General features: G+C 43.6%; 1 protein-coding gene across 4 annotated transcripts; it reads left to right on the forward strand.

Annotated features, from left to right (window-relative positions):
* The first annotated feature begins 682 nt into the window (after positions 1-682).
* Positions 683-28,816, forward strand: DNAJB12 (DnaJ heat shock protein family (Hsp40) member B12). Of its 4 annotated transcripts, none has more exons than XR_004001271.1 (10): positions 683-1,858; positions 10,501-10,675; positions 12,170-12,315; positions 17,703-17,888; positions 19,958-20,037; positions 21,816-21,925; positions 23,891-24,063; positions 25,224-25,375; positions 26,808-26,853; positions 26,961-28,816. XR_004001271.1 is itself a non-coding variant. In XM_030569607.1 (10 exons), the coding sequence occupies exons 3-9, from the start codon at positions 10,587-10,589 to the stop codon at positions 25,343-25,345; spliced, it is 906 nt and encodes a 301-aa protein (XP_030425467.1). In that variant the 5' UTR covers positions 1,786-1,858; positions 7,233-7,434; positions 10,501-10,586; the 3' UTR covers positions 25,346-25,375; positions 26,808-28,816. The 4 variants fall into 4 exon arrangements, 3 of the variants coding, with proteins under 3 accessions (XP_030425466.1, XP_030425465.1, XP_030425467.1); XM_030569607.1 differs by adding an exon at positions 7,233-7,434 and having other exon boundaries at positions 1,786-1,858; positions 26,808-28,816; XM_030569606.1 differs by having other exon boundaries at positions 25,224-25,385; positions 26,808-28,816.
* Positions 28,817-56,527: the final 27,711 nt, after the last annotated feature.

Raw genomic sequence — 56,527 nt, forward strand, 5'->3', positions numbered from 1 at the left:
CTCCAACATCATTTGGGGAAGCTGAACTCCATAAATAGTAGATTTTGTAACCTTCCAGGAGCATCGTGGCTTTACAACCTTTCCATTTGGTCTCTTATATCTATGCCACATTTACTCTTCTCTCTAAGTCCTCACCTAGCTTCAAACTTCTTCCAGTTAGCATTCTTACATTCCAACACACACTTCTCAACTTACTCAATCCTTTAATTGTTGCAGCCCTGTCCCAGTTAAGATAGTCAGGCAAGGCTATTGTACATCACCTGCAGGGAATGCCCTTGCCCTCTTGGGAACACTTGACATGGACAGCAGTTCATATGAACGTATCTGACACCTTTGGCTTGAAATCAGAGTTTTCTTTCTCCTAAGTGACCTGGCTGCCAATGCTGACAAATATTTTTCTTATCTTCATGCATCAGTACACTTTAGTGGGAATAGTATGATGCTTAATGTTAGGTTAACTTGAAGTCCTAATTTTTTAGGAATGTAGGGTAATAGCATACAGAAAAACAAAAAAGAAAATGTCTTATAAAGTCCCGGTGCTGCAAGTGCCAATGCACATGCTTAACTTTATGCATGTGAATAGTCCCATTGATTTAAATTAAGTATATGTTTGAGGGACCTACATTTCAAATAAGGTGGAAGGATCTGACATAGCAGACAGTCTTAGTAGATTAACTATTAGAACAGGTAACTTTATTAATGCCTAATAACAAAACATCAGTAAATCTGGACCTACATAAAAGGATGGGCAGTTGATAGGTAAGCCAGGACTATGAATGGAGAAAAGCTAGAGCGGTGTTTACAACCTGCTACACAACAACATTTTAAGGGACAGCAGAAAAGTTGATGGGCTTATCCAGAAGCTTTTCCACATTGTCCTTGTCTCAGTGAAGGATTAGAAGAAGAGCAAAACACTTATTTTTAGAAAAAGATTATTGCATTTAGTCTGCCCATCAGGCTCTGTTAGAAGTGCAATGCTGGGAGGTAGGTGTTCAGCCATTAGCCCTGGCCACAGGAGTCAGGATGGTTGGGTTCTGAGCCTTGCTCTAGCAGTGACTCATTGTACAGGTCTTAGCCCAGTCTCTGCAGAGCTCTGGAGAGGGAGGACAGTGACTGATATTACACAGCGATGTGAAGTGCAACATGTCAGCGACAGCAAGGTCTTCATGACAATAATGTATTGGGGGTGGGGTGGGGGATGCGCATGTCTCTTGCCCCCCCGCTTTAATAACAAAATGGCACTCTGGGCCTGGCCCCTGAATCCTGCACAGTGAGGGCAGCAGCAGAGTTAGTGCTCATCATGTTGATGAGAATTAAATTTTGACAAAACCAGAAATAAACTTTGCCAAGAATGTTCGTGACTTTTCTGTTCTCCTGCGGCATAGGGACCCAAGGCTTAAGGCAGGGCAAGGAAATGGGCAGAGTCCCATAGCAACGCATAGGGCGGCTCAGGCCAAGCAGCCGCCTGACTTACAGCCCTTCCCTAGACATTAGAGACGTCGCGTCTCTTCAGTAACGCCCACGGGGTGACCTAGCTTAACAGCATGCGCTGATATACCGGCCAATACGGTAACTCTGCCGTTACTCCTTCCCACACGGTAGCTCTGGAGATGTGGCTCTCCGGTCGCTCTTAGAACATCCGGCAGGGGGCTGCTGCGCGCACACGGCGGGTGACGCCATAACCGCGCGCCGGCCCCTCCTCCCGTCTCGGCCACTGCCGCCGCTATGGAGTCCAACAGGGACGAGGCGGAGCGCTGTATTGCCATCGCCGTGGCCGCCATCAAGGCCAGCCAGCCCGACAAGGCGCTCCGCTTCCTGGAGAAGGCTCAGCGACTCTACCCTTCCCAGCGGGTCCGCGGTGAGCGGGGTCCGGGCGCGGGGGAGCCGGGGCCTGCGGCGCGAAGGGCGGCGCTACTGACCTCTTACCTGTACTGCGCCTGCGCATTGAGCCCCGCCGCGCTGGGACTCATGGGACATGGAGTCCTCTCTTGCCCGGCAGGAAGGGCGGCGGGGGTTCCAGTGGGAGTCCCCCGTGGGTAGAACTAGGTTGTGGCCGTGGGGAGTCATAGGGGAGCTGGGAGGAACCGAGACTCTCTGCGTTGGGACAGGAGGCCGAGCCCCACTCTACTGGGGCTCGAGGGACTACAGGTCCCAGAGGGCACCGCGGCATCAGGCTGGGGGGTAAAAGCCCCCCCGGCGGAATTCCCCGTCTGCCTCCCCGCGCCCTGACCCACCCCCAGAGACCACGCCGCTCCCCTGCCCCTAGGGAGCCCCCAACGCTCAACTTCCTTCACTGCCCCCAGCTCTGCGCCCCCAACCACCCTGCAGACCTGCTCCCCATCGCTGCCCCTCCCTCTGGAAGCGCCCCAAACCCTCGCAGCCCCTCCCACCCCAGCCCGTCAGGGGGAAAGGCCAGCCTGGTTAATGGGGGGTGGGAAACTGCTGTCCTAGCACTGTCCGTGCTGCCTCTTTTCACCCAGGCCTGGGGGCAGCTATTCCCATGTCAGTCCGTGTTTCCCAATCCTGTACCGATTACTGTGCTGCACACTTTCGGGGTGATGTCCTCTAACGGCCAAAAGTGTGACAGAACTTCTCAATCAGAAGTGAAGGAGGAAACATGGCATGCTATTAGCGTCCTTTCCTCTGTGTAAAGTGTTCTGAAAATGTGGGTTTACTATGGGACCTACAAAATGTGTAAACTTCTTATGAAGCTGGACAGTGAAATAACACCAGATTTGAGTATATAGAAGTTTGAGTCTAGAACAGGTGATGTTTCACATAATGAGGTATAATAGAGAAATGGAGTCCTTCCTATGTGTAAAGGTCACCTCCCGTTGAGATGGTTCAGACTTCTTTGGGATGAGCATCTTTGCTCAGTATAATAGCCTTGATTTGAAAAATATTACGTGCTTAAGCTTAGTCCATTTCTTAATAATGAAAAGACACAATATTTCTAATGAAAAAGTCTAAATACAATTTGGTGAAGTATGAAGACAAACTCTTGATAAGCTTCTGAATGAAATTGTGCTTGGAAAATTATTGGTTCTTAAATATTATGATGATAGGCAGATTATATGTGGACATATGGCTGTAGATTTTGAGAGTGTACCTCTGGTGGTGTGTTATTTGGCAACATATAGGGTCTAGAGTTGCTTCCCATCAAGCTCTCACTTGAGAATTGAGGATTTAAATAATGAAACTCTTCCTGAAAAGTGCTGAGGGAAAAACTGTGAAAGAAAGGAAAGAGAGCAGAAATGGCATCATGTTACATAGAAGCTTCACTCAGGAATGGACTGTTCTCCGCTGTTTCAGGAATAGGCAGTAGTGTTAAATAATTACTGGAAATAAAAACACCAGACACACTGAAGTTCTGTCCCAGGTAAATGCTATCTATCACTGACAGATACCTGAAGGATCTTGTCCCCTCTGCCTTTAAAGCTTTTTACATAGGGAAAAAGCCTGGAATAACTAGTGCAGAAAAACTGTTGCTGAACAGCTATTCCACACTGGCTCCTTGTGTATATACTTTGGAAGTGGATTAACCAAATCCACAAAAAGATACTCTGAGTGCAGAATAAGAGTGTCCACACAGGGAGCTAGCGTGGAACAGCTATTGTGCTTTGAATTCACACCCTACCTATTTCTCATGAACTTTGCTGTGACTTCCCCATGTAGACAAGACCTAGGATCATGGCTACACTTGCAGATGTGGAGTTAAACCAGCCTTCGGAGAACACAGTAGAAAAAGAGCTGCAATCTGTCCACACTGACAGCTTCAAGCACGCTGGCATGGCCACATTTGTGACACTTGCAGCGGCATTGGGAGTAGTGCATTATGGGCAGCTATCCCAGCATGCAAGTGACTGCAACGTGCTTTTCAAATGGAGGGGTGGGGTGGAGTGTGACAGGGAGTGTGTTGTGTGTATGTAGGGGGAGAGAGAGTAGGTTTTGGGGGGGCTGAGAGCATGTCAGCATGCTGTCTTGTAAGTTCAGACAGCAGCAGACCCCCTCTCTTCCCCTACCTGTCTCTCTCACACATAACATTCCACAGTAATGGTTGATTTGTCTTGGAGCAGATGAGCAGCTGGCTGTCAGAAACGGAGCTTTCAAAGGGCACTTCTGCATTCCTGCAGCAATTCAAAACAATGACAAGAGTGGCCACTTGACTTAAGGGGATTATGGGACGTTTCTGGAAACTGATCAGAGCGCAGTAATGCAACACCTTGTTCACACTGGTGCCGTGGTGCTCAAGCGGGGACGCAGCAAACATTATTCCTCTTGCTGAGGTGGAGTACCAGCAGCACTATAGCTGTGGAGTCAGAGCTCTCTATGTGCCTTGCCAGTGTGTACAGGGAGTGAGCTAGTGCGCACGGGTCTCCTTTATTGCGCACTAATTTGCAAGTGTGGCCAAGCCCTAAGTAACACTTATATAGCTTCTCATGCCAATGAAACATAATAGACTTGTAAACTGTGCTTTTTCTGATGGAGGCAGCATGACCAAGTTAAAAGTTTTTTCTGGTTTTATTTTATTTTTTTTAAGCAACTCGGAACAAAAAAACCCAATCTTTTAAAAATCCATCTATCCTGCCACTGTTCCATTGTAATATCTAGTCGGTCCCCCCTACCCCCAAACACACACAATTTAGAGGTTTTGTGGTCTTCGAGGAGCTCATTTTCAGCTTCCTGCCCCCCGAAAGTAGACAACTAGGACAGAAGCAGAGTGTTAAATGAAAGGCTTGATAAAGTATCCCCTGCTCCTCCCCCAAATTAGGGGCATTATTACATCTGACGTATGACTGAACAAGTTCATGTTGAAATCTTTAGTAGGGTGGAGGAGGAAAACTTGCAGTACGGCTGCCTCTGTCATAATCAGCATACATGGGTAAATTGGAATCCAATTCCTGCATTACCAGACCTTTCATTCACCCAGTAAGGGTAGGTGCTTGGAATAAATTCTTAGGTTTAACACACACTAAAACAAAACTTCTACCTGTCCCTTCTGGTTTCGTACTTGCTTCCCACCAGAGCTGCATGGTGTGATTCCCAACTCAGGTAGACATACACATTTGAGCCAGTGCACTAAAAACAACAGTGCGGCCATAGCTGCCTGAATACGGATCAAGAACCTCAGATGGGGTTGTACCTGGGCAGCTAGCCCGTGCTGCCATAGCCGCTTAGCAGTGTGCTAGCTTGAATATAGCTAATGTTTGTCTACCTGAGTGTGTAGACAGGTCCCTAGAAGTACTGAAACCCAGTAGCAGAAGGAGCCTACATATTTTTCCCCTAGAAGAGTCCTTGTGCCTTTGACAGCCCAGAGTGACCACATTCCACACCTGCTTTACACCCTATCCTAAGGCTGAGGATGCTCTTTAATTGATGAAGGAGACCAAACCTTTGTCTTCTCTTAAAATTTATATCAACCTAGCCATGTCGCTCAGAGATGTGAAAAATTCACACTCCAGGGTGCTGTAGTTAAAGCAAACTGATCCGTGGTGCACTCATGTCTACACCATGTCTTCAGTTGACCTACCTACTGATGCTCGGGGAGGTAGATTATCTACATCAATGGGAAAAAAACCCTTCTGTTGATGTAGGAAGCATCTACACTATGATGTTGTAATGCCTGTAGTATAGACATGCCCAAAGATGGCAAAGACTACTTATGAGAAAGTGTTATGTAATAGTTAGAGTCAGGAATGAGAACTACTGGATTCTGTTTCTGGCCCTTTCAATGACTCACAGTGAATGACACTGGACAAGATGTTTCTTTTCTCTGCTCCAGCTTCCCTATCTGTAAAACCAGAATAATACACTTACTTCACAGAGGTTACAAGTGACTTAGTGTTTATAGAGCACTTGGAAGGTGCTATGAAAATGCACTTTGTCGTCATTCAGTTGTCTCTTAGCATTATATTCAAACATTTTTAATAGGAAATTGTCCATTTACTTTTTTCAATATTATCGCTTTTTGTAGTAAATGTCAAACCTGAAAAAACTGCTAGAATGTGCAGGAGGACTAGAAAGTGCTGCTGAAAAAAATTGAATACTATGTTGATTGTAATACAGGCTGCTTCTGCTAGTGCAAATATTACTAATCTTTTACAGATCGTTCATGGGGAGCAAGTTATTAGTAACATGCCTGTTATTTCACTGGCCAGGGTGGGCTTTGAGAGTCACAGCGAGGAATTTGCATGCAGGGAGAAGGTGGGATAAAGGATATTACTCAAAAGCTCTGTATTGTGCTACTAACTTTCCAAACTCCCATTGCTTTTTTTTTTCCTGGCATCTCTTTTTCGCTGTGAGGTCATCTCTCTGTGTTTGTGATATCCTGGTCATGAAGGTGACTGATGATTCATTCTGTGTTATGATATTACTACAGGTGAAGAAGCCTGGCTAGGTGGGAGAAAACAGTCTCACCCTACTTGCCCTCCCCAGTCTGCACTGCCGAGATTCTGTAAAGTCCTCTGTGATCTAGGCCTGAGTGTGCTACATACAAATGATGGTCGATCTCCTAATGTCTCTCTGAGGAAGTTGCAATAGACATAATTGCCTTTACTGAGATCCCATTCACTGGACTGGAAGTAGAACTTTCTTGGTTTACAGACCCAAGCTACAGAATTCCCTCATTGAGCATATCCACCAGAGTGTTTCTGCAGCTATCTTTAGGATTCTCTGCAAAGTCTATTCATCTCATTTCTACATTGTTGAGTTTTGTTTGTTTTGTTTTTAAACAGCTCTTCCTTCTTGCCTGCTTTATTTTGCAAGTGGCTGTCTGGCCCATTGAACTGGGTTTGTTTAGCTATTTTGAGCTATGCAGCATTCCAGATGTGTGTCTGTGTAAGCATTAGAAATAAATAGTAAACACATGCCTTTGACATTTAGCAAAATGAAGTGAATCGTTTTAAAAAAAAAAGCAGTTATTTTATTGGTATATGTTTATTGTCACTTGTGTAAATTCCTACTCTAAATTTTTCAGACAGAACCAAAATTGTCTTTGATTTCTCAAGTTTTTTTTGCGGGGGGAGGCGAGGTGAGGAGGGGGTGAAATCTTGGAAGGACCATTTGTTTTGGGAACTCTTTCCCCGTGGGGAGCGCTAGGCTGTTTGTATGCCTCTCTCTGGTCCTGTGTGGCTTCCTCCCTCAACTGCAGACATGATGAAAAGGCTTGTTTTGTTTCTGATGTGATTTTTGCCTTAAGGTTGGTGTTTAACCTTTCTTATCTAATTACCCAGGAAAAAGTGTAATCTTTTTGTGGAAAAACTCATCCTAGAAGTTCTGTTCCAGCAAGAATGGATCACCCTCAGAGATGCCTTGGCTTTCTTGAAGAGTTTTGCTATGGTGCTGATCAGGAAAACAGATGCTGAAGGGTGAATAAATACCAGTTTGCTCATCGTGTGTGGGCATCCTTACCTGCACCTGGAGCAGTCATACTGGGTAGGGCAGAATAGACAGAAGGCTTATTTAATGTGGAATAATGGAGGGGTCATTGGAAATGGACAGATTAGAGTCCTAGGATGCAAGGAAAGAGCGGTACATTATTTTTTTTTTAAATATACCACTTAAAAGTCCCCAACCATTCTATTATGTCTATCACCTTCCCACAGCCCATATCTGAGTGTAGGCTCTATTCCTTTACATTCTGTGACATGCCTAGTAATATGCTGCTGGGGAGAAATCTTTAAGTCTCTGTAATTACATGATGTTAATTTAGACTTTGTATGGTTAATCTGATTCCTAAAAATCTCCCTTACAACTCTGTTAGTGAAATCAGTGCTAGCAAAGATCAAAAAGTCATTTGTGTAGACCATGTGTGTACACTGCCTAGCACAATAATAACACTATATAGCTCTTATTGTGACTTGGTTCTCTATTTGCTATCACTATTTAAATTAATGTCTACAATAGAGAATTTTACAAAAAAATCACCACCAGTGATGGAAGCCCTGGCATCGACAAAGTTGCAGTGGCTTATGGTAGTTTTAAAACTGGTAGTTGACTTTCCTAAAACTACTTAATTTGGAAAAATGCAAACTAATACATGTGAGGAAAAGTAATCTAAACACACATGCTAATGGGGAGGGAGAGAGCTGAGAAGTAATGCTGACTGAATACAGGGGTAATAATGGAAAGCAAGTTTGACACGACTTTGCAATGTGCTATGGCTGCATAAAAGGCCATTGTGATTTTTGAATGCATATGCAAAGGAACCATCTTATGGAGCAGAAAAGTAGTAGTCCCAGCACGTGAGTCTGCTGCAGTTGAGCCTGGAATTTAACATTCAGCTTTGGAACCCACATTACTGGAAATATATTGACAAATTAAAGGGAATTCAGAGAACAACAGCAAAAAAATAAAGGGGAATGGAGGGATTGCCTTTGGAGACAAGATTTAAAGAGCTAAATACAGTATGTATAGTTTAGCGAAAGAGTAGCAGAGGACCATAGATCTACAAATATTTGAGTAGTGTAAATACTAAGGAGGAAGATAGATTTAATATCAAGTAGAATTCTCTATATAAGAATAGTGAGATGAAGTTGAGAGAGAATTTAGACCGTGAAGAAACTTCTCCAGATATATTAGACTGGAATCGTTTTCCCAAAATAAATATTGGTAGCCTTCTTGCTTGGGACTTTAAAAACTAAACTGAACAACATACCTGAAAATGTAATATAAGAAACTCTCTTGCTTTTGTAGAGAGAGGGACTCTCTAATGTAATTGAGATTTTCTGCATTTAACTGGTATGGGAAGTGTGAAAAAGAATGAGGCAGCCTATCTGATGTCACCTGTAAGTCAAAAGAGGCAGCCTATAAACTATAATCTATGGGGAGTTTTATAATAGTCAGATCTATTTAACAAAGTTTTCTGAAAGAAGAAATATTTTGAGGTTCAGAAGCTTAACAGGCAATTCAGCAAGGTACTTAGCCTTCAGTGTTCTTTGCTTTTTTATCCTTCATTCTGTAATGATTCTCTTTATTGGTTGTAGGATTATTGATCTGTTTCTTCTTCCCCAAACATAAACTTTGTGTAGCAGATACGATATCTTGGTTCAGCTGCTGGCTTGCATATGTTGTTTGCTGTTACGTAAAAAATGCAATATCCCTGTGGTAGAAGGTCTTAAATGTGAATTCATGTAGACTCTTGGGCACTGCAGTAGATGGAATGTCCTTCTCTGGTATAGATTCTGGATAAAGGATTGCAACCTCTTCAAGTTACTGATACATCTGTAAATACTATTTTCCATTTCTTATTTTATTAAGTGTATATATTTTTTATACAGTGGGGATAAGCCTTATGAAATACAGAAACTAAAGACTTGAAGAGTTGTCTGAAATTTAGTAAAAAGAAACTTTGCAAAAAGGTGAACGTTGCAAAATTAGATGAAAAAGTGAATTTGAGTTGTGGTTTTATGCCTGCAGAGCACAATGATCTTCAGCTTCCTGCTCTGGCCAATTACGGAGCTGCATTGTTGGGCTGTGGTCTAAATTATGTCAGCCATGTCCCAGTTTGAAAGGTGGTAGCCATAGCATGGAGCCCTGAGGATGGAAGGAGAGGTTTTAAAGCAGAAGAGCCTTAGAGCAATGTACAGAAAATACTTGCACATCCCACTCAAGGACTTAAAATGTGAATTTGAAAAACCTCTCTATAACAAATTGAAAAAAAGGCTCTCATAGCTTCCCTGCATCCTGCAAAAAAATGAGACATAGTACTGAAAACCAAAGTGCTCTTCCAACACATTCTATTACAGATCTGATGATGATAGACTTTATAGCCACAACCCCACCACCATCGCTGTGTATTGTGTCTGTCTGTGCTCAAAGGAAGTTATTCAACACATCCTGTATTTGAATCATTACAGTGTCTCTGGAACAGAGGAAAATTAGAAGGAAGCTTTATTTTTTCCTCTTTTAACAAATTTGTGACTATCCCATGGGATTGTTTTTCTAAACCTTGTAGGTAGCAATGTTGTATTGTAACTTATCAAGCATTATGGGACTGAAAGTCAGGAGGTTAGATGAGTTAAATGGACGGATGTGAAGTTGTTCCCAGGGTACCATTCTCTAAAGGTTGTTATTCATTCCCTGAAGATGGAATACAAACTGGGAAATATTTGTACCTAAAGGAAAGGCAGGAAAAAGTGAAAATGAGAAAACAAATGTCTAGTAATTTGAGGACCCTGGTGTGACTTCCAAACTCTTGTCTCCCAGGCTGGTAGGGCCTGGGATTGCTGTGGAGGATGTGTGCTTTGCCCCTGCTGAAGTAGTAGTAGTATCAGTAAGCCGTGTCCCCCTACTTTTGGTTGAGAAGCAGTGGGAACACTGGCATTCCTGGGCTGAAAAGGTGGCATCTCTGATGAAGGGGGAAGAACGAATGGAGGATCCTTATGGTTGTGACAGAGATGAAGAGAGCTCCCTCTTTCTCAATGGGTAAAGGGGCAATGTAGCTTCTGTGATTTGAATGATCTCTAAACTTTTCTCTTTTTCAATTGTTTTTAATTTTAGTGCTGATCGAATCCCTCACCAAGAATGAACAATCAGCCAATGGCCAGTCCAAATCCAGGGAGTCCACAAATGCCCACTTTAGGAAAATGAGTGGAGACTTCCCATCAGCCAATGGGGAGGCAGGTGGGGAGACTAGCAAAGGTTACACCCAAGATCAGGTGGATGCAGTTAAGAGGTAGGCAGTCACTGCTTCATTTTTCATAGGACAGAATAGTTTGTTGTCCAATGACATTAATGATCTACCCCAACGGTGTTTGGTTTTATTGCATTATATTAGTCTGTTCTCCAGAATGTTTCAAAGACATTTAAAACTTGCAGAAACAGATTTTTGAATACATGGAGAAACTATGTGTGTTACTGTAATGACAGACTTTGAATTATCTGAGAATGTTGGATAATTGGAGAATTGTTAATGGGCTTATAACGTAAAAGTGTTAGAGGGATTTAATAGCCTTGGCTGGAATTGGCTGTCCTGTGTATAAGGTTCCCCCCCACTCCATATGTATGCCTAGTACATTGAGGCTCAAATTTCTAGGCACTTTAATTCAGATAATTAATATTAAGTAAACTCTGCCAGTGCACACAGGCCTGACCTGTAGTGCCTTCTGGTATTCCAGTCCTGAGTCTCTCTTCATGAGAGCCTGATAGTGGTATTTTGTGATGTTTTCCCATTCTGTCACACTTTCATGTTGTGATACGCTTAGTAAAACTGCTGCTAAAATTGCCTGGAACAAGTTTACCTGGCATGTGCAGTATACTGTTTGAAAACAGGTTTTCAGCTGGCATTTATCCCCCACCTTGTAAATACGAAGAGCAGATAAACTTAATTGTAGGCATAATCAGTTGCTAAACTCTTTTTAAAGCTATGGTATGTTTGAATTGCACAAGAACACTCGTCATCTTGAGCTGATTAGCTTCTGGATATTTTTACTACTTAGTCCATTTTTTAAGAAGAGTCCATTCTGTGACCTATATCATATTTTAGCTCTGAATTTTTGCAAGTCTAGGTTGGGGGGAAAGAGAGAACTCCTTGTAGAACTGCTAATGTACCTTGAACAACGGTAGTATGAAGCAGGCCACTGTGACATAGGGCTGCATGCCCTGAACAGGCTTTTTTCCTTTCTATGAAAACCTTCAACAGACTATTTCAAAAGTCAGTTTGGTCTGTGAATTAATTGAATCCGACAGAACTGTTTTCCCCTGGTCCTGTCCCAGTGTTTGAGGGATCACTCTTGCTTATCTGTCCCTGTTGTTCTGGGGAGCTCTCAAACTATGGACTCAGCTTCCCCTAATCAGCCCCTAGAACCTGAATTTATTGAGTTTCAAGGCATGGTGCGATATTTATTCATTCTGTCAAACCTTTTCTTAAATTGCCTCCACGCCAATGCAAGGTGACGTTGGGCCACTTGAGGGCGCAGTCATTTTACTGGGTTGACTCATCTGTTCTTTAAGGACTGTAGATACCCTGGTAATAAAAGCACAGGGCAAACAGATATGTGAAATAAACTGGTTCATACTGAGGAATCAAAATTGAGTAAACCAAAGTTCAGAGGACAATATTAACTGGAATTGGGATGTAGGGATGCTGAAAAGTTGATGCACACAAAGGTAAGAAGCCTCCTTACCTCAAACTAACTGCCCCTGTCACCTCATTTCTCTTAACTTCTAGGGTAAAGCAGTGTAAAGATTACTATGAAATTCTAGGAGTGAACAGAGAGGCCTCTGACGAGGACCTGAAAAAGGCTTACCGAAAACTAGCACTGAAATTTCACCCAGATAAGAACCACGCGCCAGGTGCTACAGAAGCATTCAAAGGTAAAAACATGTTTCCTATTTCTTGATCTCAACTCTCTCACAAGCTGAAGGTTGTGTAATGGGGTGACAGTCTAAGTGCAATCTCACCTAAAAGATATTAAAATGATAAATGAAGGCTGATGCGTGGTGTGTTGTTGATTTCTGTGTGTCTATTAAACAAAAATAAAGAAGGGACCTTGTAAGCCAGTGGACAAACTCGTCAGCCAGGGAAGTAGAATAAAGCTCCCAAAACAACTGAGTTCATGTCCCTTTCTTCTGGGCTCATTTTATTAACAAAGCACAAAATAATACAAACACTGGGGGCAAAAAAGGGCCTGGTCCACTTTCCACCAACTAACTGCAAAGCAAGAGGACACATCTTTCCCTGTAAGTAGCCCTTCCTGGCTATCTCTTAGGCCTCCTGGGAGGAACTTCCCTCAGGGTCTTTCCTCAACCTCATGTTCAGCAGACTGAGCTAGAAAAAATCCTATACCGTTTTCAGCAGGCAGTTACATGATGCTTAGTCAGCGGACCCTTCTCCATCATGTATCCTTCCTGGAGACAATAACTCCCCTCAACCTTCCTGGTCTTAAAGGGACAAGCCTTGGAACGGTGGGCAGGGATGTGCACGTGCACCTAAGGACCAGCAACCTGTTTCAGACTCATTAGGTTGTGTAGAATAGGAATGAGCAGTTGGGACAGTAACCCTTGTCTCTTATAACTGCAGGTATCAGAAAGTGCCTTAATAAAATTCAGTTAAACTGTGTGCATTTTAGAATTAATCACGGCAGGGAGGGGAGAGAAGAGATGGGGAAAAGTATCTGGCAGAAAACTGCCCTCTTCTGAGCTAGCATCAGAGAAACCAGTTTACATAGTTTAAATTCTCCCACCCAATGAGCTTTCCAAGCAGTCCTCTAATAAGACTCCAGATTTCTCAGCAGACATGTCAATATTGCAGTTAAACAAAAATATCATAAATGGAATTACAATATATAAACCGGAAATAACAAACTCAGTCATGCACCTGAACCAATTATATAACTAATGCCAGCCAAGATTTTTTTTTAAATCCCCAATAACTTAAAACATAACTAAATGTAAAGATCCTGATTCTCAGACACTATGTAGACACTGAAAAGGGAAATTTTCTTGGTAATGAGATCTATTAGGTTGTGGAATAGTTTACCAAGAGAAGCCCTGTCACTTGGAATATTTAAAACTAGACTTAAATGTAGCACTAGAAAATGTAATATAGGGAGTAGTTCTGATTTTTAGGGATAAGGGCTAAATTACTGAACTTTCACCTCTAATTTCCGTGATTCTTAACATTTTCCTTCGTGTTAATGTTGTATCTTAATGTTATCTGTTATGTCAGTCTTAGCAGAAAGAACTAGAAAGCTGCACTGTCAATTTTCAGGGGATTTTGCAAAGTGAGCATCAATACTCAGCAATCAACTGTGGCCCAGGTAAATACTTGGTGTCACTTTGGGAAAATCATTAGCGTTACATGAGGAATGAGTTTAGCTCATTATATTAAGGTCTGTAGACGAAGCAGTGTGCTAAGAAAAATAGGTTTATTTTTGTGTACATTAAATAGTTGATATCAAATTAGACAAGCCTGACAAAACAAATGCTTGAAAAGGTGGGCTTGCTGGCTTAAAAGTCTTTTTACGAGAAAATATTTCCTCTAATATTAAGCCTTAAATTTAAGTGTAGTTCTATGCTGAAAAACATCTCTAGTAAAAGTTTCCTGGGGTTCTGTGTTCATTGTGTTTCACTGATGTCATGTCAAAATGACTTAGTTTTCAAATGAAATAAAGTTTCCAACTGACAACCTTCCTAACTTATCTTAGGGCTTGTACACACTAACACTTGTGTCGGCATAACTTATGTCGTTCAGGGGTGTGAATAAACTATTCCTCGAGTAGTGCACATTACACCGACCTAAGCACTGGTGCAGACAGCGCTATATCAGCAGGAGAGATTCTCCTGCCAACATTGTTAGTACTGGTTCTGGCCATGATTTTATTATGCCAATGGGAGAGCTCTCTCCTGTCTGCATCAAGCGTCTTCACCAGACGCACTACAGTGACGCAGCTGCACTGGTGTAGTGCTTATATGCTTATAGTGTAGACTAGCACTCAGTCTTTTAGGGTCTGAGTTTTCCTATTCCGGAGGCACAGCTGGGTGTGGCCAAGGTTGTTTAGGATTCTGAGGCTGCTGGGGGCCATTTTGGCCTCTAGTGTAAACTAGAGTAACCCCAAAGCTGCTAATTCGTGCCTGGGCTGCAGCAGTTACTAAAGGACTGTCCAGCAGCCCAGAATAGCCATCTGCACTCTAACTCTCCCTTCTTCCCTTGTGCCACCCAGGGAACTCCCATCTGCCAGGGGAATATTTTCAGGGAGGTTGGGGTTGGCCTCCAGCTGTTTTCCTGTCCTTTTAACAGCATGAAAATGGTATAGAGGTGCCAGAATATTGCCTTGAATTGGGACCTGAGAGTCAAGTTCTATCCTTGGTGTCCTTCTCACTCCTGACCACCAGTAAGAAAAACTGTGCAAGCCAAATTATGTTCTTGTTGGCACCTGTTCAAATCAGAGTGAAGCCAGTGGGATTGTATAGGTGTCACTGAAGGCATAATTTGACCTGCAGAGTGTTTAATACTGGTGATGTTGGATAAGAAGAAAGCCACCAAGCTTGATTCTGAGTTTAGGATTCAGAATAGCAGCCATTAGTCTGTATCCGCAAAAAGAACAGGAGTACTTGTGGCACCTTAGAGACTAACACATTTATTTGAGCATAAGCTTTCATGGGCTACAGCCCATTTAATCAGATGCGTAGAACAGAACAGAAATGTATTTATATCTTCTTACTATATGTTCCATTTTATACATCTGATGAAGTGGGGTGTAGCCCACGAAAGCTTATGTTCAAATAAATTTGTTAGTCTCTAAGGTGCCACAAGTACTCCTGTTCTTTTTGAGTTTAGGATGAGTTTCTAGGGACGATGGTGACGAAAAAAACTATTTTTGTTTGTAAATTGAGTAAAATTAATGAGGCATCAGTGAGATAAACATGGAACTTCAAAATGCTACTTTTAGGTGTTACTTTTCAAAGTGGAACTCTGTTTGAAGTATCATGTTCAGTTTCAACTAACTAGCTTGTGAATGAAATACATGAGGTTCCTATGAAAGTTGGGAAGTCTGTTTTCAAGTGTATACTACTATGTTATTTGATATTAGGGTATGGGGTTTTTTTGGTTTTTTTTTAAATGGATAGGCATAAATTGAGGAGCAAAAGTCAGAGGCAGGGGTTGTTCAGGCCTATTAATTCTGAAATCTATGACTGATAAGTGTATTGCCATTAGCAAATAGTGGGCTGAGCCTCCAGCTACCTGGGAGAGAGCTTTTATGCATTGGGTTCAGATCAAATCTGCATGTGTATGCAGACATCCACATAGTGCCTGTCATAAACCTTTCTTCAACCGTTTACTCTTCAATCCTTGAAAAGTGGCAAAAGGCAGGTTTCTTCACCAGTAATCTTAAATAATCATATTTATATTTACTGATGGCTTAGACGCACAAAACTGCGTTAAGCAAGGTGCACTTTATCCTCCATTACTGGGCTATCAACTGTCAGGTTATCTGTCCTCAAAGCCATATCTCATTGATTCTCCACTCCATTATGCTTCTTATATTAGCACTCTTGCCGTGATGCCCATTAAAGCCCAGCTGTTTGGTTCCAGAGGATGAAGGGGAAAATATGCAGGGCTCTGGAGATTTTAGTTATTTTTTTTCTTACATGAATGTTAAAGCATCAGCTAATACATCAGTCTTCCCAGTGACATCTGATAAAGTGCTGTTTTGCCTTGAGACCTTGTCTTAATCAGTAGTTGCAATAGCCCACACTGTCCCTTGGAGTTCCTATCACTAGCTTTGGCTGACTTTGGGGAAAAAATTTAAACCTGATCACTTTAGCTAAACTTCTGGTTTGGAGTGAAATAGCAGCAATCAATTGCAAAATACGTATTGGGAACACGACTGCTAATATCTCTTGGGTTTTAATGTCAGTAAAAGTGCATAGAGAAAACAAAACCTAGACCTCAGATTCTTCCATTTGAATTGCCTGCCAATGTTCTTTGCGCCTTAACTTATACTAGCATAACTTTCCCATGTAGATAAGCCCTCTTGCTGCTCTGGCTACATGTGCATCAACAGGAAAGGAGGAGTTAGTTACATGAATCTATCTGAAGGAGAAAAAATCCTCCTTCAACTCCAGTACAATTAGCTTATCTGTATCCTCGTCACTCATAAGTTATCATATCACACTACATTAGTTGAGGATGAGGAGAGAAAATGGACTCTTGCAGAGTCAGGGACAAAACCTCTCAGGTAGATAAGGGAGTTGACAAATGGAGGTGTGTAAAGAAAAGAAAATGCAAATGTAGAAGCAAATGCAAATTTAGCAGCAGTAAAGCTGCAAGTAAGCATTCTTCCAGGTTGGTTACAGTGAGGCAAGAGTGGAAGAAGAGAGTCGTGAAGAAAAGAGGCTGGGGTTTCGTTTCAATACTTTTCCATTGTCACAATGCTGTGTAAGCTGTTCCTCTGAATTGTACCCCTTCCCTCTGGCATGTGGAAATTTCTGAGACCTGTAACCTGCATGGACAAGACCTTTACCCAGCATTTCTTTAAGATGTTTCATATGTGTGCTTTGGGCCTTTCAGTGATTTGAGCCATGTTTTTGGACAATAAATTTGGAATCGCATAATGTCATTTTTAGAGTAAATTTTCCAAGTAAAGCCATGCTTCAGTATATGTTTTCGCCTGGCTTAAGAAGTTAATCTGAAAATTAATCCTTACAAGTAAAAGAAAAAAAAATGTACTCTGCAGAGCCAGGAACAGAAACTCGTAGGTAGATAGGGGAGACCTGAAGAAGAGCTCTGTGTCACTCAAAAGCTTGTCTCTTTCACCAGCAACAGTTGGTCCAGTAAAAGATACTACTTCACCCACCTCGTCTCTCAAGTAAAAAAAACAACGCAGTAGAATGTAGAGCCAGTAATCTTGACAGTATCCTTCCAGGAATTTAGAGTTTTTGATTCATCTGGAAAGATATCTCGGTCACCCCAGGATTTGAGCAAACCAGCACTGTGTGTATGGATCCTGGTTTGAGTTAATCAAGGTCTCAATCATTTTATCAAATGGCCTTGTCCTCTTTTTCTTTTTGCATCCAGCCTAGAGATGCATTCCTCTAATGATCAGGGATGTTTAGTACCCTTTTAAAGAGATTTGGATAGTTGACAATTTAATCTATGTAATGGGACCTGTCAGTTTGCAGGTGCAAAACTTCAGAAGAGTGGAATATATTACCAGGAGAAATAGGCTAACCACTCTTCCTTTTTGCCAATATTTCAGCCATTGGTAATGCATATGCAGTATTGAGCAACCCAGAGAAGCGGACGCAATATGACCAATTTGGAGATGAGAAAGTCAACCCTTCAAGACATGGGCACAGTCACACAGACTTCCACCGTGGATTCGAAGCAGACATCTCACCTGAGGATCTCTTCAACATGTTCTTTGGTGGTGGATTTCCTTCTAGTAAGCCTATCAAGTTTTAATCTGCTCTGTAGACAGGGGTGGTTCCATGTGGCTATCTTTGCTGCCACTCTTGTGACAGAACAGTAATGCAATAATGGTTTATTTGGCAGCCTGTGGTGATACTGAGAGCTGTGTTCCTTGCAACAGCTGAAGTAGATGAGTTCTCCTTACAAGTGTCCATTACTGATGTAAACATCTCAGTTTCCTAAATGTTTAAAATTAGAGCTCTGAGAACTCAACCCACTGGACAAATCGCATGTTGAACCAGCAGGTAGTGTCATCAGAGCTGGAATTCTTAGGACCCTCAAATGGATTTTGCATACTGGTCATATTCACCATTTTAAATTTGTCTTGAACATTTTTTAAGTTACTTTTTTACACTAGTTTTACAAGCCTGTTTTGAGGAAGTATTAAAACCCTCATCAGAATAAACATACTAACTTCTAGGCCACTAACCATCAAGAAGAGATCTCTCACTCACATCTGCTGTGCTGCACAACTAAGACACTAAAACTAGCAGGTATCAGTCTCCAGGTCTTTCACCCTACTTTCCTATCTCTCCCATCACAGAAATCAGTCAAAAATATTTGTGTCTATATATATGTCAAGGAGGTGTTGAGTAGTCATGGCCTCCCCCTGCTTGCCAAATTTGACCATAGTGAACTTTTAGGGACTTCTCTAGAATGTGATTTAAATTTGTTCAGACTGAAATTAAATCTGTATAAATTGATCAGGGCCAGGAGTTGTCTCCCTAATTTTCTTTGTACGCCATTTAATGGTCACCATTAAAATATTTACTGTTTTCCTTTTACAAGCACATAAAGTTACTGTGTTATTCTGTCTCCTAAATAGAGGCATTACCTGAGGAATAGCACAATAACATTAAGTACTTGCAGAGGCATTTGTAAAGCTTTTACTAGTATTCATGATACTATCTGTAATGGAATAGGTGTTTGAGTGAAGGAACCATTGAGATAGCTTATTAACCTGTTTATGAATTCACAAGGTAATGGGGAAGAAGAAATTATATATAAACCCCAGTAGTCATCTTTCTCAGCTATTTCTGTTATTCAAAACTACAGCTAAGTAAAGACGACAGATGTAAGAACTCTACACTTAATTATAAAAGAGCCATTTTTTTTCTGATCAGTAAACTAGGAAAAAATTATTATTTTATTTATAACTTCTTAGTTTTATAATCTAAAATTCAATACCACACAGTACTGAAGAGACTTGCACAATGTTTCCACCCACCCTGAAGTTCTCCAGTTTGGCTACAAAAATAATGTGGACCATCCACCGATTATCCTTCAGGCAGGTCTGCTTGGCACTCTCCCAGCTTGGAAATAAGTCTTTTCTGGTAGTAACATTTTGTTCAGTTTAGGACTCAACACTCATTTCCTAAATGCTTACCAGGCACTGAATCCAAATTCTTCCTTAAAAAAAATCTTTTTATCATCTCTGCTGAGTTGGTGTTCGCCCTCACAGCTTAGCCAACCCTGATGGGTACATTTTTTAAAGATGCCTCCATTATTATTTTCTAGAGCAGGGGTTGGCAATCTTTCAGATGTGGTGTGCCGAGTCTTCACTTTAACTTAAGCTGATCGGTGCAAGGAAGGAGAGGAGGAGGGATAGGAAAGCCCCACGCTCGGGAAAGAAGAGCGGGAGGGGGAAGCTTGGCTGCTGGCAGGACCAAGCGTCTGCCTCCTGCCCCCCGCAGGAGAGAGCGGTGGGCCAGGGGGCTGAGTGGGGCCGGGACCCCGGCAGGTAGCAGCGTGCCATTAAAAATTGTGCTGCAGGTTGCCAACCCCTGTTCTAGAGTGATGCTGCAATGTCATTACTTGGTGACACCTGGCTAAAACTCCAACCAACATCACAGGGTAGCTTAGGTGAAAATTTCTGAATTTCATTGTGATTTGTCTATGCCTAATCTGCCCATGTGTTGCATTCTTAATCAGGTAGGATTATGTGGCGTGTTCACAATTCTTTTGATCTCATCACCTGCCAGGCTAGCTGTCAGAATGTCCCAGCGTTCTGGATTCTTTTTAATGGATTTCTTTTGCCTACAGGTAATGTTCACGTATACAGCAATGGCAGGATGCGATATACCTACCATCAGCGGCATGACAGACGAGAACATCAGGGTGATGTAAGTGGAGACAAGAGCAAGGGGAAAGTAAAAAGGCTTTAATGTGTGCAACCCAAAAAACAGGTTGCTGTCGTAGCGATTGTATTAAATTGGCCACCTGATTTTCCATTTTCCTAGGTAAGTGGAGTGCTTTTCTATTGTAGTGTCAAGTGAGTTTATTTTTTTTCTATCAGAGTTGCCTGTTTAACTTACTTACAGTTGAATTTCCATGACTTTCATACATATGCAGATGCAGCTTATCAGACTGGATCTCATTTACACAATGAGAAAATAAATATCATTTTCTGTCTGGCATAGCGTCATATTGAAATAAAATTATAGCATCCGCCAAATGCAGCATGAACTGAAATTTCTTTTTTACCTAAACACTGAATTCCAAAAGTCAGATTTCTCTTGAAACAATGAGCAGAAATTAACTGAATAGTGGAGGGTTTACCCACCTTATATGTGAGTCCTCATAACATCTACACCCATTCCTCCTTATTTTGCTACCCAGGATGTGCTGCTGGTGGCATGATGCTACAGTATTAACTCATCAGGCCCATTTGAAGCTGTTATAATTTAAGAATGCCAGAAAAGTAACCAGGGTGTTGTGATCATGATCTTAGAGGGAGATGCTTAGTCAAAACATCTGACTTATTCAATGACTTTCCTATACCCAGATGTTCTCAGGCACACTTTGTGAACCAAACCTGTTCAACGCATGAACTCTCACAAAATGCAAAACCAGAGTGATAGAGAAGGGACCTCCAGACGTGATGAAACCAAGAGACAGAAAATTTAAAGATTTAAACATCTATCAATTTTTCTTTTCTGTCCCCGACCTCTGTCTGAATGCTGAGATTTCTTTCTCCTGAATCTCAAATTACTATGCCACTACCTTTCCACTGAGCACTGGACAGGGCAGGACTTCTATAGGGCTTCTAATCTGTTCTCCTCTTTAATTAGTCAAGGAAGACACTTTTATAGGGACAAGAGGCATTTCTGTGCCTCCTTTTGTCACAGAGGCCAAATGTGCTGCTTTTACAATGCTCCCAGCCCTGTCTGGCTAAGGAAATGAGACAGAGGGGCCATGGAGCTAACCCACATCTCTTTCACAGCAGTGTAGACCATTAATACAGTATATTTTTTTAAATGCTATTGGGTGTTTTTTCTTAGGTCTTTAGGGACAGATGTTCTGCACTCGAGGGGAGGGAATTTAAGAGGTGAGGCAGAAAGGGATGCAAACTCATCTTGCATATCATTGTAAAGGGGGAGCACTTTCTAAAAAATCCATCTAATGCTGTGGTACTAGTCTCTACAGACTGACATGGATATGAAATATGCATTAGCAACTCTCCTGGAAATCTTTAAATATAACAATGATATGAGTCCTTCCAAACTCACATTCAAGACTTTTTTTTTTTTTCCACCCTCCAAAAAACATGATGGTGATTTGGGATGTGTGGGATAGCTTTAGCACTTTCAGGTGTGCTTTCAAAGTAATGCTCAGGGATTTAACCCTATGACTGCCATTACTGTTGGTGGAAATCACTGGGCAATAAAATCCCCACAAGCTGCTTTGGCAATGTTCTGTTTACTCTTATTTTTATTTATAAACCCCATCGAACAGTCAGTCCTGTTGCATCTTTGACTAATGCAAAACACATTTCCCACTCACATCAGCGGGATCAAGAGAACAGTATGATTGGGTTTGCAAGGGAGGGTGAGATGCTAAATAGTCTTATGCATGTAAATGTATTTATGACATTCCATTGTATATTTCTGTTCCCCCTCAGGGTGGCCTTGGGTTGTTTGTCCAGCTGATGCCTATTCTTATCCTGATAATTGTTTCAGCTCTCAGCCAGATGATGGTCTCCAGCCCACCTTACAGTTTGAGCCACAGGCCGTTAGTACCCATAACTCTCATATATATTTAGCTTGGGGGTAGGCTGGGAGTAGGGGAAGCAATTGGAAACAAGAATTGGCATGTTAGTGGTTGGGATCTTTGTGTTTTATTTTTACTTTTTGGTATGTTTTCTTGCCTTGCCTTTCCTAATGTTTCTCTTGCGTTCACATGCCCCATAACATTATGTAACACCTGGAATTGTTGAGAAGGATGACTTGGAGATCTGCCAGCACCCATTATTGCAGCCAAGAGTGCTAGTTCAATGAGCAAAAATAAACTTCTTTAATCCCATTTTTCTTCTTTGAGTGGCTCTGCATATTCCCACTTACGGATACTGTGGCACCTCATGGTGCCTAACAACAGAATCTTCTCCAAGAAGCAGCCATTAGAGCACTCACGCGCCCGCTCCTACCTCTCCTGTCGGTGTCTCTGAATGTTCTGAGGATAAGGTTATATAAGAAGGTGCAGTGCCCTCTACCACCTCAGTTCCTTCCATCTGCTGTGCCAGATGGACATGAACTACTCCAGTCCATTCAGATCCATTTTTTTTTTCCATTCTTGCTGTTATGATGATTTTGTTAAGTGATAAATGTAGATAGGTTAGTTATTTAGTAGCCCAGTTCCGAGTTATATTAGGACTGAAGAAAAAAAAGCTGGGATTCAAGAAATGTTCTTCGTGCTCGGCTGTCTTCCTGGCCTCGAACAGCCACGTTAGGGACTGAAATGCCTGGTGGCCTGTGTCTGAATTGTATTGCTTGTCTAACTTTAGGTTATAGGCTCCTCGGGTCATGTTATTCCTCTGATTTCTACAGTACCAGGCAGACTCAGGAAGGCCATCAAATGATAAATACTATGATTATCTTCACATGTGCCCAAAATGTGGTCTCCTTTCTTGACATAACACACCAGCATGGGGCTCAAGCTTGTGAAGAACTTAGGGCTCTGTTTTGAGTGGCAAGAAGATTGTGCGTAGGTTCCCCTTTTTTCAAATTACGGTAAGCTAAACAAGAACAAGGCACTCTTGTTCTGAAATAAGTGTGCCCACACATGAAGTTAATCAGGAACAACTCCATGATTGGACAAGCCCTTATATTCCTCAATAGGTTCATCTAGATATACTAAGTATCTGTACATGTATGCTGTCTGAAGTGTCTGGTCAGTGGATCAGAAGAGAATACCCTTTTGGAGGTATTCTCTGTCCTTGCGCTGTCTTGAATAAAGAGGGAAGAACTTGGGGAGGAGGATATGGGGAAAGGGGAGCCTAGCTCCTTTCCTGCAGCAATAGTGGATGCTGCAGCATGTTGCTAGTTAGAGCAATGTGCCACTCTTGGGGTTAGCAGTAATCTGCAGTGAGAGGAGCTGAGGGTCTGGATTCATCAAGCAGACAGTCTTATTGAGCAAGCTTAGCTATCAGTTGTGTCTTTTTGTTCTGCTTTGACCTACATTCTGACTTAATTCTGTGAACAAATATATTTCTGAAATACTGGTTTGTCTTAGTCTTCAGCTCGAGATCCATTAGCTTCAGAGATTCATAACCAGACACACACAGCATCTTTGGGGCACATCCTGAAGGAGAAAGGCCGTGTGTTTGGGAAAGAAGTAGCAAAAAGTATTTCAAACACTAGCTGCTGAGGAGCTGTTGAAGATTGGAATGAGCACTTAATTCTAAAACATGTATGGAGTCCTCTGGCAGTCAACACCCAAGATACCCCAGTGTTCTGAAGCACACCCATGTAGCTCAGGGAAGAATTGATTGGTTGGCTAGGTAGGTCTTATTTCCACCTGGTAGAATGTTCCACTATGTCCGTTCCACCAGAGATAAAACTCTCCTCACCAAAACTGCAAGTGTACAGGAAGGATATGCCCTTTAATAGATTAATAATGCATATTAGCTGTTGCTTGTCCAAAAATTTTTACTTAGTGTTTGAATAACATTTACTATTTTGGCTTTTCTTCCTGGACTAGGTCTGTGGGTCACATACACAGGAGAGTGACGGAGCACTTGAAAGTAGCTTACTATGTAGCTGAGAACTTTGCAGAAGAGTACACTGGTACAAACCTGAAAAATGTTGAGAGGAGTGTGGAAGACGATTACATTGCAAACCTTAGAAATAACTGCTGGAAGGAAAAGCAACAGAGTGAGTGGCATGGTGGGAGGAATGGAAACCTTCTGAGCCCGCTTTCTTAATTCTGATTTGTTTTAGAAAAAAGTCCTTGAGTAGGAACTGAGTTACATCTCTGATAGCTCAATCATAATTTCATTGCTGTGTAGAACCTGAGGCATCCCATCGGCCCTGTGTGCAATGGTTTGACAAATCAGTCACCCCTGTCCCATATAATTTTTTTAAATAATAATATTATAGAAATGATCAGTGTAGCAGCTCCATTCTGTGGAGCTCCTTTGCCATGTCAGTGGGATATGAACAGAATTCTCTGATTTCCTGAGGGATCGGGAAGGTAGGGCCAGGAGACAGTCAGGAGTTTCCTGATGTTTCCTTATTGCCGTGGGGTTATTGTGTCATTTTAGAACAAAGTGATTTAGCGCTAGCAAAGCGTATATCTTTACAGCCCCGTTCTGTCTTACGAGCCATAACAGAGAGTCTACAAGGTGAAGAATGGAATCCTCTTCATTTTCAAGTTTTTTTTTATGACTGTTTAACTCTCAAGGTTTATCACCAAAGATAACATTTTATTGACTCCATCCTCGATTGGCCCCTTTCTTAAGTGACTGTATGATAGATGATTACAGCTGCTTTGAACTAATGCCCAGTTTGGGATTTGTGTGCAAATACATTGGCATTGTTGTTTGGGATAAAAAAGAGATTCCAAAGTTTTCTTGGATCCCCACAACATGCAAACTATCTTTCTGACCAAAAAGTGCTGAATGTGACACCCTGACATTGCTATTCTGAGTCAGCCAAAGTTGTTGCTGCAGAGCGATGCAGTAGACCAAGCTAGAGTGATAAACTCTGATCCACCATATTTCTTCTTTCCCACATTATCAGGCTACCCCTTATGTTACTCATTTAATGCACACTAGGGCTGCTTCCAGTTCCCAGCACATATCTAAAACTTCCCTTAGGATAAGCCATTGAAAGCCTGCTGACAAAGATCGCTTTTGTTCTATTCCAAAGGATGTCAGGTGTTCCCTACCCTCTCACTGTACTTCATCTGGCCTTGAAGAACTTGAGACCAGATCCTTTTCCCATTGAAATCAATAAGATGTTGAGGAGTTGATCCATCACACTTTGCATCTTGGTGAATGATTGTTTTTAATGTTGGAATTTTTCCTTTTCAGAGGAAGGCTTGCTTTATCGAGCACGTTACTTTGGAGATTCAGATCTGTATCAAAGAGCACAGAGGATGGGCACCCCAAGCTGTAGCAGACTGTCAGAAGTTCAAGCCTCCATGCATGGATAGTCACTACTAGACCACTCAGCGGAGGTCTAAGTATGAGCTGGTGATTTTCCTGTGACACTGAAACATGACACATCAATGAGTTTCATACTTATTTAAATCTCTGAGATCTAGATCTTCATGTCTCTCTCCTCTCAATGTCCATGTGTAACAAGGAGAAAACATAACCCCTCTGTCAAGCATATACACCTTCACTGAGATGATTGGTTTAATTTGCATGCCAGCACCTCACATGCTCTTCCAGTTCACATCTGTTTCTTAGCATTGCTGGTGTCAGCTCTCTGGGAGCAAAGTGAAAGGCCTGGGCATGTTTGCGAGTCAACTGAGTTCTTGTCAAGCATCCATTTGAGACAATGTCACTTTTTGCTTTGTCTGGTCAGAAGTTGTTGCCCTTATCAAGCATTTATCAGATTGGGCAACTGGGAGTCACATTTCTATAGCTAGTTTTTGTTGCTCTGTTGCCTATTTTATTGTACCAGGGCACTTAAAGAAATATGATTCCAGGGAAGAGATTTCTGTAAGATAGCTGTTTCTTGTCCCTCTGTCGTCTTCCCTAGACACTCAGTGAAACCATTCCAAACTCTCACTGGATGCAGCAGGTTGTAGAGGTAACTCACTTCATTGAACTGGGGGTCAGGGGGAGGCCAGCTGTGAGTGCTGGAGACTCATGGTGTCTTCACAGCACAGTAGCATGGTAAACCTGATGAATCAGAGTGATGTGGTGGCAATTCAAATGGCATAAATGAAAGTAGCACTAGATTGCACACAATCCTCCTTTGAGTAAATACATTAAAATTTGGCCCAGGGTTGGAGTCTCTTCTCTCTCTCATTATTAGGTCTGATATTTTGCAAAGGCAGGAGGCTTCACCTATCAGCAACTAACAGGATGAATGTAAAACACACAGGTTTTCCCCATCTCTCACAAATTTAATTAAAAGCAGGGGCTTGTTATAGGGGAACAAATTGAGACTTTGCACCATATGTTCAGATGAACGCACACTCATTACGCCTTAGTTATCTTGTATGTCAGACATCTGGTCACCTAAGTTGTGTACCCAAGTAAGTTAGGAGGGCTAGGGTTGGGTTTTTTGTTTTGTTTTTTGGCAGGTGGCACGCATTTGAAAATTTCGTCCTTTAATGTCAGTTCTGAACTCGGGTGTCTGCTATTTTTAAGTGTCTTGCATTTTGGATTTTTTTTTTTTATATGTCCTGTACCTTGTTTTGATAACTGTTCCTCTTATTAAATGGAAATATTTTAATTAACTTGTCACTTGCTCTCTCTAACTCAGCATATCTCTGTGTATCTATAGTCTAATGAAGAGCGTAGCTGTAAAACAAAGAACTACTTTAGCATTTTTCAGTTAGACATGTTACCTGTAATTTGCGGAGGTGGGTGGGAAAGCTGTTTTGTCTTAAATGGTTATCATGGATTGGAGACTGACACAGTTACCACTTCTATTCCCAGACTCTTGAAATGCCTGAAGACTTTTGGCGAAGTGCACTGAGCCAAGGTGACAGACTTTATATTTAAAGAATCAAACCTTAAATTAAAATGGAATTGGAGAATTAGCAACGCACAACTGCCCTCTCTCTTCTCTCTCTGTGTCTCCAACGTTAGATGCAGCAGGCAGCAGTTAGGAAATAAAGCTGCCTGTCTTCTCCCCTTCTTTCCAACACCACTAGAGTGCGACAGTCTAGTCTCTCCTAGGATACAGCAACCATGAGAACAAGTATAGAGTATAAAAAAACAAACTGCAGCAAGCCATGAAGCAGGAGACCCTTCCATGATTGCACTGGTCACTTCGAACAGAGAGAGAAATTGGAAGATTTTTTTAGGACTAAAAACCAATTAATAAGAAAAGAATCTATTTAGAATTAATTTATAGCTATATGTATGTTGTACTTTTAAACTATGCAGGGTTTGGATTAAATTATTTGGTTTTCTGCCCAATTTAATAAACTGTAAAGTGTGAACTCTAACCTGTTTCGGGGGGCTGTCCAGCCCTGCAGACCTATCCAATTTCAGGTTGTCATTTGATGATACTTTGCATTTATTTTATTTTTTTTATTTTGTTGAGGAAAATACAATTTTGTGACTGAGTTTTTTTTATAAAAGAATCTCTAAATCTGTAGAAAGACGATTTCTTAAAATTGACCAGACTCCTGATTTGTTTTTGCTATTTTGATTTAATTGGTGGCAGTCAACAGTGCTGGATTCTTGTACAGCGAGGACAGGATTGTCATAAATGGTCTTAGCTCATCAGTGTTCAATTGGTTTATGTGTGTGTGTAACATTTTTTTTTCCAGAGTCTGCTTTATTTCTGCCTTGTAATCAGTGTGCAGCATTAGTTTTGTAAACAGGGCCTGCCACGAGCTATATCCTTTTGTTCTTCTCTTTCCTAAACTCAGAGTTCCTCATCCAGCAGACTGCTAACTGTAATATGGCTGTTACCTTGCCATAACACTTCTGATGTTTCAACCTGTATTGACATCCCAAAAAAACAGTCTCTCTGATTCTGGTGAAAGAAGTTTTTTGATGGGGAGATCAGAAAGAGGGGGAAGGTTAATCTTCAGTTGCTTAATTGGGTTTTGGCGCATCTGATACTAGATCACACTGTTTTACCCATTTTATAGCAATGGTTTTGCCCATCATGCATTTTAAAAGAAGCAACGATGTTGCTAAAAGCCTTGGGTTTACCTGCTTGAGCAAGCAGGACCTGGATTAGAGCAACAGGATAGCGCTCAAGGTTATTCTATAGCCAATGTATCTCTTTGACATATGAAGTGAGAGAGGCAAAAGTTGAATGAGCTAAATTACCATTAATGGCATAAACTGGATTCTTCTCTACCCTGATGTTAATTTTTGCTTGAAGACGTTTCCTATACAAACAGTTTTCAGAATTCCTGTGTGGTGGAATTTATCAAAATAGCAGTGGCTGCCAGGTAAGGTGGTAAGGGACTGGGAGAAAAGTGAAAGGCCAGATGGTTTTATTTCTGTTTGTTGTTTGAAATTGACCAGCCCTATTTTTTAACTGGATATTTATGTAGCAAAATGGTTCTGAGCCCTCCTGTTCATTGCAAGCCTTACTATCCACTACTGTGATGTATCTGATCTGATTTCAAGTTTTAAAAGATATCCCCCAGGTCTTTGGAGAGTGGTATGGTGGAAATAAAATATTTTGGAATAAATGCTGTTTACAGAGGCACAAGAGCTACCCAGCATTAAGAGATGTTGGAGGGGAAATGTGAGAAACAACTCATGTTTGCAAAAGGTGCTGACATTTTTCAAAATGGCACTCCTGCTCCAGTGCCCATCCAACCAAATCTTTTGATTTCTCAAGTAGATATCCATGGATGGTAAGCGCTATGTGCAATAAAGCATAGATCCTAAAGGATACTCACAGAATCTGTATTTCTTGATTTAGAATTAATTATACAATTGTACATCTATAAATAAATGTTTATTATGTGAGAGACTCTGACTGTGTGTGTGCCACTCAGGGTCTGCTGTGTTGTGTGCTGACAAATAATTTGTGGGAAAACAAGTCAGAGAATGAGGACAGTGAGAACAGTTACAATTTCTGACATGTCACCTGTGAGACTGAGGACTGCACCCTAACGATGAATTGTGCTGAGTGGATGCAGGACCTTTTTTCTGCTGTACACACTGCTGCCTTCCAAGGCTGGCAAAGTCCATTTGTCAGTGACGATGGGGATTAAGCATTCTGCAGGCACAAACAGCATGAGCTGGAAAGCCTTCTAGTATTGTGTGTGGAAAGCTACTGTATACTAAAAATTAGAATTTAAATCATCCGATCTATCTAGTTTGTGGGGAATTATGCTGTAAATTTGAATATGCCAGTTTTCCATACAAAGTCCAGTTCTGCCATTAGCAATTTAATCCTCCCTCAGTGGTTTTTTTGGTGATAAATGTGGTTTAAAAAAAACAAAAAAATACCATGTAGATTGCTCAAAAGGAGCCAGAAATTTGTGAATATTAAGTCAAGCTGGAATATTTAAAGATCAGAACTGGGATTTTTCAAAGATGACTCTGGGATTTAGACACAACTATCATTAACTTCAATGAGAATTGGGTGTTCAGATTTCATATTTGGCTTTGAAAATCTCAACCCAGAGCTATAAGCTGTGGAGGGAAAGGTGTGACCTTTGGTAGAGAAGGGACCATTGTAGTTCTAACTTGTTTCAACACTTCTGAGCTACCCATTACAGTATCTTGCTGCTGAATGACTAGCTACTTTGCAGGAGAAGAGACTCCCTTAGATCCTGCTCTTTTGTCTTGGGCTACAGCATTTTACTAGTGCTATTATATTCAGTAACAGTGAGCACTTTAAAGAACAAATATTTAATTACCAGCAGCTCAGCAATCATGAACAACCTGACAGTAACAAATCAGTACCACTTTATGATAGAGGAAAACTGTTTCATTAAGGAAAGACTCATTAGTTTCACACTTTCAAGGAGCAGTTCTAAACTAGGAAATTTTTTATAAGAATACCACCTTGACCTGACCTCTTGCAACAGAATGACATCTCTGATGATTTTTTTCAAACATTACAGATAGGCCCAAGGAGTCAAAATCAATCCTAGCATAACTCCATTGACTTCCACCGGAACAATGTGATCCATGGTTAAGCAATAAGCTGAATGTGATTATATGGAACTGTAGTAGTGGACACTGCGTCATTTGCACACCTCTAAGAGAGCTCCCATTCTACAAAAGATGGGATTTACTCCCTTTCTGTTTGTACAAGAAGAAAAAACGGCCCTGTTCTCTTAAAATGTTGTTTCCTTATTTAAAGCCTTTAGGATCTACACAGGAAAATTGAAATTGCAGGTTACTGACATGCTGTTCACTGACATACATACCAGCACAGTGTTCCCAACTAATCAGAACATAATCAATTGAGTGATTTTTAAAATGTTTGCATTTGTGCAGACATATTGGTGCTCATGGGCCTGACCTAGCTTCCACTGAAATCAATAGGTGTCTATTGACTTCAGAGGGAGTTGGATCAGGCCTGAACTCCTTTGTAATAATAATACCTAGCTCTTATATAGCAAAGCTCTTTACAAAGGAAATAAAAAGGTATCATCAGGCTGCAGCCACTGGAGGGTGACATGACCATATGCACCTGATAAAACTCAAAAAGAACAGGAGTACTTGTGGCACCTTAGAGACTAACAAATTTATTTCAGCATAAACTTTCGTGGGCTACAGCTCACTTCTTCGAGTGCATAGAATGGAAGTGAGCTGTAGCCGACGAAAGCTTATGCTGAAATAAATTTGTTAGTCTCTAAGGTGCCACAAATACTCCTGTTCTTTTTGCGGATACAGAAAAACACGGCTGCTACTCTGAAACCTGATAACTCAGTCCATCTACTAGAGTGATGGATAAACATGCAGATAGTGGTAAAATGTAAACACACGCACAGATTGCATTTGGCTTTTGATGTAAAGCAATCCAATCCACTCACATTGGAACAAATTGGGCTAGATGGGGTTGTGATGAGAGAGTTTAACCTTTATTTCCATAGATCAAGTTGTTGCAGCCGTCATTCAAAGACCATTCTTTCACCACTTTTAAAATCTGCAAAGAAAGGTTGCTTTGTTACTCTCTTCTTTACCTCCCAAACTGACTACTGGTATGAGGCATCTCACTAAGCTTTCTGTTCTAGTTAGGTTTTTAGAGTACTCCCATCACCATGGGATCTGAGTTGACCCTTAGTATGGGATTGTAAACATCGCCCCACTACACACACCTTTCTTATATGAAGACTAGAGGAAAAAGTAGACTGACCAAAGCACATTAAAGGTCAAAAGGGACATTGAGAGCTTGGGGAGTGAAATTGGTAGTTGGAAGATTGACTAAGAAATGTTAATACACATTCTCCCTTTCAATCTTGTCTCTTTCTGTTTAGCAAACTAATTTTTCTTCTACAGTTTAAATGGAGTTAAACTTTACTGTGTCTATTTTGTTAAATTCAAAAGTACCTAATCTCTTTTGTCTGTGTCAGATCTTTAATATGGGAATAGTACTTCTTACTGAACTCCTGTGGCTGAAGCACAAGCATTGCTCTTTGTAGACACTACAGAAATAATGGGCTCTGTTTAATTTCCAGGTGATGAGTTTATACACTTTTAAAATGTCTCTTACCCCTTACCATGTACTTGAAAAGAAACTTGAAACAAGGTTAAAAACTTTTGTACATGAAGTTGCTAAGGCTAGCAAATACTGAGTGTCTAGTGTCTGAACTGTACCAATTGGAGATGGAAGACCTAGCATGTCATTCAGCTCATTGCTCTGCTAATGCACAAAAACAACAAGGAGTCCGGTGGCACCTTCAAGACTAACAGATTTATTTGGGCAGAAGCTTTCATGGGTAAAAAACCTCACGTCTGAAGAAGTGTTTTTTTACCCACACAAGCTTATGCCCAAATAAATCTGTTAATCGTTACGGTGCCACCGGACTCCTTGTTGCTTTTGTGGATACAGACTAACACGGCTACCTCCTGATACTTGACACCTACTAATGCAGTTTGTTCGCATGATATATGCTCAAGTGATCTGTTCAGTCCAGCTTTAAAAGACTTAAACTTTAAACTTAAAACTTGCCTGAGGAGACTATTCCATGACATAAAGCAGGGAACTTTTCCCTGATGCTCAACATATGTCTTTCGTTGTTAAAATTCATTCTAGAACTCCTAATCCTTGTTGTCTGTTTAGTTAGTTAGTTAGTTGTTGTTTGTATTACACAGGTGCCTTGTCCTGACCTGAACTATTCCTTTCCCTGCATGATGTTGATACACTTGTAGAAAGTTAGTGTTAGGAGCTGAGTTAAACCTTTATTGTGGGTTGAGTGAAAATCTCATTGAAACTGATGTGTGAATGCAACTTTCTCTTAAGATAGTTGTGAGACAGTTAAGGGACCACTCCTAAAACAAGACCTACCAGCACCAGCCCAAGAGACAGGCAGAGGCAAAAAGCAAGAAAACCAAGCAGTAAACAGTGAGCACAATGTAACCCAGGAAAAAAGCTAGTGAGAGATCTGCTGGCTAAAGAGGCGTGGGGCTATAAACTAAGAAGCTGCTCCTTTTGGTGTTGTTTTCTCCTCCTGTGTTTGGAGAAGCAGGACTTTGTACATTCCTTGTAAATAAACAAGATTGCATCAAAGGTATCAGACTTGATCAATTTCTACTTCAAACTGGAATATCCCTAGAAGGCAGAACCCTGAATTGTGACTAGCTACTCAGGTCAAAAAGAGGCAACCTTATCTCTCCTCCCAGTCACCATATAGCTAGGATCTACAGATTCAGTTATTTGAATAATCCAGTCCTCTTTCTCCTTCCCCCTCCCCTTCTCTGAAATCCTTCCTACTTATTAACCTCTTTCTGGACCACACTGTAGTATTCTATATGCAGTGTCAGTGCATCCCTGATCTGTGAGGCCTTAATGTGTACCACCCAAAATTACAGTGCCTTATTTGGCCACCACATTAGCCTGCAAAATAACCTGATTTGCTATCTAATTTACTTTCCACTTTACTATTTTCCAGATGTCACCCTTCCATTGCGTATTGTCTTCAATAATTATTACACTGATGTGTGTTTGCATTTTTTTAGGCTGACTCTTGCTCTCTATTTTTGCCCATATTTCTAATCCCTCCTGTTTGTTTCTCTGTACTTTTAGTGTTGTTAACACCTCCCAATTTAGTGTTATTTGAGAACTTCATGTGCTGTTTGTTTACCCTATCTTCCAAAACATTACAAAGATATAAATCCAAGTGCTGCGAGGCTGAGAGGAATGTATATTTCCTGGTATGCCAAAGGCAGGGATCAGCAACCTTTGGCAAGCGGCCCCTCAGGGAAATCTTTTGGCAGCCCGGGCCCTTTTTTTTACCTGCAGTGTCCACAGGTTCTGCCAATTGCAGCTCCCACTGTGTGCAGTTTGCCGTCCAGGCCAATGGGGCCTGCGGGAAGTGTTGTGGGCCAAGGGATGTGCTGGCCACCACTTCCCGCAGCCCCTATTGGACTGGAGCGGCGAACCACAGCCAGTGGGAGCTGCTATCGGCCAAACCTGTGGACACTGCAGGTAAACAAACCATCCCAGCCCACCAGTGGATTTCCCTGACAGGCCATGTGCCAAAGGTTGCTGATCCCTGGCCTAAGGCTTGGAGCCAATGCTGTAGTTAGCTACAGTGAATGGTGGTTGAAAAATGAGAAAGCTATAGAATACAAAAAAGGAGGCTTAAGATTTGCTTTTTGTTAAATTGACCAAAAGATGTAGAGAAAATAGCAATTTTGAAAGCTGCAATGTATTCCCTAGCTGCATTTCCTATTCCTGGGATAACAAAATGACAGCTCTGTCTTAAAAATTATATTTGATGCTTTTTCAAGGTATGTTCAGTGATTTATTACATTTCTTGTAATGCGATACAGAGCTAAGCGTACTCAACAGTTTTCTTTTAAAGCTGCCTCTAAGGTCTAAAGCATGAGTAATCAATTATTTTTTGTCAATGTCCAGGCTCCAGAGAAAATAATACAAAAATAATCATGATACGTAAATAAAAAGATTTTGCAGTCCATTCAAAAGCATGTGGCAGTCTGGATTTAGCCCATGGCCTGCCTATTGACTACCGCTTCTCTAGAGGCTGCTGATGGGGTGCATTAACATCCTGAGCTCTGTGCCTGATGTGAAGTGTTAACACTCATTTTTGTAGTTTACTTCATTTTACATTTCAAATTAAAAGTTTTATGCAGTGTTAACACCTAACTAAAGAGTGTGTGTGCGTGTGCATATGCAGAAACTAATTTTAATCTGTCCTCTCTGCAGTATAGTGGAGGGGATGAATAAATGGCAGTAACTTAGCAACTTGCTTTATTACTTAACACACTACAATGTGTGAGATCCAGGTCAAGGAAGGCAGTCTCTCTGTGAATTGTGTCTGATTGGACCTGGAAGGGTGGAGAAGCAGAGGCTCTTGACCTGCCTTTGTTATGAGGGGAAATTAGTTAGCTGTGAATAAGACACACTTCCTCCTGGTGGTGTGAGCTTGCTGTAAACTGTACCAAAGAAATTTAAGGAGTAGTGGGAGGTGAGGGATTGGGAATTGCTGGGATTATGGTTTGGTGAAATGATCCAAACCTGGCTCAAGAGTCTTCATACTTTCGAGGCCTTTTTATAGGTCTCATTGCTGAACTTCTTGCCTCTCACCCAATAGAAGCCCTGCAAGCTCATTCAGGCTTGACCCATGCCCAAGGCAGATAACGCTAGAATGCACACCCGCCAAAAAGACTTCTGACTGTTCTCCTGTCCCTAGCAGTAATGAATAATAAAAAAAATAATCAGCAGAAAAACTTTAGTTACAGAATAAACAACTCAAGTTGGTTCCATAGGACAGCTCAGTCTTTGTGTAAGTAGTCACAATTCTATTGACAGCAACAGCATTAAACGTTCTTACACAGGGCTTAATGTGCTTTGTGAATGTCTGAATCAGTCTATTTCTTCCCTGTGTGGACTTGTAGAACTTCCAGGAGCAGTCAATTTATTGCAGCGCTTTTCTTCAGCTTCTGTAGCCAGACAATGGTGGTATGGTATCTTTTCCCACCTTCTTTTTCCTATTATGGGGTCCTGTAGTGTGCCCTAGATGCCTTGACAGAATGTGATATCACTGTGTTTGGCTTTTGGTTTTTATTTGAGGGCTTAATCCACTGATAACCTTATCTGGCTCACCTGAAGTCAGGTTTGTGTGTTCAGGGCTTTTGGGTTGAATATGACAGTCTGTGGCCTTTTTCCCACCCTTTTTCTTTGTTCAGAAGGGATGCCCTCATTTGACCTATCTCATGCTTTATCTTGGGTTTCCCTGAGACAAGAATTCTGCTCAGGTTGGAAATCAATGGTATTACTCTAGGCGTAGAAGGGTTTTGGTAAGAGCAAGAATGGTCCCATGGTTACCGCATCAGTCTAGAAATTGGGAGAGAGGGGTCAGTTCCCTGCTGTACTGCAGGTTTCCTGCGTGACTTTGAGCAGTTCACTTCATCTCTGTGCTGTGGATCCCCATGAGAAAAATAGCTCTTCCCTGCCTCTCAGGGGTGTTGTGAGGACAAATATATTAGATTGTGGGACATTCAGATACTACTGTAATGGGGCCATACATATACATTTGCCTTCTCTGGCATTACTTTTTCTCTTCAGTGATTCCTACCCATCTGAGCAACTGTTTAACTATCTGTTGGCCCACTGTTCTTGGATGGCCTTATAAAACTCTAGAGCTATGACTTCAGGGGGGTTATGGATCTATGCTGAACTTTCACAGCACTGTCACCTGGCATGGAGGTGGCAATTACATCCCAAAGCTTTTCCAACAGTTACTATTCTTCCAACTGCTGTCCAGCTTTTTGTTCACACCACATAGATAGTTTCCTTGCTGGTTCAGGGTGGTCCACTGTAGCACTTGGCCTATATTCTGTAATGTCTCACTCATCAGCTACCATAGCTAGGAAGCTTCAGTAGTGCAATTCAGCCCTAAAGACACTAGTGTTACCAATCCCAAATGTTCAAAAGTTGAGTCAAACCATGAAAATCATGAGATTGGCTTAAAAATCACAAGATTTTAAAAAATCAGTATCTTGTAGGTCCTTTATCTTTGCCTTTGGTTACATTCCACTCCCCATTAAGCTCTTCTAAGAACCAATGAAGAAACGTCCTTTTTTAAAAAATGAAAGCTGAAATTCTCATGAAATATCCTGCCTCCAGGAACTAGGGCTCTAACAAAACAGCCACTATCATAAGACTCTCAGTCAAATCAGGAGAGTTGGTAATATTGAAGCACATGCAATGAACTTGGATTTTCAAACTTCCTGCGGTGATGTAAGCTTCAGATTTTATTCACTCAGCCCCTCCCAGTGGCAAAGTACCTGCAGTTAACTTGTTCCTCTGTGTAGCCTTAGGTAAAATTGGTAGGCCCCAATGCTAATGATAATAGTGTTTCTTATGGCTTAGTATAACCCTGTTCAAATAGCAAGGCATTCAGGAGTTCATAGCTCCCAGGGTCAATGGGAACAGAAGGCTGCTGGGAAGGGGGAAGCAGGATATAAATAAGCATCCTTCCATCACGCTTGTTGAAGTGGAATTGAGCAGGGACTAAGAATACGCTGTGGAGAACAGCCTAGGAGGGAAAATGATAGAAGGCAGGAGGCTAGAGATGTGAGCGCTATGGGGGGTAGGGGAAGCAGTGTTGGTTTTTATTTGGAGTAGGTAGCTGCTTCATAGTCTAGAGCCCCAGGGTTTGGGCTTGTGGTAGAGGAAGGACAAGGCTGTCCCTGTAACTCAGGGCGGGCTGGTGCTATATATGTCAGCAAGAATGACTTTGTGGTGTGACTCCATGCAACCAAAGGGAAAAGATCATGCTGGGAGGTGGGATCGTGGTCTAGGGAGGGAAAATAACTTTAGACCCCTGCAACCAAGCAAAGAAGATTGTATGGATCCTCCAGAGGGAATTGGGGCTGGGGAAGGTAAAGGATTGTTTTCCAGTTTCATGTAGACTCATTAGTCTGGCTGGAGGGCTAATTTATACACAGCAAGAGGGGAAACTACCTCATGAAGACAGAAGAAAGTGAGGCAGTGGTCACATCTGACAGTGAGAGGTAAGTCATTTGCCTATGATTGACCTAGAAATATGCTTGGTGCTCTGTGAACATATGAGATTATAGGTACCTAGTCAAGACATCTTAAAACATATGTACACAAAAAAGAAGGGTTAGAGCATTTTAAAATGAATAGAGCACACTTACAAATGCCATATCTTACTGTTTCTTTACCCTTGCCTGTTCTCGATTCATGTTAACCCTTGCCTACAAGTGTGCCTGGAAACCATAGAAGTTTATTCTGGAACAGCAGAAGAAGAAATCCAGAGATGCTCAAAGAGTGACATTTCAAGAACGACCCTCCAGGCTGGACCTAAGAACCCTCAAAAACACTTCATTTGGGGCCGGCTCCAGGCACCAGCATTGCAAGCTGGTGCTTGGGGCGGCAATCTGCAAGGGGCAGCAATCCCTGTTATTTTGCCCCCAAGGAGAGTGCCGAATTGCCACCGCGGGGGCAGTCCCTGTGCCATTAGGGCAGCAGGCGCGTTTCCGCGGTGGCGGCAATTCGGCAGCAGCTTCTATGTTTGGCTGTCCGCGGCTGCTTCATTTAAACATAGAAGCTGTCGCCGAATTGCTGCCGCCTCGGAAACACGCCTGGCACCCTAAGGGCACATGGACTACCCCTTCAGCAGCAATTCGGTGCGCTGCTTGGGGCGGCGAAAACTGTAGAGCTGGCCCTGCCTGGACTGTGTCAGTCTGCATTTCTTTTCTTTCACTGAGTACCCCATTGCTATTAGTTTATATTTCACCAATAAACCTCTGATTCTAAAACACAGACAAAACTTGGGGCCTGATTCTGGTCCTTGCTGAAGCTCTTTTACACTGTTCTGGTGGAAAGGACCTGCAGTGGCCCCAGGGGGATACCCTATCACTTCTCTGCTCAGAAAGTGGCTGGAGTATTCTATGCTCTAGCAATTCTGGGCTCCAGTCTAGGTAAAGCTGCAGGAAGCTGCAGCAGACCCAGGGATCAGCCCAAAGCCCAAGAAAGGCAAAGGGGTCATAAAACCTCCTTTATCCCCTGATCCTGTCCCTCTTCTTGAAAGGTGGTCAGCCCTACAGTTTTCTGCTCTCTGTTGTACATCTATACTTCGGGTTTGTCTACACTTGAAATGCTACAGCTGCACTGCTATAGTGCTGCAAGTGTAGACATGCTGCATAGGTAACCCCCCTCCCTCAGATGCAATAGCTAGATCAACAGCAGAGTTCTTCTATCAAACTAGCACTGTTTACAGAGGGACTTAGATCAGCTCAACTATGCTGCTCAGATTTTTCACACCCTGAGTGATGTAGTTAAGCTGACTACTAATTACTAAACTTCTAATTTTCTAGTATAGACCAGGCCTATGCCTGCGTGTGAGACCCAGCCAAGCTGTACACAAACAGCTAGCATGTGCAGCCCTTACTCATGTTGCTGGGCACCTATTCACATGAGAAGTCTCCCAAGGGCTACTCACATAAGGGCTGCACCATCTAACCTGGAGTGAGAGCTGGTCTAAACACATCACTGTACTGCTTTCATGATTCCTATGTAGCTATACTGGTACACTCCTCGCCCTAAGGCCTTGGCTACACTCACACTTTACAGCGCTGCAACTGGGGTGTGAAAAAACACCCCCTTGAGCGCTGCACGCTACACCCGTAAGGGATGTGGTTTACATGCAGCGCTGGGAGAGCTCTCTCCCAGCGCTGCCGCTCTGACTACACTCACACTTCGGCAGCGCTTTGAAATTCCAAATGTAGCCATACCCTTAGTGTGGGCAGTTTTATATTGGTATAAGGTTGCTTCTACAGGTATAGCTTATTCCAGTAGGGAAAAGGAACAAAATATGTTGGAATAAGGCTCCTTTTATACCAATATAACTGCATCTACACAAGGGATTTTACTGGCATAATTCATTTGGAAGAGGGGGGAAGGGTCTTTTTCTTTTCTTTATTTTTTTAAATGGATATAATTACACTGGTACTAAATCTGGGTGTAGACAAGGCCTCAGGCAAGGGAATGCAAGACTGACTGAAGCACTGAGCAGGTGTAAAACTTGCTCCCACTAGGACCCTGTGTGAGGAATCTAGCTGCCTTTTGCCTTTCCCACTGTAGGTGCAGAATGTGCTGACTCTGAATTTTTGCCAGCTGCTGCAGAGCCCTTAGTTCTGTTCTGGGCTTTGTCATTCTTCACTTCCTAGCACTCCTCCCCCACTCTAAGCCTTTCTATATGGGACAGGAGCCAAGTGTCCTCTCGGAAACCCTGTGGCCATCCATGTCAAACCCCACTATAACTCACTTCTTTCCAGATCCCTAGGCTGCAGCAGCAGGAATAGCAACTCTCCCAGGAAAGCCTGAGCACTTGCTGGGCCTCAACACTTCATTGTGTGGGGTTTTGTTCCTTTTAGCTTTTAGAAAATCGCTCAGTATTTGTCCTTGAGAGATGGTCTGTTTACTCTTCATTGGTGTGATTCTAATTCCCAGGTGGAAGGGAGCATCTGGGTTCCACTTAAGCCTGGCTTATTTTGCTACCATCTGATGCTGTATAAGCAATCTTTAAAAATTATATTGATATTCTGACTTTTAAAGTCATTTCATGTTTGTTTGATCGCTTAAAATTCCCACCCTGTCCTTAAACATCAAATTGTTTAACACATTTGTGCCTTTTCATCCAGTCTCTCAAAATCAGAGGTTTTCAAACTGGGGGGCTTGCTCCCCTGGGGGGGCATGGAGGAAAGTTCCGGGGGGCAAGCAGCAATGCCAGGTGGCTTATGCCAGCTATGCACAGCAGGGCCTAGGCCAACCCCCGCAGGGGTGGGGAGGAAGCACCATCTCCACCCCACGACTCACCTCAGTGGGCCAACCAGCCTGTGGGTCAATGTCAACATTCACCATGGCTGTGCTGATTTCCACTCCCAGCAGCCCCAGTATTGGCTGTGCCTCCAGATACTGTCACATGCGCCTTGCCCTCATCCTGAAAACCTGAGGCGAGAGGGGCAAATATTGGCTCTGCCCTAGCTGTGCACCCTGGTTGCAAGGTAGAAGCAGCCAGCTGCTGAGGAAGCCTTGGTAAGTATCTGTGAATTTGAAACTTAAAGGTGTAGGTAATGTAATTAAAGTTGTGTTAAGGTCTCTGTCAGGTTTATGAGTAGGCTAACAAACATACTTTTGCATGTGTCTGTTTTTTCCTGGGGTGGGATGGGCACAACCAAATATTGTAATTTAAAGGGGTGGGGGGAGGATCAGTTTTGGGACCAATCTTATTTAACCTTTTTATTACTGACCTTGGCACAAAAAGCGGGAATGTGCTAATAAAGTTTGCGGATGACACAAAGCTGGGAGGTATTGCTAACACAGAGAAGGACCAGGATATCATACAGGAAGATCGGGATGACCTTGTAAACTGGAGTAATAGTAATAGGATGAAATTTAATAGTGAAAAGTGCAAGGTCATGCATTTAGGGATTAATAATAAGAATTTTAGTTATAAATTGGGGACACATCAGTTGGAAGCAACAGAGGAGGAGAAGGACCTTGGAGTATTGGTTGATCACAGGATGACTATGAGCCGCCAATGTGATATGGCCGTTAAAGCTAATGCAGTTTTAGGATGCATCAGGCGAGGTATTTCCAGCAAAGATAAGGAGGTGTTAGTACCATTATACAAGGCACTGGTGAGACCTCATCTGGAATACTGTGTGCAGTCTGGTCTCCCATGTTTAAGAAGGATGAATTCAAACTGGAACAGGTTCAGAGACGGGCTACTAGGATGATCCGAGGAATGGGAAACCTGTCTTATGAAAGGAGACTCAGAGCTTGGCTTGTTCAGCCTAACCAAAAGAAGGCTGAGGGGGGATATGCTTGCTCTTTATAAATATATCAGAGGGATTAATATTAGGGAGGGAGAGGAATTATTTAAGCTTAGTACCAAGGTAGACACAAGAACAAATGGGTATAAACTGGACACTAGGAAGTTTAGACTTGAAATTAGACGAAGGTTTCTAACCATTAGAGGAGTGAAGTTCTGGAACAGCCTTCCAAGGGGAGTAGTGGGGGCAAAAGACATATCTGGCTTTAAGACTAAGCTTGATAAGTTTATGGAAGGGATGGTATGATGGGATAGCTTAATTTTGGTAATTGATCTTTGATTATCAGCGGGTAAGTATGCCCAGTGGTCCGTGATGGGAAGTTAGATGGGATGGGATCTGAGTTACTGCAGAGAATCCTTTCCTGGCTGGTGAGTCTTGCCCACATGCTCAGGGTTTAGCTGATCGCCATCTTTGGGGTCGGGAAGGAATTTTCCTCCGGGGCAGACTGGCAGAGGCCCTCGAGGTTTTTCGCCTTCCTCTGCAGTGTGAGGCGTGGGTCACTTGCTAGTGGATTCTCTGCAGCTTGAGGTCTTCAAACCACAATTTGAAGACTTCAATAACTCAGACATAGGTTAGGGGTTTGTTATAGAAGTGGATGGGTAGGATTCTGTGGCCTGCTTTGTGCAGGAGGTCAGACTAGATGATCATATTGGTCCCTTCTGACCCTAAAGTCTATTAGTCTATGAGGCTCAGTTCAAAAAGTTTGCAAACCACTGCTCTAAATCATGACTCTCAACTCTTTTTCACTTGGTTTCAATGTAACAGCCTCACCTCCAGGAGGAATTGCCCAGTTCTGTGTTGGGCTGAGGAACAGAGGAACATGACCGCAGTTGAGAATTTACCTGAGCCTTTGTTCTCTTTACATTTTAAAATGTTCCTACAGTGCCCTGCATAAGTGGGGGACTCATCCTGATCGGGATGTCTGGGTGCTACCCTAATACAAATAATTAACAGGTGAAAAGGGTCTGCTGCTATCTCTGTACTCTTATTGGTAAGAGCAGCTCTCTGTTGGCTTGCAGGCTAGTCACCATTGCCAGTCTCCCATCTAGTCCCGCTTTAAACCCTTTTTTCCTGTTCCTTAAAGTCCCTCCCTGCACATGCATACACAGCCCTGTTTGCTTCCTGAAATGGGTTCTGGCAACGCTGCTATCAGATTTCAGTTGCCTGACTTGCAGTACAGTGACCAGTGGAATTATGCCAGGATGGAGCCCCCGTAGGTCAAGAAGGAAGTTCATGAGGGGGGATTAAATGCAGATCCCTGTCAGCTCACACAGAAACCTTAAGCCCCCTCAGTTCAAATCAGTATTTTGGAGGGAGGGGACACTTGTTTTAGCAACTGAATTGTAAACACTGGCCATAACAGGGAAGAGAAATGTCCCACCTGGACATAAGGAGCTATCTGACCTTGCCCTGCATGTGCCATAGCAGGGGCTGCAATTTCTGATAGTACATAGGCTCCAGGTTGCCTGCTAGGACTCAGGAGTCTAACTGCAGGTGGGAGTACTGGGAAAACAAGAGAGATTTACCATTTTTGTGTGATGCACATTTTCACTGTCCAAGGACTAATACTAATAACTGGAAGAGTGAGTCATAAGTGGGTGCCAGTGCTCAAACCATGTACCTACCGAAAAGGTTCACTGACCAATTCTTGTGGGCACCCCTACCCACATTCTAAGGAAAATGTCTCTAATACCTTAAAGAATGGAAGTGCCAAAATACTATTCCAAGCAGGTTTTAGGGATACTTGTTACTAGTTCACTTTCTCCAGTACTATGAATGTTACTGGAGTCTAAGGCCATGGCTCCACGGGCACTTTACAGCACTGCAACTTTCGCGCTCAAGGGTGTGAAAAAAACACACCCCGAGCGCTGCAAGATACAGCGCTGTAAAGCCTCAATGTAATCAGTGCCGCAGCGCTGGGAGCGCTGCAAGCTACACCCTTAGCAGATGTGGAGTACGTGCAGCGCTGGGAGAGCTCTCTCCCGGCGCTGGCGCTGCGAACACACTCGAAACTTCAAAGCGCAGTGCAAGTGTAGCCATACCCTAAGAGCAGCCGTTTTATTGATTGACTGCAGCTCCTATTTAAATGCATTGGAAATAACAGACTTGCAAAGCTGCATGATGGGCTCATATAGACATTGTGGATTGTTTTAAAGCTGTAAACTGCATTCCTGGAGTCCTATTTTCCACTATTAGGGAGTCAGATGGCACCTTTCTTCAGGATTACTAAATAAAATTGTAACAAGGATTAATTAAGACCCATTTACAAAACAGCTGTAATGACTCCATTTTCCTTGCACTGTAGGTGCAGTGAGCAGAATATCTTGTACTACACTGGTGTTTCCTTTAAACAGAACAAACTCTTGGCAGCTCACCCTGCTGACTCTAATAATTATTCTGAATCCTTGGAACAAAGGGAGCTGCCAGAGTTTTGAATCCACCCTTCCAATGTATTTCCATTGCTTGCTTGGCTCCCATGATGACCCTACTTCTGACACGCCTGATGTGTTCCTGAGAGGGGGACTTTTGATGTCAGCAGGCTGCAGGATACAGCTGGCCTCAAAGCCACAAGTAGCCACAGTTTAAAAAAAAACAACCTATTGACATCTGCTCAGAAAGACAGACGAATGCAACTGCCTAATATAGACCATGAGAAACATGGAACTGGCAACTTTGGAATATGTTTTTGTTGCATAGCACCAAGACCCTGGCTTAGTCACCTCTGCCAATTGCCTGATCTCCTTTCTTTCGCTCAGAATCAGAAGTCAAGAATTTACACACAAGCCCAGCTCTTTTATTGCCAAGAGGCACTAAGCACTACTGCCAACAAACAGCACTCCAACCAAAGCCCATTGCTCTCTTTTCCTGGAGCTAGGATCATGTTACATGACCTCAATATTATCTTAATTCTAAGAAGGATCTGTAAATATGGCTGACATAATTCAGAGCGAACTGTTTGTTTCATGCATCCAATTCAGGCAGGGAAGGATGGACTATCCCTTTGACAGTTAAAGCAGCCAAAATTTGTCTTCATAAAAACATTTTGGATGCAGGGAATAAAAAATTACACGGAACTCAGAGCAGTCTTCAAACACTAATTATGTCTCTCAGCAGCCTGAGCAGTGGTATGGGCCATTTTGCAAATGGGAAACTGAGACACAGATTAAGTGGTTTCCCTAAGGTGACAACATCCATAACAGACTGGTTGGCTTGGAGGTAGGATGCTGGGTTCTGTGTTTTGGCCCTAAGCCCACCATATTTGTTCCCTCCTTTAAAGTTCTTAGGACTGTGTTGCTCAAAACAGGAGTCGTACTATTAATAATGTTTGAGACATAAGAGCAGTCTCTGCTGTTCAGGGCAATGGCCCATGGCCTCATCAGTATGGTCATGACATTCACAGAGCTAGTAGGCCTGCTTCTCCTCACACTGCCATAGCTCTGTTATCTGCTGACTCTTCATGGAGCTAGTGAGAAGACAGTCAAGTCCCATGGGACTTACCTAGACTGGCCATTTGAGCACCGTACTCTGGCAACTCTGATCAAGATAGAAAACTACATGCAGAGAGCTGTAGTATCAGTGCACTGCACCTCGCTGCAGGAATGCTGGGAATTACCGTTCTAGCAGGTCATGCATCTACCTATTAAAGACACATATGCTCCCTTAGGGCTCCTGGCAAGATGCCAATGCAGTAAACAGCCTTCGGTTGGGCAATTTGACCAATTCCTGAACTAAAAGCAGCGGCCAGGGAGGTGTTGTTTTCAACCGTGACAAAGAGGATTGTGCATCTTTTTTCCACCCCCTCCTTCTGCGTATGTGTTTGTTTATAATTGCTGTGAATATGTTTGCCTGCTGTAGGTGCCTCATTGTACAACACTACTAAGCTACTGTTCAGAGCAGTGAGCACTCATTGTTCTTGTCTTGTGTCTTGGCAGCAGAGACACATTAGTTCTTGCTTTCTCAGAAAGCTTTGGGAACAGCTCCACCCCTACACTCGCTCCAAATAAAGAGCCAAGTAAAGAAATAAACACATATCAGAGTGCAGCAGGAGATGCCACAGTGTGTCATGCTGCCCCTGTGCTTTGTGAACCCAGCTGGGCAGGCTCTGGGATGAGAACACTGGTTTTAAATTGCTTTAGAACTGCAGACACAAATTCCAATTGAAGCACTAGGGCCGCTGAAGGGCTAATGAACCAGGAGCCCCACACTCTTTGTCTCATCGGCATTTGTTTTCCCCTGCAAGTTTTCTAGGATGCACCGAGTGCAGAAGGGGTCACCAGAGAGGTGCTGATGACAATCACCTAGTCAGAATAGGATAACAAAGCAAGGCTGTGTGTCTCCCTGTCTCCTCCACGCTGATCCCAGAGAATTCAAGAAAGGTTGATGCCTTCAGTTTTCTTAATCACTCCCCCAGCTAGCATTTTGTGCAGAACAACTAGTTAATAATCAAGTACAATGGGTCAAAGTTAGAAAACACAGAATTCAAATCCACCATGCACATCTTGGCAGTGTTTGATGCCATCTCTAATGAGGGCTAAGTCTTTGATTGTTTTGTTTGTTGAATAGGATTTCAAGAAGCAAGTGAGGGAGGAGTCTGAGAGGAAAATAGGTAGAGCCCCACAAATCTGCAGATATTTATGGACCATGTTTGCAGATTACAGCTCAGATGCGGATAAAAAAAATCATCTGCGTAGGGCTCTAAAAATAGGGTTGCCCAGCCCTCTAGGATTGTCCTGGAATCCCCAGGAATTAAAGCTTAATCTTTGATTTTCAAGATTGTCATCTGATTAAACCTCCAGGAATCCATCCAACCAGAGTTGGCAACCTGCCCATCCCCACCACCTGCTTACGCTGCCAGCATCTCCCTGGATTTGGCTGAATGTACCATTCCTTAATAACCTGACTGAGTTTGTGCTCCTCAGAGGGACATTGATTCCTTCCGTTCCGTTAGTGATGATCTCCTATTCCACCTTTGCTTGCTCCTGCTCTTTTTCAGACGCTTCTGCTACCGGTCAGTCAAAACACAGTAGAGAAATTTTAGTGGGTGGTAGCAGGGTCCACATGCTGAGTTAGTGTGTAGCAGGTCAGTGCACTGTAGATTTATACCCCGACTTGCCATGCGCTAATGAACCATGTAGCCAAACCCTTTCTATGGTTCTATACTACTCTTGTGTGCCGTGTTTTAGGTCAGGTTATATTTCATGCAAATATCTTATTTATTTGGGGCCTTTAATCTCTGAGTATTATGTATGCATGCCACAGATACACATGACTCATCATCCATCACTGAAATGCTGCCACTTCTGGGGTGAGCCACAGCAACACTATATCAGCACTTCACACAGGACGTGAAGAAACTACAGGAAGAATTTAAGCAGTTAGAAGTAATTAGCTAGATATGTGGAGTCAACACGCCACTGGTGCTAATTGGAAAAAATAGAATCTTTAATGATGGGAAGCGTTCATGTGATCTCTGACCCATCTCAAAGATGGTGCCCTTAGCAGCAGGTTGAGACATTACTTCAGCACTGACTCAGAGAGATAAGTGCCACCTTCTGAATCACCAGCGCATGTGCTGAAGTACCTAGATGTTTCCTGGACATCTCCCATACCAGGAGTGACCCAGTATGATCTTTCTGAATGTGTGAGAGATGATTCTAGCCTGAAGTGACATAGCAAATGTGCAACTGGTGAAGTCACCTTCTGAGCAGTTTTCTCAAAGTCACAAATAAAGCAGCAGAGATGTCAAGATTTAATTATTTGATACTCCGCATAAAGGGGAATGATGACACAGAAGCAATTTACTTGAGTCTGGACAAATGTGGAGACTGTGCATGGAGGAGGATGCCTACACTGCCCTCCTTACACCCCCCCCCCGTAGGTGCATGCACACGCCTCACCCTTCTCTAGAGCTAATATAGCTCGTACAGAAATGGAACCTGCTAGGTGCCCTCGTGACGCTTGGTTTATCTATGGAGCAAGGGCAAGAGGGGAGGGAGAGTAGAGCAAAGGAGTCTTATGTCAGCTAGAATATTCTGAAAAATTGTAACGAGTCATGGACCAAACAAGGGGCCTCTCAGTCACGTTGAGGATGGGGTAGGTTGCATTTCACCTGTCCCTCATCACCTAAACTTGGGGGACTGTCTTGCTCTCCATTTCCCCCCCCCTCTGGTCAGGTCACACTCCTCCTCCTGGCACTCTTTAAAGTCAGGCAAGACCTCTTTCTTCCTTCTCTCACTCTCCCCATATAGTCAGGTGTGTGAAGGGGTGAGGGATGGCTCAGTGGCCCAGGCCACTGGCTTCTGGTTTCCCACCATGGGTCTTTCAAGCCCTTCTCAGTTCTTTCACCTTTCTTCCTGCCCCATGCTTCCAGGGAGAGGGCTGGGCATCCAGAATCCACCAATGTTGCTCCTTACTTGGCCAGCTGAGTTGCCATGGACTGAGGCGAGGTGCTTCCTTCTCCAACAATCTGAGCACCCACCTTTGCAGCCCTATGGGCCCAGGAGCTAGAGTCCTTATGTGATAAAACTTCAGACATTATCACATCCCACATGAGCTACTTAATATTGTTTACTAAACCCTTCATTCTGAAGGACCTAAAGCACTCTACAAATGATATACGTACAGCACCACTGAAATGTAGCCACCTCTGGGGCAGAGGGCAACTGTCAAGATTGAGAATTTGAGCTCTAGTTTTAAAGCAAACAAGCTGCTGCTCAGAGGCTATGGTAAAATGTTCTGGAAGAGAGGCCAGGAAAAACAGGGGTGAGGGACAACAATCACTGTACTAGTAGCATTTGAGACCAGTCTAGCTACTGATCTGCCTCTATTGGGCTAATGGCATTGTCACAGTGAGCTGATATGCGATAGGGGGCTCCCATGATTAGACATGATTTCTCAGGTTGCAGGAGGAGGATCCCTGGAGGTCAGTCTCATTGAGGTTGTGGTGTGCTCAGTTACACTGAAATAGAGACCACACAGCCATATGGCCATAGATCAGCCTTTACCAGGTGACTTCACACATACGGGGCATACCAGCCATCTCCTGTTCAGAGGACAGTTTTTATATTTTTACCAATACAGGGGCCATTTTTCCACCTTGTTTCTAAAAAGCTCTGCTAGTTCAGTGCACTCTGAATGCTCAGTTAGAATGGAGGGAAGGGTGTAGCAGCAGAGACACAGCCTTGGTTTACTTCATCGTTGTCCCTAATTAGTCTTTCAGATTCTGGGACATATGAACAGCAACATCAACAATCCCCAAACAGACTGCACAGATATAATACACTCCAAGACTTAAGGGAAACAGGCTTTGGTACCCTAATAGTAGCCTTCAGCAAACAGAACAGGCTCACTCTGCTTGGTGCTTCCCTGACACCGGAATGTCAAAAAAAACCTACTGTACACCAGGCTAGATTCAAAGCAGTATCCTCTACTGCCAGCCACTGGATTGTTTGCTGGCTGGGATCTTGGAGAGCCTTCCTAGGGAGTAGCTATGAAAGGGCACAAGTGAATTAACTTGTTCTGTGATTACCTGTTCAGAATATCAGTGACTAATATCCTTGTAGTGATTGTTTTCCTCTTGCCAAGGAGTGGCCACTATCTTGCCTAAAAATAGGCTGGTTTAGTGCATTACACAGTCTGACTCCCAGCTAACCAAGTTTTCTCCTGATGCAGCCACATCCCGTGGCTCAGAGCACTTGTGATTGTTTTTCATTAAGAAGACTTTAGTGTCGGTGAAAGGTACCGGATCAACCACCCTGGAGACTGAAGTCCTTTAGCCACAGAACAGGTATGCAAGTCAGCGATGTTCCACCAATGTGATTCAACCTAGAACTGGAGGGACTATTGCTACAGGTGATGAGTGGTTCAGTTTTGGGTGTTTGTAAAGACAAGTACCAGGTGTGTCTGTGAGTCTTAATGATAAAAACTGGACAGTCATTCTCTCATCTCTTATTAGCCACCAAGCAGCTATCAGGTGGTAACCACTTCCAGTCACTATCAATCTTTGCTAAATTGGAACCAGTGACCCCAAGTGAAACACTCTTTTTTTCCATTTAATATTATTTACAGTTCTGTAGGTGTCTATTGGCAGTTGTCCCTCTATCAGGTTGTCCATGGAAACTGACAACCTGTGGGTAGGATTTTCCCGACTTTTTAAAAATGTAAATCCCCACTGAAAAGGCATAATTTGTCTAGCAGACCAGATAAACCCTAACTGATATCCTAGAGACCAATGAGAAGCACTTGTAAACCAGCTGTTAACAGGGCTAAATAAGCAACTGTTTTTGAAAGGTGTCAAATAACTGCTGAACTAACTCATGCAGGATTCAGCAGGTCTGAGTTCTGCTGCATCTGTGTCAGTTCCCAGCCCCATTGTGCATGTGACAAACTGTGTGCTCCACAGTCCCACAAACTGCTGCTCAGAGTGGGGGTTTTAAGGAAGTAGGTTATGATAAAATCTTTGACTAAAGTTGCATCACGAGTTCCTATCAGCTGCAAGCACGTTCACAGGTGACTCAGCAGCGAACTGTCTGGAGGGTGTCTAGAAAAGGGACTGTGTCATTGGCTTTTCGTAACAGTTGCTCAGTGACGTACAGCTCACATTTGTCAGGCAAATCCAGTATAAATAAATGCATCCGTTGTAAAACCTCTCCCCGCCCATCTCAGCCCAGCCAGGGTTCCAACCTGCAGATACTTTCAGGAAAGTCTAAGAGAGTGTAGCATTTGCTCTAATCTAGCTGAGTGGATATTTGATCTAGCCTTCCTGCTCTCACTAAAGGCAATGGGAGTTTCACAAGTGAGTTCAGTGGGAGCAGGACTGGGTCTTTGCAGAACTGCCAAGAGATTTGGAAGAAAAATATGTACCTTCCTCTCCCCACCGTTTTGAGGTGACTTCACAAATGGATTATTTATGTAGTTTCTCTCTCGGAACCCTGTTTTCTTCTGTAACTTGTTCTCTCTACCATTTGAGCTCTTTCTACAGCAGTAAATTACACCTGCCACAGAAGGCTCCTGCTTCAGGCATGTGGTATAAATATGCACATAGCTAATTTCAGGCTGTCTCTAGCCAAACGGTTGGAGCTATAAAAATGATACTTTGCACTTACATCGAAAGATCTCAAAGTACTTTATAAGCCTCAGTTGATTAACTAGGTCTCATAACATCCCTGTGAGGTACAGCAGGTGAGCCTTTCCCTGACTTGACAGATAAGAAAAGTGTTTAAAGATTAAAATCTTTGGCTCTATCCTAGACTGAGGATATCAGCCTGGAAACTCCTCAGCTTTTGACCTGCGGTCCTGCTCTCTGCACACCCAACCAAATGTTGGCAGCAATCTCCAGATTTACCAGTTGCCACCTAATAGCAGATCTGTTTTTATAGGAAGCTCTCATGTTAGTCCTATCAGTGAACATGGCAGCAAAGAAAGTCCGAGTGTGGCAACTAGGGGACAGTATGTAGGTCTCCTTAAGTCAATGCTCTTATTCTGCAGCAGCGATTTATGTTTTTGACTCTTGTCCTAAGGAGATTAATTGGGGAGACAGCTTATGACACTAGGATGTGCTGACACACGCAGTGGTTCCCTAAGACATGTTAAAATGATCCATGGGCTGTTAACACTTGAAAACTCTGGTATATCGTGCCTGAAGAATCCTCCTCCTTTTAAAATGGGCTGGTGATTTTAATGCTGGTGACAGATGCTGGATCAACAACCCTGGAGATAGAACCTCTCTATCTCTGTACAGAACAGATAAGAGTAGCACCACAGATCAAGCTTCCCCTCGCCCCTCCCACGCTGTGCTTCTGATATGCCTCAACTCTGACCACTTGACTGTTGAGGCAGCGGGCAGACTACATCTAAGGATAAGGAAAGATTTTATTTTCTAAGGCCATTCAGTACTAGCGCTCTTTATTGGGACACCCAGCAAGTGGGCTCACTAGTGCCACTGGTTGTGCTTTTGTGATGTGACACCTGCCTATTTGGAATTGTTGTCTCCCAAACTCCTGTCCCACTGACCACCAGATAGCCCAATCATTTCTGCTACTGGCAGGATTTGAGGTGAAAACCTTGAAGAGAATGTCTTCTGTACCTTTATCAGTCTCCAGTTAGAACTTTCCTGGTTTGGCCAGAACAGCTGCTAGTTCTAGAGACCTATCCCAGAGACTTGCAGTCCCTACTAATGTCCTGGTCTCCCAAGAAGAAGTAGATTGGCAGATGTACAGGGTTTTGGTGGGCACTGGGCAAAAATGATGAGGAAATGCAAGGCCAGAAGAGTCACCTCACATCAAAATGCTGCCCTGCCTCTACAGGCTGCCATGACTGCTAGAGGGAGGGGTGGCAGGTGGAATATGGAGTAACTACTGTTGAGAAGATCCAGGAGACAGACCTATTCTCTTCCCCTCTGCAGTCATAACTCAGAGCGACCCCAGGAAGGGGACGAGGTAAGGCTGAAGAAAGCAGCCATGTTTAATTGCTGTACCCAGTTTAGACACCAAGGCTGATGGACAAAACAAGCTACTGGAAGGACCCCACAGCCTACCTGAGATTTTAGAGGTACTATCTGCAGGCTGAAATCAAGTCCATAGTGATTTTAAAAAAGGAACAGTTGCTTCTTTACTGTGAGAAAGGTGGAAAGAGGCAGCACTGCAGAGCTGGGGGGAGGTGCTAATCTCATAACCCAGAATAACACAGCCCCAACTCTCCTTCCCAATCTGAGAGTGGTCTCTTTAAATAAGTTTAAAATCTTGGCAGCTCCAAATTCCCTGAGCCAGTCAGTCCACATTGCCTAGTCTCCCATTTCTAAAATTACCACACTGTGACCTTTGGCTCTCCCAAGGAAGGAGCCCCTTTCATTTCACAGCACTCAGTGTAGAACTAACATGAGTTACAGAAACTCTGTGGAGAACTAACATAAGCTGCAGCTGCAAGATGAATGTCTTATAAGGAAACCACAAAGCACTGAGTTTGTAAGTACAGCAGCCGTGGGATGAGTCGCGTGTTTCCTGCTGGGGATGGGCTGCTGACTGAATTGGCAGCATCTGCTGCAACGAGGGCGATGAAAGAGGCAGCCTGCACTGCATGAAGGTTGCACTGAATTGCACAGTGTGTGGCTCATACATCAGGTCTCAGGTGAGGAACAGAAAAGCCAGTCAGGGCGAGGTTTCCCTTATGTTGTCTCACCCCTTGCTCACATCATCCTGTTTTGCTGGACTGAGAGTCTGATGTCACAGCTGCCCTAAATTCCCTGAACCTCCCTCCCTTTCTGGCTTATCCTAAAAACTGCCGTGTTGCTGCTGCCTTGATTGTACAAAATACCCTTTCAATGCTCCAGCTGCCTCTTTTTGTGTCTGCTTCCCAATTTATAAGAGTTGTGTGTGTTTTTTGTTTTGTTCTAAACAGTTGGCTTGGCTAATCAATAATACATTAAATAGTGCAAGAGAATGATGGACTATAACTATTGTAAAGATAAATGTTAAAGGCTATCATACCAATTAACAGAAAACCAAATTAACATTATTAAAGAAAAGCTGCCCTTGAGGTTGGACCAAACCTCCAAATTCAAATCTGGATCCACACTTCAAAGGCCAGTGGTGCCTATATCCAGTCTACCACTGCTAGAAATAATCAGTGACCTAGCTCACTCCTGTACGAAACTGCAAAGCAACAACAGAGAAATCATATTTCCCTTTTAAAATCTTAGGGTGCCTTTGGTCTCACATTCCATTTCTCTTGTGTTCACTTAAAACCAGATGTGGAGGCCTGACTACTAAATGCTGGTAAACCAGGAAACACCAAATCGGAGGGCGGAGAGGAAATCATTTGCTGAAATTTTCAGTTGCTTTTATTTCATCTTTCTCCACTTCAAGTTAACTGTGCAAATACAGTGCAGCTTTATCTTATGACTTGCCTATATACAAGGGGTGAGCAAACATTTTGGTCTGAGAGCCACATCGGGTATGGAAATTGTATGGCAGGCCATGAATGCTCATGAAATTGGGGGTAGGGGTGCGAGCTCTGGCTGGGGGTGCAGGCTCTGGGGAGGGACCAGAAATGAGGAGTTCAGGGTGCATGAGGGGGTTCTGGGCTGGGGCAGGGAGTTGGAGTGTGGGGGGCTGAGGGCTCTGGCTGGGGGTGTGGGCTCTGAGGTGGGGCTGGGGATGAGGGGTTTGGGGTACAGGAGAGGGCTCCAGGCTGGGACAAAGGGGTTCAGGATCAGGGCTGTGGCAAGAGATTGGGGCGCGGAAGGGGCACAGCGGTGCAGGCTCCAGGCAGCATTTACCTAAAGCAGCTCCCGGAAGTATGTCCCCACTCTGGCTCCTTCGCGGAGGCACAGCCAGGCAGGGCTGCGCGCTGCCCCATCCACAGACAAGAACTGGACAATGAGAGCTGCGGGGGCAGCGCCTGCAGATGGGGCAGCACGCAAAGCCACCTGGCCACACTCTGCATACTATGTGGGAGCCCGGCTGCTTCCTGGGCCCCTCATGGAGTGGGGCAAGCCTTGGACCCCGCTCCCCAGCCAGAATGCTGTAGTGGGGAAACCCCCCGACCTCACTCCTCAGCTGGAGCACCCAAGCAGGGCAACCCCCCAACTCCGCTCCCCAGCACAGCGCCCCAGATTAAAAGGTCTGATAGGCCAGATGTGGCCCACAGGCTGTAGTTTGCCCACCCCTGCTATATACTGTGTATCCCTAAAACTCTTGAGAGAAAACACTTCCATTGCCAAAGCTGCACTGCTATTAGCCCAATAGCGGGAGAATTCCCTAAAACTTCTCAGGATGTGCCTACAATGAGCTTTTCCTTAAACTGTCCTATAGTTCTACCACTGTGCTGCTCCAACGTTGGTAGGAATTATGGGAATTCTAGCAGAGACGACGAGTTCTATGGGCCCATGGTGCCCCACCTGCCACCCCCGTGCATGTCCCCCAAGAGTCCCTGCCTGCCCTGTAGAGCGGGCTGCTGCCCTCTGAAGCTCTGCGCTGCGCTCCCTTGCCGGCCGCTGCCATCTACAAGGGAGTGGTGCCGGGGGGCAGGCTGAAGTGGCTGCTGCACCTATGGAGGGAGGAGGCACATGGCAGCCCCCCCGCACCCTTCAGCAGGCAACTTCGAGTCGACTCCAGGGTGGGGACTTATCCTGGCTGGACCTCCTGAGCAGCAGCCTGCGGGGGCTTAGGTGAGTGTCATGCCGGGAAGGGACCTCCCCTTCCTCTCCCCCTCCCTTGGACCTCACTTCTGCTGGTGGATCTCACTTCTGCACCCCAAACTCCTCCTCCCCATCCCAACCCCACACCCTGCACCCCAATCCCCTATCCCAGCCCAGAGCCCGCACCCAAACTCTGCCAGAGCCTGCACCCCAAACCCTTTCCTGCATCCAAACTCTCTCCCAGAGCCTGCACCCCCTCCTGCACTCCAACCCCTGTCCCAGCCCAGAGCCCACACCCAGCACCCAAACTCTGTCCCAGAGCCTGCACCCCTCCAACACCCAAACTTCCTCACAGAGCCTGTACCCCAAACCCTCTCCTATACCCGAACTCCTTCCCAGAGTCTTAGGCAGGTGTGGGAGATGGGGGCAGGACTTGGACCCATTCTGGGCACCACCAAAAATAATACAAACCTCCCATCCCTGAATTCTAATGTAGACAGGGCACCAGTGTTTTTTGCCACCATGTCTAACCCTACTCAGAGCAAATGTAGATGGCATGGTGGTAAAAAGGGCGCGTTGTCTACATTGGATCTTGTGCCATTGCTGTCACTCCATCTGCAGCGGAAGTGGCACAATGGTGGGAAATTAAAAAAAAAAAATGTGTAGATAAGCTCAGCATAGACCAGCTTTTCATGTTCCTGGGCAAGTTCCCCCATCTGGATGTTCACCAGGCTGCTGTGTTTAGGTCCTACCACAATGGGCCGATGTGCTCTTAAGCAGACCTGAAGCATGTGTCTCCCCCCTCCCCAATTTGTTGCTTGGCTTTACTCAGCATGCGCTCACAGACTGAGCATGCTCAGTAACACTGCTGAAGCCAGCTGCCCTCACTCATCTTCCCCTCCTCCTCGCCCCAATTGGCAGGCATGTGTCAGCTCTGCTCTTAAGATTCCCTCAGTGAGTAGGCTTCAACATCTCTGGCACGCTTCCTGGGCACAGACTTTGTTACTCCCTCACAAAGTGGGACCTTGTGGCCCAGCTGCCCTAGGCCCCCAGTACTGTTACTGCGGAGTCTGGGGGTCAGCAACTTAGGGTATGGCTACACTTGAAACTTCAAAGCGCTGCCACGGGAGCGCTTTGAAGTGCGAGTGTGGTTGCAGCACCAGCGCTGGGAGAGAGCTCTCCTAGCGCCAGGAGCGGCGCCAGGGTTTCTGACGCCCTAGGCGGATGGCCATTTCGCCACCACCCGGGGCCCCGGTGGACCTACCACAGTAATGCCGGTAGACGGTCCGCTGCTGGAAAGGCTCCGGTGGAGCTGCCGCAGTGATGCCGGCGGGCGGTCCACTGGTCTAAAGGCTCCGGTGGACCTGCCGCAGGAATGCCTGTGGCAGGTCCACCGGAGCCTTTAGACCAGCGCACCGTCTGCCAAAATGACTGCAGCAGCTCCACCAGAGCCTTTCCAGCAGCGGACCGTCTACCGGCATAACTCCGGTAAGTCCACCGGACCAGCATGCCGCCCCCCTGGCAAAATAGCACCCCCAAAAAATTCTAGCACCCTAGGCCATTGCCTAGGTCGCCTAAATGGTAGCGCCGGCCCTGCCCAGCACTGCATGTACTTCACATCCTGATGGGGTTTAGCTTGCAGCGCTGGGAGCCGCGCTCCCAGCACTGAGGCACTGTTTACACTGGCGCTTTACAGCGCTGTATCTTGCAGCGCTCTGGGGGGTGTTTTTTTCACATACTTGAGCGAGAAAGTTGCAGCGCTGTAAAACGCCAGTGTAGCCAAGGCCTATAACACACCTTTTCATAGATCTCCACCCTTGCGGGTACTCTGATGACAATCTACTTCTCCAGGGACATGTGATACCTGAATCACAGAACACATAGACTTTGCATAGGTTTCTAACACAATTCTAGATCTAGACAAAAAATAAAACACCTGTATGCATTTCCCTGCCTGTTTCCTTACCACTCTTGAGTTTTTGTCAGGGTCTTTAGTATGTCCAGGATTTGTTCCCCACACTGCACATGACTTCCTCTACAAATCACAGAATCTCTCTCTTTCCTATATCCAGTTTCTTTTGACTTTGACTGGTGCCACAGTCCGAAAAGGTCCCTCTGATATGAAAGCATGCATCGTTGTTCCTATCTCTTGTCACAAGCCTTCTTAATTTTTTAAAACCTCTTTTCTGACATGTCCTCTGTCCCTTTGTTCTCCTATCTGGGGATTTTCCACTCTCCATTTCTCCATCCCTGCAGCTGGCTGAACTTGTTTTCCAGCTCAGGCACCCTCTTTAGCATACCTATTGTTTGGCCAAAGCACAGTTCAACAACTTCTTTTGTTTATTCTTCCAGACAGGGTGGGTGGTACATTTCAAGAACCTTGTTATCCCGTGGCTAACTCACTTCACACACACAGACATTCAATGATACAGCAATTTACTAAAATTAACCAGAATTCATAAACTCTATGTAGATATTCCCCACAATGTCACACAAGGCCTTGCATGACAGCAGCAGGTGAGTGACTCTAAAGCAG

Source organism: Gopherus evgoodei, chromosome 7, assembly GCF_007399415.2.
Source record: "Gopherus evgoodei ecotype Sinaloan lineage chromosome 7, rGopEvg1_v1.p, whole genome shotgun sequence".
Taxonomy (NCBI): domain Eukaryota; kingdom Metazoa; phylum Chordata; order Testudines; family Testudinidae; genus Gopherus; species Gopherus evgoodei.

Coding starts and splice junctions, on each gene's coding strand:
- DNAJB12 (XM_030569606.1), top strand. CDS start 1,726: ATGGAGTCCAACAGGGACGAGGCGGAGCGCTGTATTGCCATCGCCGTG. Junction 1,859..10,500: donor CCCTTCCCAGCGGGTCCGCG/GTGAGCGGGGTC, acceptor TTTTAATTTTAG/TGCTGATCGAATCCCTCACC. Junction 21,926..23,890: donor TACAGTTTGAGCCACAGGCC/GTTAGTACCCAT, acceptor TTCCTGGACTAG/GTCTGTGGGTCACATACACA.